Raw genomic sequence first — 72,089 nt, 5'->3', positions numbered from 1 at the left:
CCGAACCTGTTGCCGTCCGCCAGGCATGCCTTTTCCGTCAGCCATGGCAGACGGCAAAGTTCCTGATTCCTGTAGTGTACGGGTTCGAGAACTATGTAGACATGACCGAGACACCTCTCCGGTCAATAACCAATAGCGGAATCTGGATGCCCATATTGGCTCCTACATATTCTACGAAGATCATTATCGGTCGAATCGTTATGACAACATATGTAATTCCCTTTGTCCATCGGTATGTTACTTTCCCGAGATTTGATCGTCGGTATCTCTATACCTAGTTCAATCTTGTTACCGGCAAGTCTCTTTACTCGTTCCGTAATACATCACCTCGTGACTAACTCCTTAGTCGTTTGCTTGCAAGCTTATGATGTGTATTACCGAGAGGGCCCAGAGATACCTCTCCTATACTCGGAGTGACAAATCCTAATCTCGATCTATGCCAACTCAACAAACACCTTCGAAGATACCTGTAGAGCATATTTATAATCACCCAGTTACGTTGTGACATTTGATAGCACACAAGGCATTCCTCCGGTATCCGAGAGTTGTGTAATCTCATAGTCGAAGGAATATGTATTTGACATGAAGAAAGCAATAGCAATAAAACTGAACGATCATTATGCTAAGCTAATGGATGGTTCTTGTCCATCACATCATTCTCATAATGATGTGATCCCGTTATCAAATGACAAATCATGTCCATGGTTAGGAAACCTTAACCATCTTTGATCAACGAGCTAGTCTAGTAGAGGCTCACTAGGGACACGGTGTTTGTTTATGTATTCACACATGTATTAAGGTTTCCAATCAATACAATTCTAGCATGAATAACAAACCTTTATCATGAATATAAAATAACAACTTTATTATTGCCTCTAGGGCATATTTCCTTCACATTGGAGCATGATCAAGCATGGACAAGATGGCGCACGCAAGGGGAGCAAGAACAGAGTTTCTGGTGGAGTTCTCAGCACTTTGGATCCACCATGATGATGTACATCAACATGGACAAAATATACAAGATGACCTTTCATAAATTTCATCCATAGCTTAATATAGGTGCCGCGCCACCTTATTTTTGGGCCAGTCCCATGTAATTTAGAAATACTACTTATAGGCTATTTTTTAGAGTCCTATTATAGGGAAAATGACCCAGGGGGTGTTTTAGTCCCACCTTGCCAGGGGGGGGGGACGAAATCCCCTCTCTCCCCCCTACAAATATAGCCCTTAAGGCTGTTGGAGAACTTAGTATTTCAAAAAAATCCCTACGATCATGCAAGATCTATCTAGGAGAAGCATAGCAACGAGCGGGGAGAGTGTGTCCACGTACCCTCGTAGACCGAAAGCGTAAGCGTTTAGTAACGTGGTTGATGTAGTCGAACGTCTTCGCGATCCAACCGATCCTAGTACCGAACGCACGGCACCTCCGCGATCTGCACACATTCAGCTCGGTGACTTCCCTCGAACTCTTGATCCAGTTGAGGCCGAGGGAGAGTTCCGTCAGCATGACGGTGTGGTGACGGTGATGATGAAGTTACCGGCGCAGGGCTTCGCCTAAGCACTACGATATGACCGAGGTGTAAAACTGTGGAGGGGGGCACCGCACATGGCTAAGAGAGTGTCTGTTGTGCCTTTGGGGTGCCCCCTGCCCCCGTATATAAAGAAGGGGAGGAGGAGGCCGGCCAACAAGGGGTGCGCCAGGGAGAGGGGATTCCTACTAGGGCTCCAGTCCTAGTAGGATTTGGCCCCACCCTTTTTCCTTCTACCGGAGGGGGAAAAGGGGAAGGAGAGGGAGTAGGAGAAGGAAAGGGGGTGGCGCCCCTTCCCAAGTCCAATTCGGCCTCCTCCCTTGTGGGAGGTGCACCAGCCCCTTGTGTGCTGGTTAGCCTCCCTCCTATGGCCCATAAGGCCCATATCTTTCCCCGGGGGGTTCTGGTAACCTCCCAGTACTCCGAAAAAATGCCCGAATCACTCTGGACCATTCTGATGTCCGAATGCAACCTTCCAATATATGAATCTTTACCTCTCGACCATTTAGAGACTCCTCGTCATGTCCTTGATCTCATCCGGGACTCCGAACAAACTTCGGTACATCAAATCACATAACTCATAATACAAATCGTCATCGAACGTTAAGCATGCGGACCCTACGGGTTCGAGAACTATGTAGACATGACCGAGACACATCTCCAGTTAATAACCAATAGCGGAACCTGGATGCTCATATTGGCTCCTACATATTCTACGAAGATCTTATCGATCAAACCGCATAACAACATATGTTGTTCCCTTTGTCGTCGGTATGTTACTTGCCCGAGATTCGGTCGTCGGTATCATCATACCTAGTTCAATCTCATTACCGGCAAGTCTCTTTACTTGTTCTATAATGCATCATCCCGTAACTAACTCATTAGTCACATTGCTTGCAAGGCTTATAGTGATGATCATTACCGAGAGGGCCCAGAGATACCTCTCCAATACACGAAGTGACAAATTCTAATCTTGATCTATGCCAACTCAACAAACACCATCGGAGACACCTGTAGAGCATCTTTATAATCACCCAGTTACGTTGTGACGTTTGATAGCACACAAGGTGTTCCTCCGGTATTCGGGAGTTGCATAATCTCATAGTCAGAGGAACATGTATAAGTCATGATGAAAGCATTAGCAATAAAACTAAACGATCATTTGTGCTAAGCTAACGGATGAGTCTTGTCCATCACATCATTCTCTAATGATGTGATCCCGTTCATCAAATGACAACACATGTCTATGGTCAGGAAACATAACCATCTTTGATTAACGAGCTAGTCAAGTAGAGGCATACTAGGGACACTCTGTTTTGTCTATGTATTCACACATGTACTAAGTTTCCGGTTAATACAATTCTAGCATGAATAATAAACATTTATCATGATATAAGGAAATATAAATAACAACTTTATTATTGCCTCTAGGGCATATTTCCTTCAGTCTCCCACTTGCACTAGAGTCAATAATCTAGTTCACATCGCCATGTGATTTAACACCAATAGTTCACATCAGCATGTGATTAGTTCACATCGCCATGTGATTAATACCCAAAGGGTTTTACTAGAGTCAATAATCTAGTTCACATCGCTATGTGATTAACACCCAAAGAGTACTAAGGTGTGATCATGTTTTGCTTGTGAGAGAAGCTTAGTCAATGGGTCTGTCACATTCAGAGCCGTATGTATTTTGCAAATTTTCCATGTCTACAATGCTCTGCATGGAGCTACTCTAGCTAATTTCTCCCACTTTTACTATGTATCCAGATTGAGACTCAGAGTCATCTGGATCGATGTAAAAGCTTGCATCGGTGTAACTCTTTATGACGAACTCTTTATCACCTCCATAACCAAGAAATATCTCCTTAGTCTTCTAAGGACAATTTTGACCGCTGTCAAGTGATCCACTCCTGGATCAATATCGTACCCCCTTGCCAAACTCATGGCAAGGTACACAATAGGTTTTGGTACACAGCATAGCATACTTTATAGAACCTATGGCTGAGGCATAGGGAATGACTTTCATTCTCTTTCTATTTTTCTGTCGTGGTTGTGTTTTGAGTCTTACTCAACTTTACACCTTGCAATACAGGCAGGAACTCCTTCTTTGACTGTTCCATTTTGAACTACTTCAAAATCTTGTCAAGGTATGTACTTATTGAAAAATCTTATCAAGCATCTTGATCTATCTCTATAGATCTTGATGCCCAATATGTAAGCAGCTTCACCGAGGTATTTCTTTGAAAAAATCCTTTCAAACACTCCTTTATGGTGCCCAAAATTCTACATCATTTCCGATCAACAATATGTCATTCACATATACTTATTAGAAAGGCTGTAGTGCTCCCACTCACTTTTTTGTAAATACAGGATTCACCGCAATTCGGTATAAAACTATATGCTTTGATCAACTTATCAAAGCGTATATTCCAACTCCGAGATGCTTGCACCAGTCCATAGATGGATCGCTGGAGCTTGCACATTTTGTTAGCACCTTTAGGATTGACAAAACCTTCTGGTTGTATCATATGCAACTCTTCTTTAATAAATCTATTAAGGAATGCAGTTTTGACATCCATTTGTCAGATTTCATAAAATGTGGCAACTCTTAACATGATTCAGACAGACTTTAAGCATCGATACGAGTGAGAAAATCTCATCATAGTCAACACCTTGAACTTGTCAAAAACCCTTTTCAACAAGTCGAGCTTTACAAATAGTAACACTACTATCAGCGTCCATCTTCCTCTTGAAGATCCATTTATTCTCAATGGCTTGCCGATCATCGGGCAAGTCCACAAAAGTCCACACTTTGTTCTCATACATGGATTCTATCTCAGATTTCATGGCCTCAAACCATCGGTCGAAATCTGGGCTCATCATCGCTTCCTCATAGTTCGTAGGTTCATCATGGTCTAGTAACATGACTTCTAGAACAGGATTACCATACCATTCTGGTGCGGATCGTACTCTGGTTGGCCTACGAGGTTTGGTAGTAACTTGATCTGAAGTTTCATGATCATCATCATTAACTTCCTCACTAATTGGTGTAGGCATCACTTGAACTGATTTCTGTGCTGAACCATTTTCCAATTCGAGAGAAGGTGCAACTACCTCATCAAGTTCTACTTTCCTCCCACTCACTTCTTTCGAGAGAAACTCCTTCTCTAGAAAGGATCCATTCTTAGCAACGAATATCTTGCCTTCGGATCTGTGATAGAAGGTGTACCCAACATTTCCTTTTTGGGTATCCTATGAAGACGCACTTCTTCGATTTGGGTTCGAGCTTATCAGGTTGAAACTTTTTCACATAAGCATCGCAGCGCCAAAACTTTAAGAAACGACAACTTGGGTTTCTTGCCAAACCACGGTTCATACGGTGTCGTCTCAACGGATTTAGATGGTGCCCTATTTAACATGAATGCAACTGTCTCTAATGCATAACCCCAAAACGATAGTGGTAAATCGGTAAGAGACATCATAGATTGCAGTATATCCAATAAAGTACGGTTATGACGTTCGAACACACCATTATGCTGTGGTGTTCCAGGTGGCATGAGTTTGTGAAACTATTCCACATTGTTTTAATTGAAGGCCAAAATCGTAACTTAAATATTTGCCTCTACGATCAGATCATAGAAACTTTATTTTCTTGTTACAATGGTTCTCTACTTCACTCTGAAAATCTTTGAACTTTTCAAGTGTTTCATACTTGTGTCTCATCAAGTAGATATACCCATATCTGCTCAAATCATCTGTGAAGGTCAGAAAACAATGATACCCGCCGTGAGCCTCAACACTCATTGGACCGCATACATCGGTATGTATTATTTCCAATAAGTCAGTGGCTCGCTCCATTGTTCCGGAGAACGGAGTCTTAGTCATCTTGCCCATGAGGCATGGTTCGCAAGCATCAAGTGATTCATAATCAAGTGATTCCAAAAGCCCATCGGCATGGAGTTTCTTCATGCGCTATACACCAATATGACCTAAACAGCAGTGCCACAAATATGTTGCGCTATCATTATCAACTTTGCATCTTTTGGCATCAATAGGATGAATGTGTGTATCACTACGATCGAGATTCAATAAACCATTCGCCTTGGGTGTATGACCACAGAAGGTTTTATTCATGTAAATAGAATAACAATTATTCTTTGACTTAAATGAATAACCATATTGCAATAAACGTGATCCAATCATATTATGATCAATGCAAACACCAAATAACATTTATTTTAGGTTCAACACTAATCCCGAAGGTAAAGGGAGTGTGCGATGGTGATCTTATCAACCTTGGAATCACTTCCAACTCACATCATCACCTTGCCCTCAACTAGTCTTTGTTCATTTTGTAACTCCTGTTTCAAGTTACTAATCATAGCAACTGAACCAGTATCAAATACCTAGGGGGCTACTATGAACACTAGTAAAATACACATCAATAACATGTATATCATATATACTTTTGTTCACTTTGCCATCCTTCTTATCCGCCAAGTATTTGGGTCAGTTCCACTTCCAGTGACCATTTCCTTCGCAGTAGAAGCACTCAGTTTCAGGCTTGGGTCTAGCTTTTGGGCTTCTTCATGGGAGTGGCAACTTGCTTGCCGTTCTTCTTGAAGTTCCCTTCCTTTGTCTTTTACTTGAAACTAGTGGTCTTGTCAACCATCAACATTTGATGCTTTTCTTGATTTCTACCTTCATCGATTTCAGCATCACGAAGCGCTCGGGGAATCGTTTTCGTCATCCCTTGCATATTATAGTTCATCACGAAGTTCCAGTAACTTGGTGATAGTGACTAGAGAACTCTGTCAATCACTATCTTATATTGAAGGTTAACTCCCACTTGATTCAAGCGATAGTAGTACTCAGACATTCTGAGCACATGCTCACTGGTTGAGCTATTCTCCTCCATCTTGTAGGCAAAAATACTTGTCAGAGGTCTCATACCTCTCGACTCGGGCATGAGTCTAAAATACCAATTTCAATTCTTGGAACATCTCATATGCTCCATGGCCTTTCAAAACATTTTTGAAGTCCCAGTTCTAAGTTGTAAAGCGTGGTGCACTAAACTATCTAGTAGTCATCATACCAAGCTTGTCAAACGTTCATAACGTCTGCATTTGCTCCTGCAATAGTTCTGTCACCTAGCGGTGCATCAAGGACATAATTCTTCTGTGCAGCAATGAGGATAATCCTCAGATCACGGACCTAGTCCGCATCATTGCTACTATCAACTTTCAACTTAGTTTTCTCTAGGAACATATCATAAATAAAACGGGGAAGCTATATGCGAGCAATTGATCTACAACATAGATATGCAAATACTATCAGGACTAAGTTCATGATAAATTTAAGTTCAGTTAATCATATTACTTAAGAACACCCACTTAGATAGACATCTCTCTAGTCATCTAAATGATCATGTGATCCATATCAACTAAACCATGTCCGATCATCACGTGAGATGGAGTAGCTTTCAATGGTGAACATCACTATGTTGATCATATCTACTATATGATTCACGTTCGACCTTTCGGTCTCAGTGTTCCGAGGCCATATCTGCATATGCTAGGCTCGTCAAGTTTAACCTGAGTATTCTGCATGTGCAAAACTGGCTTGCACCCGTTGTATGTGAACGTAGAGCTTATCACACCCGATCATCACGTGGTGTCTCAGCACGAAGAACTGTCGCAACGGCGCATACTCAAGAGGAACACTTATACCTTGAAATTTTAGTAAGGGATCATATCATAATGCTACCGTCCTACTAAGCAAATAAGATGCATAAAAGATAAACATCACAAGCAATCAAAATATGTGACATGATATGGCCATCATCATCTTGTGCCTTTGATCTCCATCTCCAAAGTACCGTCATGATCTCCATCGTCACCGGCATGACACCATGATCTCCATCATCTTGATCTTTATCAACGTGTCGTCACATGGTCGTCTCGCCAACTACTGCTTTTGCAACTATTGCTATCGCATAGCAATAAAGTAAAGCAATTATATGGCGCTTGCATCTTATGCAATAAAGAGACAACCATAAGGCTCCAGCCAGTTGCCAATAACTTTAACAAGGCATGATCATCTCATACAACAATTTATATCTCATCACGTCTTGACCATATCACATCACAATATGCGGTCATGTAATATCGGTCTGGGCCGCTTCATCCAACAATACTGCTGAATCAAAGTATGGCATGCTGGTAAGCATTATGACTACTATCGCCCACAACTCTTTGTGTTCTACTCGTGCATATAACATCTACGCATAGACCTGGCTCTGATACCACTGTTGGGGAACGTAGTATTTTAAAAAAATTCCTACGATCACGCAAGATCTATCTAGGAGAAGCATAGCAACGAGCGGGGAGAGTGTGTCCACGTACCCTCATAGACCGAAAGCGGAAGCGTTTAGTAACGCGGTTGATGTAGTCGAACGTCTTCGCGATCCAACCAATCCTAGTACCGAACGCACGGCACCTTCGCGATCTGCACACGTTCAGCTCGGTGACATCCCTCGAACTCTTGATCCAGCTGAGGCCGAGGGAGAGTTCCGTCAGCATGACGGCGTGGTGACGGTGATGATGAAGTTACCGGTGCAGGGCTTCGCCTAAGCACTACGACGATATGACCGAGGTGTAAAACTGTGGTGGGGGGCACCGCACACGGCTAAGAGATTGTCTGTTGTGCCTTTGGGGTGCCCCCCTGCCCCCGTATATAAAGGAGGGGAGGAAGAGGCCGGCCAACAAGGGGTGCGCCAGGGAGAGGGGATTCCTACTAGGACTCCAGTCCTAGCAGGATTCGGCCCCACCCTTTTTTCCTTCTACCGGAGGGGGAAAAGGGGAAGGAGAGGGAGTAGGAGAAGGAAAGGGGGTGGCGCCCCCTTCCCAAGTCCAATTCGGCTTCCTCCCTTGTGGGGGGTGCACCAGCCCCTTGTGGGCTGGTTAGCCTCCCTCCTATGGCCCATAAGGCCCATATCTTTCCCCGGGGGGTTCCGGTAACCTCCCGGTACTCCGAAAAAATGCCCGAATCACTCGGAACCATTCCGATGTCCGAATGCAACCTTCCAATATATGAATCTCTATCGACCATTTCGTTACTCCTCATCATGTCCGTGATCTCATCCGGGACTCCGAACAAACTTTGGTACATCAAATCACATAACTCATAATACAAATCGTCATCGAATGTTAAGCGTGCGGACCCTACGGGTTCGAGAACTATGTAGACATGACCGAGACACATCTCCGGTCAATAACCAATAGCGGAACCTGGATGCTCATATTGGCTCCTACATATTCTACGAAGATCTTTATCGGTCATACCGCAAAACAACATACGTTGTTCCCTTTGTCATCGGTATGTTACTTGCCCGAGATTCGATCGTAGGTATCATCATACTGAAGGAAATATGCCCTAGAGGCAATAATAAAGTTGTTATTTATATTTCCTTATATCATGATAAATGTTTATTATTCATGAAAGAATTGTATTAACCGGAAACTTAGTACATGTGTGAATAGATAGACAAACAGAGAGTCACTAGTATGCCTCTACTTGACTAGCTCGTTGAATCAAAGATGGATAAGTTTCCTAGCCATAGACATGAGTTGTCATTTGATTAACGGGATCACATCATTAGAGAATGATGTGATTGACTTGACCCATTCCGTTAGCTTAGCACTTGATCGTTTAGTTTGTTGCTATTGCTTTCTTCATGACTTATACATTTTCCTATGACTATGAGATTATGCAACTCCCGAATACCGGAGGAACACTTAGTGTGCTATCAAACATCACAACGTAACTAGGTGATTATAAAGATGCTCTACAGGTGTCTCCGATGGTGTTTGTTGAGTTGGCATAGATCGAGATTAGGATTTGTCACTCCGAGTATCGGAGAGGTATCTTTGGGCCCTCTCGGTAATGCACATGACTATAAGCCTTGCAAGCAATGTGACTAATGAGTTAGTTGCGGGATGATGCATTACGGAACGAGTAAAGTGTTGGGGAACGTAGTAATTTCAAAAAAAATCCTACGCACACGCAAGATCATGGTGATGCATAGCAACGAGAGGGGAGAGTGTTGTCCATGTACCCTCGTAGACCGAAAGCGGAAGCGTTATGATAACGCGGTTGATGTAGTCGTACGTCTTCACGATCAACTGATCCTAGTACGTATGGCACCTCCGCGATCTGCACACGTTCAGCTCGGCGACGTCCCACGAACTCACAATCCAGCAGAGTGTCGAGGGAGAGCTTCGTCAGCACGACGGCGTGATGACGGTGATGATGAAGCTACCGGCGCAGGGCTTCGCCTAAGCACTACGACGATATGACCGAGGTGGATTATGGTGGAGGGGGGCACCGCACACGGCTAAGAGATTAATGATCAACTTGTGTGTCTATGGGGTGCCCCCTCCCCCGTATATAAAGGAGTGGAGGGGGGAGAGGGCCGGCCTCCTAGGCGCGCCCCAAGGGGAGTCCTACTCCCACCGGGAGTAGGATTCCCCCCCTTTCATAGTTGGATTAGGAGAGGAAGGAAGGAGGAAGGAAAGGGGGGGCGGCCCCCACCCAATTCGGTGGGCTTGGGGGGGTGCACCCCCTCCTTTGCTCCCTTCTCCTCTCTCCCACTATGGCCCAATAAGGCCCATATACCTCCCAGGGGGTTCCGGTAACCTCCCGGTGCTACGGTATATGCCCGAACTCACCCGGAACCATTCCGACGTCCAAATATAGTCGTTGAATATATCGATCTTTATGTCTCAACCATTTCGAGACTCCCTGTCATGTCGGTGATCATATCCGGGACTCCGAACTATCTTCGGTACATCAAAACACATAAACTCATAATACCGATTGTCGCCGAACGTTAAGCGTGCGGACCCTACGGGTTTGAGAACTATGTAGACATGACTGAGACAAGTCTCCAGTCAATAACCAATAGCGGAACCTGGATGCTCATATTGGTTCCCACATATTCTACGAAGATCTTCGGTCAAACCGCATAACAACATACGTTGTTCCCTTTGTCATCGGTATGTTACTTGCCCGAGATTCGATCGTCGGTATCTCAATACCTAGTTCAATCTCGTTACCGGCAAGTCTCTTTACTCGTTACGTAATGCATCATCCCGCAACTAACTCATTAGTTACATTGCTTGCAAGGCTTATAGTGATGTGCATTACCGAGAGGGCCTAGAGATACCTCTCCGACAATCGGAGTGACAAATCCTAATCTTGATCTATGCCAACTAAACAAGTACCATCGGATACACCTGTAGAGCACCTTTATAATCACCCAGTTACATTGTGACGTTTGGTAGCACACAAAGTGTTCTTCCGGTATTCGGGAGTTGCATAATCTCATAGTCATAGGAACATGTATAAGTCATGAAGAAAGCAATAGCAATAAAACTGTAACGATCATAATGCTAAGCTAACGAATGGGTCAAGTCAATCACATCATTCTCTAATGATGTGATCCCGTTAATCAAATGACAACTCATGTCTATGGCTAGGAAACTTAACCATCTTTGATTCAACGAGCTAGTCAAGTAGAGGCATACTAGTGACACTCTGTTTGTCTATGTATTCACACATGTACTAAGTTTCCGGTTAATACAATTCTAGCATGAATAATAAACATTTATCATGATATAAGGAAATATAAATAACATCTTTATTATTGCCTCTAGGGCATATTTCCTTCAGTCTCCCACTTGCACTAGAGTCAATAATCTAGCTCACATCGTCATGTGATTTCACACCAATAGTTCACATCTTTATGTGATTAGTTCACATCTCCATGTGACTAATACCCAAAGGGTTTACTAGAGTCAATAATCTAGTTCACATCGCTATGTGATTAACAGCCAAAGAGTGATCATGTTTTGCTTGTGAGAGAAGTTTATTCAATGGGTCTGCCACATTCAGAGCCGTATGTATTTTGCAAATTTTCTATGTCTACAATGCTCTGCACGGAGCTACTCTAGCTAATCGCTCCGACTTTCAATATGTATCTAGATCGAGACTTAGAGTCATCCAGATCGGTGTCAAAGCTTGCATCGACGTAACTCTTTACGATGAACTCTTTTTCACCTCCATAATCAAGAAACATTTCCTTATTCCACTAAGGATAATTTTGACCGCTGTTTAGTGATCCACTCCTGGATCACTATTGTACCCTTTTGCCAAACTCATGGTGAGGTACACAATAGGTCTGGTACACAGCATAGCATACTTTATAGAACCTATGACTGAGGCATAGGGAATGACTTTTCATTCTCTTTCTATTTTCTGCCGTGGTCGGGTTTTGAGTCTTTACCCAACTTCACACCTTGCAACACAGGCAAGAACTCCTTCTTTGACTGTTCCATTTTGAACTAGTCAAGGTATGTACTCATTGAAAAAAATTATCAAGCGTCTTGATCTATCTCTATAGATCTTGATGCTCAATATGTAAGCAGCTTCACCGAGGTCTTTCTTTGAAAAACTCCTTTCAAACACCCCTTTTATGCTTTCCAGAAAATTCTACATCATTTCCGATCAACAATATGTCATTCACATATACTTATCAGAAAGGTTGTAGTGCTCCCACTCACTTTCTTGTAAATACAGGCTTCATCGCAAGTCTGTATAAAACTATATTCTTTGATCAACTCATCGAAGCATATATTCCAACTCTGAGATGCTTTGCACTAGTCCATGGATGGATCGCTGGAGCTTGCACATTTTGTTAGCACCTTTAGGATCAACAAAACCTTCTGGTTGCATCACATACAACTCTTCTTTAAGAAATCCATTAAGGAATGTAGTTTTGACATCCATTTGCCAGATTTCATAAAATGTGGCAATTTGCTAACATGATTCAGACAGACTTAAGCATCGCTACGAGTGAGAAAATCTCATCGTAGTCAACACCTTGAACTTTGTCAAAAACCTTTTTCGACAAGTCTAGCTTTGTAGATAGTAACACTACTATCAGCGTCCGTCTTCCTCTTGAAGATCCATTTATTTTCTATGGCTTGCCGATCATCGGGCAAGTCAACCAAAGTCCATACTTTGTTATCATACATGGATCCCATCTCAGATTTCATGGCCTCAAGCCATTTCGCGGAATCTGGGCTCATCATCGCTTCCTCATAGTTCATAGGTTCATCATGGTCTAGTAACATGACTTCCTGTACAGGATTACCGTACTACTCTCGTGCGGATCGTGCTCTGGTTGACCTACGAAGTTCTGTAGTAACTTGATCCGAAGTTTCATGATCATCGTCATTAACTTCCTCACTAATTGGTGTAGGAATCACTGGAACTGATTTCTGTGATGACCTACTTTCCAATTCGGGAGAAGGTACAATTACCTCATCAAGTTCTACTTTCCTCCTACTCACTTCTTTTGAAAGAAACTCCTTCTCCAGAAAGGATCCACTCTTAGCAACAAAGATCTTGCCTTCAGATCTGTGATAGAAGGTGTACCCAACAGTCTCTTTTGGGTATCCTATGAAGACACATTTCTCCGATTTGGGTTCGATCTTATCAGGTTGAAGCTTTTTCACATAAGCATCGCAGCGCCAAAACTTTAAGAAACGACAACTTGGGTTTCTTGCCAAACCACAGTTCATACGGTGTTGTCTCAACGGATTTAGATGGTGCCCTATTTAACGTGAATGCAGCTGTCTCTAATGCATAACCCCAAAACGATAGTGGTAAATCGGTAAGAGACATCATAGATTGCACTATATCCAATAAAGTACGGTTATGACGTTCGGACACACCATTATGCTGTGGTGTTCCAGGTGGCATGAGTTTGTGAAACTATTCCACATTGTTTTAATTGAAGGCCAAACTCGTAACTTAAATATTTGCCTCTACGATCAGATCATAGAAACTTATTTTCTTGTTACAATGGTTCTCTACTTCACTCTGAAAATCTTTGAACTTTTCAAGTGTTTCATACTTGTGTCTCATCAAGTAGATATACACATATCTGCTCAAATCATCTGTGAAGGTCAGAAAACAATGATACCCGCCGTGAGCCTCAACACTCATTGGACCGCATACATCGGTATGTATTATTTCCAATAAGTCAGTGGCTCGCTCCATTGTTTCGGAGAACGAAGTCTTAGTCATCTTGCCCATGAGGCATGGTTCGCAAGCATCAAATGATTCATAATTGCTACCTCTTGAGCACTGCGTTGGTTTTCCCTTGAAGAGGAAAGGGGGATGCAGTAAAGTAGCGTAAGTATTTCCCTCAGTTTTTTAGAACCAAGGTATCAATCCAGTAGGAGACCACGCTCAAGTCCCTTGCACCTACACAAACAAATAAGAACCTCGCAACCAACGTGATAAAGGGGTTGTCAATCCCTTCACGGTCACTTACGAGAGTGAGATCTGATAGATATGATAAGATAATTTTTTTGGTATTTTTATGATAAAGAGAAATAAAGATGCAAAGGGGTTGTCAATCCCTTCACGGTCTTCAGTTTGAGGGACTATTCGTGGGCGATACGAGGGATCATTCATCTACGGTTCGAGGTACTCCAACTACAATCTACACCGACACATTCTTCTTCCACTGCAACTCGGTGAGGGTAATGGTCGTGATCCCAACCCGTTATGCATCTTCATATTGATCTTGGGTGATCGTAGGCGCGATTTTTTTTGTTTTCTACTACATTTCCCAACAACCAGAACCCAAGCACCATGTAGAATACTAACAACATTGGGAAGGTAATGTTCTTAACTGTTGTGGCCAAGTCTTGATACAAACGATGATGGGGAGCTTGCATTCATGGAAAGATTGGTACTTGGGCATTTGTCGAAGAGACTGAGGCAGTTCGAGCAAGTCATAACAGAGCAAGGGGAACGAAAGAGCTATAATTAGTGAAAGCAACCAGACATTTGTGCAGAGATTATCTCATGAACAAAGTTATCCCATCAATTCAAGACAAATGGCCTGACAATGACGAGGGAGCAACAATCTACATCCAATGGGATAATGCAAAACCACATGTCCTTCCTAATGACACAACTTTTCTAGAAGATGTGAAAGAAACTAATCTCGACATTCGATTGTTATAGCAACCGCCAAACAACCCCGAGTTTAATGTTATAGACCTTTGATTCCACAACTCTCTCCAGTCACTAATCGACTGCAGATCACCTACAAATATCTAGGAATTGGTACAAGGTGTGGAAGAGGAGTTTGAGAACTATGAGGCCCACGAGATGTTAGCTTTGTCACATTGCAATCAGTTATGGTTTATGAAAGACAGAGGAGAAAAAATACAGGATGCCACATTTGCACAAGGATCATCATTGGAATGGTGGAAGGGAAATAATCAGTGTATCTTGCACGACCGAGCTAATTGCCTAGACCAAGGCCATTGTAGAAGAAGGGCAATAGAGTGGATAAAGGATTGGAAAGGAAAGGAAAAGGAATATTGGATTATGAATTGTGTAATCCCTGCATATGTCTTGTGTCAAAAGGGAACAAAGAGGACCTTATGTCACGTCCTTGTGTATGCTTTGTCTAATCCTTGTATATCAACTCCTTGTTGGAATTTATTTGAATTAATTATAATTATTTTGGGTTATTTGAATTAATTGGATTTATTTGAATTAAATATGAATTTGTGCTAACTTGCTGAATTATTCAGTCAAATAATCCTGGAATATTCAATTCATTTTCAGTTTTGATAGTATTGCATGCTTAAAAGTAAGAATTTGTCAAATCTATCAAAATTCTTATGATATGATGTTGAGGCAAATTCAGGTCTTGAAACAAGCTAAACCTACCGAAGTTCACTAGATTCAGTCAAACCTACCAAACTTGCCAAAGTTCCTAAAACAAGCTAAACCTGCCAAAGTTTACTAGATTTAGTCAAATTTCCTTACAAAGATAAGAATATGTTTCCCTTTTTCTTATGATGATATGACGATGAGGCAAATCACTGGCAAACAACTGCTAAGAATGTGGTAATGGATTGCATTGCCGAATTCTCTGCATTCCAGAACTGTTGGGTACACAATGTACTCCATGGTTCAGTAACCTGGTTAACTGAACTGAACTGAAACTAAATCTGGACTAGAGTAAATAATCAGGTTAACTGAAGCAAGGAAGTGTTAATTGAAGCAAGGAAGTGTTAACTGAAGCATGTCATGTAGTTAATTGGAGAAAGGGACAACTACATATTAATAGCGAAGAAACCTGCTTATTTTGAGAAAATCAATAAAGGGGGTTGCTCTTCTGATGAAAATCAGCAAAGGAATGATTGGCTAAGGAACATATACCACTAGGTTAACACTTCCTTGCTTTAGTTAATCTGTAAAGGAAGTAATCTGGATCCGAGGACCATTGAAAATGACAAACTATTTTACTCCGCCTAAGAATACTGTTTACTCTGCCTAAGAATAACTCCAAACATTTCACAATAGACCTTTTGTCAAAGGAACATTTACATGCATCCACACATTTTAGGATAAAGATCAACAACATCTACACCATTCCATCCTAGACCAACCTAGAGCCTACAACTGAAATCTACACTGACGCTACACACAAGCAAATTAGATTTCATATTCAGTCCCTCTCTGTATTCGTCAAATGCAGACATCTCCTTCCTCCAAATTCAGATTTCATACTCAGTGCCTCTTTATCTTTATCTAATCCAGATGCAAATTCTCGCCGGATGAAAAGCCATCACAAGATTCATAACCAAGATGCAACTATACCTATTTATTCAGTGCGAACAGGGCCGCCGATGCCGACGATGAAGGCGTGGTCGACGAAGGGAGTCGAGTGTCGGCGCACGCTTGGAGAAGACCAATTTTTGTCAATACCATTTTCTTGGTGTGGACTGTGGTGTCGACCTGATGGCGTAGGAGCTCGACAAATGTGGCTACCGACTACGGTGGGCGGAAGATGATGTGAGAGGGGTGGGGCGAGGCTACGGTGGAAAGAGAGGAGGTTGACGATGGCTGACAGGGGAGGAGGTGGTCAACGATGGGCAGGCAGAACGAGGCGGGGACAAAAATCCAACCGTGAGAGGGGTGGAACGAAGCTTGTTGTTTCCTTCGCTTTGTAATCTCTTGTAAATATTCTCTACCTTCTATAAAGCTAAGGTACGCCATTGGCGTACTATCGAAAAAAAGATGGTCGGCGGGGGAATGGGGCAGCGACGTGGGGAAGCAAGGCAGCGGTGGTGTGGGGCGGCGGAAGGGGGCGATGGGGGGTGGGTGGGGTGAGGAAGGCGACGTGGGGCATGGGACGGAGGAGGGAGCAAGGCGGCCGTCGTCGGCGTTGGGCGCCGCCATTTGGGAAGAACAAAGCGAGGAAGGATAGGGCGGCGAGGAAGGGGTGTGGATTCTGCCGGGAGAGAGGTAGGGACTAATTTGCGAAAAAATCGCTGACGGAGGGAGTATTAAATTTTTTTGTGGGTGGACGGAGCATTATAAGTTGCAAGTAGAGTTATAGATTGAGGCCGACCAAGGGACGGCCGCGAGGCGAGGCGGCGACGAGAGAGGCGGGCTTCGCTCACCAGTCCGAGCCGCTGGCCATGGATCCCATCATGAAGCTCCTCGAGGACGACGAAGAGGTGCCTGGCCCAACACCGAACTCCTCCCACCTTCCTGCCATTTCTATCCAGCTATTTGCGGAAAGGAAGGGCTCAATGGCGGTTTCTTGTTGTTGGGGTTGCGCAGGATGAGAGCATGCACTCGGGCGCTGACGTCGAGGCCTTCACGGCGGCGCTGAACCGCGAGGTGGAGGGCAGCGCCAGCAGCAGCAGCAGTGCCGCCTCTGCCTTCTCCTTCCAGCCGCTGGATCACGCCGCTGGTAAGCCCGATTTCCTGTTCTAGAATCGAATTTGGGCCCGCCCCGATTTCCCAAGAACCTGGTATCAGAATACGCAGTTCTTGCATTACAATTTTGATGAATAATGGAATCTATAAACATAATGCGGAATGCAGCTCCTAAGTTGGTATTGCCGGTTTGCAGTTTTAGGTTTAGAAGTACCCCAACACGTGGCTTACGGACAAATGAACCAGTCATCAATGGACCGACTCTCCTCTATGAGGGAATGTTTGGAATCAATAGAAGATGAATTTTGTTGAGCTGAGACTCTTTTTATGGAGGAACCGGCAGGAGCGCTGCCTTATTTTTAGGAACCGGCATTGAGCTGAGACTAGGGTTTGTACTTAAAGCTTATCTATGCCATCGAGGAAACAAAACTTACGAAGTAAAATTTTGAATTACTGGAGATATGGGCGGTCTGTTATGAGGTCTCCTTGACTGCATGCATATACTAATTAAGAGCTGTTATTCAATTTGACAACTTACCTTGTTACTCCCCCCCTTCACAAATATAAGAGGTTTTAGATATTTTAATATGGACTACATAGGGACTGAAATGAGTGAACAAACACACTAACATGGTTCTACATACATCCGATTCACAAAAAAGCCACAGCATATTAGATTTGTGAACGTAGGGAGTATTATAGAGAAATGGTTATGTACTAATGTTAGTGCATGAATATACTCTAGCATATTGCAAGTCAATTAACTACTATGTTGTCCAATTAGAATGGTGTTCTCCTAAGTTGGTCTGGATTGAGAGAAATGTATTCAGTGAGCATTAGGATACCAATGTACCATTCGATGTTCCTCGATAATTATTCAAATACAGTAGGGGCTGCTTTGATTCATAGGATTTTTACAGGATTTTCATAGGATTAGAATTTTTTCCTATATGTGTTGTTTGATTTGTAGAATGCAATCCTTAGGAATCATTCCTATGTATTTTTCCCCAGTCTATTGAGTAGGGAGTTTTGCATGAAGTCTGAGCTCTTGGAGAAGTCCCTATGCTTCCATCAAACACACACTCGTGCCAATTCCTTTGTTTTGCAAGTCCATAGGATTCAAATGGGCAGGGCGTAATGATCGTCCATTTTTCGTATCCTATGAATCAAAGGAGCACTAGATAGGGATATGTTGGCCAATAATGTTTACTGAGCTGCATGTGTTTCTTGAACGGACATGAGTTGCAACTTAATTCAGGAATTGCGACGTGGTGATAGTTTTAATAGTATTTTGTGTCGTCCTTTCGCTGTAATAGAATTTAAACAAGTGTACAACATCTAGGGCCTCCACAATGCGTTACTTCAGCATTATTTGGATCAACATTCACAATGCCAAATCAACATTGTTAGATTCATTATGAAATGTATTTTCATAGTATATATATTGGGTATTGTAGATGTTGATATTTTTTAATATAAATTTGGTCAAACTTTGTAAAGTTTGACTTGACACAAATCTAATACGCGGAGTAAAAAGGACCGGAGGGAGTATTGTAGATGCCTGCCCATGCACTGGTCTTTTACTAGCAGTGAGGTTTTCAAACAAATATTTTTTGAAGTTTAAAATCAGTTAGGAGTTACTGAGTTAATAACAATGCATGGTGGTATTTTTCTTGGAGTATTTATTTTCCAGTTTGCTACGAAGAACTTGAACAAGAGTCAGCATCAACAGTGGTGCTCTAGAAGCACTTTCATTTTAATTTACTGAATTGGTGTCAATAACTTTTTAGCTGTATTTACAGTTTTACTCTGTCATTGTATTTGAATTGGAGTGAAGAAGCTTACTAATTTGACGCAAAATTGCAGGTACATTACCTCAGAAAAGCAACCCAGTAGTAAACAACAGTCATGGACAGTGGCAAGGTTCAGTAAAGAATGACAGTGGAAACCAGGAGAGCCAACAGCAGGAAAAAAAACATTTATATTGCAAAAAAGAGCAGTCATCCGGACCTGAAGCAGTTCCCATAGGTGCTGATAACAAACAACTTCACTCTAATACTCAAATTGAATGTTTCCAGCTAAAGGTTAAGCGAGAGCCAGGAAACAATGCTCAACAAAGCACTGTTGGTCAGCAGCAGCCTATGAAACAAATAAAGAGTCAACAACCACCAGGCACAAACCAAACCAATAGTAGTCCAGCTATGGTGGGAAAACCTCCTGTTGTTACATTTCATATGCTAATCCCGATTTTGAGACGCTACCTTGACAAAGACAGGGATATACAAGTTCAGTCGATTTTTGCAAAGTTACGGGTTGGTATTTGTTACTCAGTCATGTTGAATTAGATAAACAGCTGGTTCAAGAATTATTGTCATTGCATAACAGATTACCTAATTATTTTTATTACTTTATTGAAGTTTAATTTTTTTCCGATAGAAAAATGAGGTCAGCAAGGAACATTTTTTAAAGGTTATTAGGACTATTGTTGGTGATAAGTTGCTCAAGCAAGCTGCTTCACAATATCAAATGCAGGTAACAAAGCTTTTCCATTTTATTGTGGTCCATTTGAAACATAACCTGATTCCACTTCATTTTGCTTAAGTTAGGTCAATCTATATATCTTTAAGCAGTCCCTATATTGTTATTCTTACTCTTATAAACATATTCTTTTTCCTTTGATAGTTATTTTCGTCTTGTTTGGCTGCAGGCTGCTCAGGCACAACGGAATCCCCCGGCAAACCCAAGCAGTTATTCTATGTCAAGTCAAGTCCCAGGTCAGCAAAATGAGAGCCCAAGACCGCCTCAATTCTCATCAGGCCAAATGCAGAGTAACATGGGTTATGCAGCTTCAGAAGGCAACTTACAAATGCCTAATGAAACTGGTAACATGTCAGATAGGAAAGGGTTGCAGATGCTACAAAGCCGTCCACCTAATATCCACTCAATCCCACTGCAAGCAACCCAGGATCATGTGCAGCGTCCGCAGACATTTTTGCCAGCCTTAGGGGCAAATAATATTCATTCTTGTCAATTTCCACAGTCAGTTGGAGGTCCAATTGCACCACTTAGACCGCAGATGACAGATTCCAGTCAAAGAGGACAATCAGTCCAGGGAGGTGTTGCCAGTGTTCTTGGCAGTGTGGCCACACGGCCAGCATTGCAAAATAATCAACCTTCACAGCAACAACCAAACAAGGAGCAGAAAACTAATTCTTTCACTCCAACAGTACATATGAACAAAGAAACTGCTAACCAACCCTCTGAATCAGCACAGAGCTCTTTTGCCGCCTTGAATGCGAAACAAGTCAACCCAGGCCTTCTATCTTCAAAGGTTGGTGGTGTTTTGGAAAATCAATCATGTACGTTGGCCATTCATAAATCTTTGACAACAACAAGCTCAAGTCAACCTCATCCATCTTATGGAACTCCAGCAGAACTTAACATGCAGGTATGCACCAGTATATTGTTCTTCGGATGTATGTTTTTTGTGTACTTGTTGCACTTTAATGTTACAGTGCCAATCATTTTATCTATTGCATCGAGTTGGGGTATACACCAAGTTATATGAGCCTATATAAGTTATACAACAGGTTCATTCAACTCATACCCATTTTTCCTATGTTGACCTACTTTGAGCCTTTGTGAAGAATTTTGCAACTTGAGGCTCCAATGGGACATATTGAAGATTGATCCTTGCCTGCTGGCAGTGGGAACTTGGGAATGATGCCTCGACACCAATATGCTGGTTATTCATGCTTGAGTGGGTTGTTTGCAATCTGTGTATAGCAATAATGCTATCACATAGAATAGATGTGTGTGCATCACATGAAACATCAAAATCAGCCAACAACGAACGAAGCTAGAAAAGCTTTTGATAGAGGCAAAGGTGTCCCGTCTTTCGATGAGATGATGGATATCGCTTTGGTGGAAGTCGACTTTGACGATCCGACTACGAACGTGTAAGGACGTCGCGCCTTAGCAATCGCTAAACCAACTCCGAGAGTTTATTGACCACACCGGAGCACGATCAACCTGACCACGAGGGTCTATTTCCTGCGAGCAAATGAAGAACAAGCAAGAAACTGAGATTGCAATCTAGATATTGCGAATATAAGATGAAAGCTTTATTGATCAAGGTGGGGTTCTGTGACGCCTTTGTCTGGTCGTTGAACACAAACGAAGTACGCGAAGTTGCAGCTATGGCGAACTTTAATCTAAACAAAACCCAAAGTCTAAACGACGCCCTAAGGGCTGTATATATGGAGGAAGGGGGGGGGGATTTCGTGGCCCTTGGGGAAGGGGTCCGAAACCAACCCTATCTCTTGTTTCCCCACACATACGGACTCTAAAAACAGCCTATATTCAAGTATTTAGAAATTACATGGGCCTGGCCCAATAATAAGGTGACGTAGCACCTAGAGTAGCCTCTGGACGAAAGTTATGAAGTAGCATCTTGTATATTTCGTCCGAGGCTTCATGCACGCATTATGGTGGCTTCAACGTCCTGAAATCATCACTTGTAACTCCGTTCTTGTTCCCCTTGCGCATGCCATCATCTCCATGCTTGTTCTTGCTCCAATGTTCATCCTTCTTCAAGCTAGGCCCTTCATTTGTAAGCAAAACAAATGTATCCAATTTAGGCAGCATCATATTCTCATGAACATTAGAATCATTACCAAGAAACGAAAGTATCTGGTAATTTAATTGGCGTGCGCGAGCTCTAGTAATTGGTCCAGTATGTATAGCAGCAGGGGCTGTGGGTGTAACAATGGTATTGATGTCCTCATCATCCTCCCCTTCTTTAAATGAAGTCGCCCTCGACGGAAGCTCATCTTCCTCACCCAAATAAGGCTTTAAATCTGCAATGTTAAAAGTGGGACTAACCCCAAAATCTGCAGGCAGCTCAAGTTTATATGCATTATCGTTTATTTTCTCTAACACCTTAAAAGGACCATCGGCACGTGGCATTAACTTTGATTTGCGCAAATCAGGAAATCTATCCTTACGCAAATGTAACCAAACAAGATCTCCAGGTGCAAACACAACATGTTTTCTACCCTTATCTCCAACAAGTTTATATTTAGCATTCATACGCTCAATGTTTTCCTTAGTTAACTCATGCATTTTTAAAAACAATTCAGCACGTTGTTTAGCATCAAAATTAACCTTCTCCGAAGATGGAAGAGGCAACAAATCAATAGGTGCACGAGGTAGGAAATCATACACAATTTCAAAAGGGCACATCTTAGTAGTAGAATGCAATGAACGATTAGAAGCAAATTCAATATGAGGCAAGCATTCTTCCCACATTTTCTTATTATTCTTCAAAACAGCCCTAAGCATAGTAGACAATGTTCAATTGACTATTTCAGTTTGTCCATCAGTTTGGGGGTGACAAGTAGTACTGAAAAGCAGTTTAGTCACCAACTTAGCCCATAAACATCTCCAAAAGTGGCTAAGAAATTTAGTATCACGATCTGAAACAATAGTATTTGGTACACCATGCAAGCGAATAATTTCACGAAAGAGCAAATCAGCAACATTAACAGCATCATCGCTTTTATGACATGGTATAAAGTGTGCCATTTTCGAGAATCTATCCACGACAACAAATATGCTATCCCTCCCCTTCTTTGTTCGAGGTAAACCTAAAACAAAGTCCATAGATATATCCTCCCAAGGAACACTAGGTACAGGCAAAGGCATATATAAACCATGAGGATTGAGTCGTGACTTAGCTTTTTGACATGTAGTGCAGCGAGCAACAAAGCGCTCAACATCCTCTGTCTTTTTCACGCCAAAGTGTCCCATTAATCCTCTTCCATGCGCCTCCTGCAACAACAAAAGACGAATGGAGCTAGCGGGAATGCATAGCTTGTTAGCACGGAACACAAATCCATCATTAACGATGAACTTGTTCCATGTTCGTCCTTCTTTACAATTCTGCAATACATCTTTAAAATCAGCATCATGCACATATTGATCTTTGATGGTCTCCAAACCAAATATTTTGAAGTCAAGTTGCGAAAGCATAGTATAGCGACGAGACAATGCATCAGCAATAACATTTTCTTTACCCTTCTTGTGTTTAATGACATAAGGGAAAGTCTCAATGAATTCAACCCATTTAGCATGTCTACGATCCAGTTTAGCTTGACTTTTAATATGTTTCAAAGATTCGTGATCAGATGTATAACAAATTTTTTGGGCCATAAATAATGTTGCCATGTTTCTAAAGTCCGAACAAGAGCATATAATTCTTTATCATAAGTAGAATAATTCAGACTAAGCCCATTCAATTTTTCAGAAAAGTATGCAACAGGTTTGCCATCTTGTAATAACACACCTCCTAATCCAATTCCACTAGCATCGCATTCAAGTTCAAAAGTTTTATTAAAATCGGAAAGATGGAGTAAAGGAGCATGTGTCAACTTATCTTTCAATACCGTGAAGGCTTATTCCTGTGCGGTACCCCAAACAAAAGGCACATCCTTCTTTGTAAGCTCACTGAGAGGTGCAGCAATGGTGCTGAAATCTCTCACAAAACGCCTATAGAATCCTGCGAGGCCTAGAAAACTCCTCACTTGTGTGACCGTTTTGGGCTGCGGCCAACTCTCAATAGCTTCAATCTTGGCTTTATCAACTTCAATTCCCTGTGGAGTAACAACATAGCCAAGAAAAGACACTCGGTCGGTGCAAAAGGTGCACTTTCCAAGGTTACCAAACAAACGTGCATCACGTAGAGCAATAAAAACAGCACGTAAATGTTCCAAATGTTCCTTCAAAGATTTGCTATAAATCAATATGTCATCAAAGTAAACTACCACAAATCGTCCAATGAAAGCACGTAAAACTTCGTTCATTAATCTCATGAAAGTACTAGGCGCATTGGTTAACCCAAAAGGCATGACTAACCACTCATATAATCCAAACTTAGTTTTAAATGTTGTTTTCCATTCATCTCCCAATTTCATACGAATTTGATGGTATCCACTACGCAAATCAACTTTGGAGAATATTGTAGAGCCACTCAATTCATCAAGCATATCATCTAGCCTAGGAATAGGATGACGATAACGAATAGTAATATTATTAATGCCTCTACAATCTACGCACATACGCGAAGTACCATCCTTTTTCGGCACTAAAATGATAGGAACAGCACAAGGACTAAGGGATTCACGTATATAATCTTTGTCGAGCAGCTCCTGTACTTGACGCATAATCTCCTTCGTCTCCTCTGGATTGATACGGTATGGTGCACGGTTGGGTAATGATGCACCGGGTATTAAGTTAATCTGATGCTCAATCCCTCGAATGGGAGGTAATCCCGGTGGCATGTCTTGTGGAAAGACGTCAGCGAACTCCTGCAAAATGTTAGTGACAGCAGGAGGCAAAGAGGAAGGCACGTCCTCAAATGAAAATAATGTCTCTTTGCATACAAAAGCATAGCAAACAGATTTGCTAAAATCTAGCTCATCAATATCAGATTTGGTGGTAAATAAACATGCACTTTTCAATTTAATTTCAGAAGCAACACTAGATGGTTTATTATTAGGTTTCATTTGTTGCTCAAATTCTTTGGCCACAATCTGATTTTCACTCTTATTCTTCTCCTGTTTTGCTTTATTAGCTCTATTAATATCATCTTTCAAAATGGAATCAGGAGTCATAGGAAGCAAAGTAATATTTTTATCCTTATGAACAAGAGTATACTGATTCTTTCTACCATGGTGTACAGAATTTTTATCAAATTGCCATGGTCGACCAAGTAATAAGGAACATGCTTGCATAGGTACCACATCACAATCAATATAATCAGCATATGTAGAGATACTAAAATGCACACGAACAGTACGTGTTACCTTAACCTTGCCGCTGTTGTTGAACCATTGGATGTAGTAAGGATGTGAATGTGGTCTTGTGGTGAGAGATAGCTTCTCCACCATCTCCATGCTAGCCAAGTTGTTGCAGCTCCCTTCATCTATGATGACGCCAACAGAACGTTCCTTCACAACTCCCTTTGTATGGAATAAATTATGCCTCTGATTTTGTTCAGCTTGTGTGACCTGCACACTCAAAACACGTTGAGCAACTAAACATTCATACCTGTCAGCGTCTTCAGGAGCCATGTATTGCGTCTCATGATCAGAATCATCTCCACCGTATTCTTCACGTGTGATAAGAGCCAAAGTCTTCTCATCATAGTCACTAGCGGACTCATACCCACCATCCTCAGTAGCAATCATCACACACTGAGATTTGCATTCTCGCGCATCATGTTCTCTTCCCTTACAGCGACGACAAATAATATCACTTGTGTGCCCTGTTGATGCCATGGACGAAGAAGAGCTCTGTGCAGGACCGGCAGGTGTGCTCTTGGCAGATAGTGGTGGTTGTGCCTGCTTTCTTGTATCACGGCTGGAGGTGGCACCTAATGGAGGTGCTGGTGCAGTGGAAGTAGAGGATGCACGCGGTGTCCATGATGAAGGTCGACCTGCAGAAAAATTAGTTCGTGCCAATGCTTGTCGATCCTGCACTTCACGTTCAGCTTTACAAGCAAGATGGAATAAACGAGTGATATTAGTATACTCATACTCTAGAATGGTCTGAATTTCTCTATTTAATCCACCCATAAGCATAGCTTCGTTCTCTTCAACAATACCACATCTAATCATGCCAGTTTGTAATTCCTGATAATATTTCTTCTACAGAATTTTTCCCTTGTCGTAAACGCTGCAATTTTTGAAGCAATTCATGTTGATAATATGGTGGAACCCAACGAGTACGCATAGCAGTTTTTAAAGCAGCCCAAGTAGCCGGAATAGGATATAATCTACAATGTTCAGACCACCATACATATGCAAAACTAGTGAAAGCACAAACAGCAGCAGCAACCCGTCTCTCCTCGGGATATTGTAAACATGTAAAACGTTGTTCAGTTTCTAACTCCCAAGTAAGATATATATCAGGAACATATCTACCCTCAAATGGTGGAATATTCAATTTCAGTTTAGGAATATGGTCATTATCTCGTACCTGAGGTGGTGGTGCTGGCCTACCGTTGCGAATATATACCTGAGGTCGACCTGCTGGTGGTGGTGCTGGTGGCTGCATGTAGTTCTGATTTTGATCAACCTCATCCTCATAATCGCCCACATAATCGTCATCCTCCTCAGCCGCCGCAGCAGCAGGAGCCAAAGAAGCATCAACAGTAGGTGCAGTGGCACCCGAATTTTGACCAGTCTCAATTGGAACGCGCTGTGCTCGTACCACTTGATTTGGAAGGCGGCGTTGGAGATGTTGTTGTTGTTGTTGTTGTAAAGGTGCGACAGGTGCAGCCGGTGGTGGTTGGGGAAGACGCTTGAGCAATTCATTAAACTTGTTATCCACCTTTGTCTCGAACGACTTCTCCACGGCATCTATCTTCTCCATAGCCTCTTCAAATCTGTTTAGCACATCTCCCACCTGGCCACTCATCATTTGCTGAAATTTATCATGCAACTCCTTGTTCGTCATGTTCTCCCAATCAGTCTCATCGGCTTGTGATCCTGCCATGGTTAGCAGCAATAGAAACACACAAGAATATGATCCTACAGACTACTAGGAAGTGGTGGTGATGGTGGTGTGTCACAAATCCTTCAAGCGAATCTCAAATTCTTACCAGTTCTTACCCAGCAGCAGGCGGCGATCGGCAACCGTTGTAGTCAAAACTCTCAAAGCTTGGATAGAGCGATTACCAGGGAGAGTCAAACGCACGACGTAGATGTATGTAGAGCTGGGAAGGCTTATAATATGGTAGCAAAAAGGGTCAGCAATAATCAATTCAGAGATGCAAAGTTGAATAAACGCTCAACGACGGTACTGTGCTGGTCCTAGGCTAGACCGTGCTAGAGACGCGAGCCTAGAACACTTAACAAAATCACGGCGCTGCACGTAAACAAGGGAGGAGCACGCTCTGATTTTTTTTTCTCTTTTTTCACTTTTTTTTTGCACTTTTTTCCTTCTATTTTGCTCCGCAACAATTTTTTTTCGAAAAAGTCTACAAATGGCCTAAAAACTGCCTAGCCAGAATTTTCCAGACTTAGTTTTTTTTTTGAAACTGGAACTATTTTTCTACTGCGGGTAACACGGAAGTTTGGGAGTCCTTCTCTGTCATGACTCGGAGTATGGCGTGATCTGGAAATCCAAAACAGAGTAACAAAATACTGGACTCGGATTAGGACTGGTGGCGGAGATAAATCTGGTGGCACTCGAACTGGTGGCGGAGATGAATCTGGTGGAACTCGGACTGGTGGCGGATATATGTTGCAGGTGGACTCGGATTGGCGTGATGGCGGCGGATATGTGGTGGCGTAGATGGACTCGGATTGGCGGTGAATATGTGGTGGTGGTATATGGCAGCGGCGATGAAGTTGGTGCGGTGGTGGTATATGGTAGCAGCGATGATGATGATGCGGTGGTGATATATGGCAGCGGCGACGTGACAACCTGTGAACAGAACTCGAAACTCTAAAGGACTAGACGCTAAGACCAGCAACTTGACACGACGATGCAACCGCAAAGTCAACAAAGCAAATACAGAAAAGATTATGCAAAGGCTCAGATTGGTTCGGATAGGATGAACTAACCCTAATTTTTTTTTGGCTTTTTCGTGGACTATAGGTATGACGAACAGACTCGATCTAAACTACGAAAAACTGTAAAATCTCACCGAGCAACCTAGAAATCTGATACCACTTGATAGAGGCAAAGGTGTCCCGTCTTTCGATGAGATGATGGATATCGCTTTGGTGGAAGTCGACTTTGACGATCCGACTACGAACGTGCAAGGACGTCGCGCCTTAGCAATCGCTAAACCAACTCCGAGAGGTTATTGACCACACCGGAGCACGATCAACCTGACCACGAGGGTCTATTTCCTGCGAGCAAACGAAGAACAAGCAAGAAATTGAGATTGCAATCTAGATATTGCGAATATAAGATGAAAGCTTTATTGATCAAGGTGGGGTTCTGTGACGCCTTTGTCTGGTCGTTGAACACAAACGAAGTACGCGAAGTTGCAGCTATGGCGAACTTTAATCTAAACAAAACCCAAAGTCTAAACGACGCCCTAAGGGCTGTATATATGAAGGAAAAGGGGGGAGGGGATTTCGTGGCCCTTGGGGAAGGGGTCCGAAACCAACCCTATCTCTTGTTTCCCCACACATACGGACTCTAAAAACAGCCTATACTCAAGTATTTCGAAATTACACGGGCCTGGCCCAATAATAAGGTGACGCAACACCTAGAGTAGCCTCTGGACGAAAGTTATGAAGTAGCATCTTGTATATTTCGTCCGAGGCTTCATGCACGCATTATGGTGGCTTCAACGTCCTGAAATCATCACTTATAACTCCGTTCTTGTTCCCCTTGCGCATGCCATTATCTCCATGCTTGTTCTTGCTCCAATGTTCATCCTTCTTCAAGCTAGGCCCTTCATTTGTAAGCAAAACAAATGTATCCAATTTAGGCAGCATCATATTCTCATGAACATTAGAATCATTACCAAGAAACGAAAGTACCTGGTAATTTAATTGGCGTGCGCGAGCTCTAGTAATTGGTCCAGTATGTATAGCAGCAGGGGCTGTGGGTGTAACAATGGTATTGATGTCCTCATCAACTTTCGAAGCGAAGGGAGCCGGACCCCATACATCGAAATGGACTAAAGCAAAAGGATGCTGAGACACTGACTCACTAGTAGGATAAGGTAACTGAATTTGTTTGCCAGGTCTACAACCCTTACACTCTAAAGAGACATCTTCTGAGATAGACCCCAGAAGACCTCGTCGAACTAAGGACGACAAACGAGAACCACAAAGATGACTAAGTCGATGATGCCACTGCTGGAAGGAGCCGGCAGCTGAAGCGACAGAAGCGGAGGGACTGACAATAGTGGTGGCAGCGGAAGGAACATGAAGCCAGTCTAACTCCCAAAGACCCTGAGAGTCACGGCCGCGAGGGCCAGCCCCAACCAAAGTGTGCGTGCGACGATCCTGAACAGAACAAGAGTCAACGTCAAGGATGACGTGACAGCCAAAATCAGTAAGTTGACCAGCAGAAAACAGATTCATGGCAAGTCGAGGAAAACATCAGGAACATAATGAGTGGTTAGATTGCCTCAACTAGCAACAGAAAGGGGAGTACCATCAGCAGTGAGTACATGAACAGGAAAATCAAGAGATCTAAGAGAGGACAAATTGGAAGAATGAGAAGACATATGAAAAGAAGCTCCGGAGTCCAGAACCCACGGGGATGTACTCGACTGTGTAGAGGGTGGTCGCTCAGTGCGGGAAGCACCGCACCAATCACAGAGCCTGCAGTACCTGGCGAAGAAGAACCTGAAGTGGCAAGCAGACGCTTAAGTCTCAGAATATCCTGCCCAGTCAACACGGTGGCGTAGAAGTCCCTGAAGATGATATCCGCACCTTATGCATGTGCTGCTTCTTAAGGAAGCACCGAGACTCGAGATGACCATCCTGGTTGCAGTAGCCGCAATGAGGACAAGAGCGGCCCTGACCGCTAGTAGGAGTGGGCAAGAGCGGCAGAGCATTGGAGCGGGAAGGAGTCGGTGCAGCAAGCGGCATAGCAGGAGCTCGAGCAGCGCGCACAGAGGGAACCTCAAGTAAACTAGCACCACGTAAGCGAGTCTCGGCACGAATCTCAGAGAGTGCCTCCATGAGGGAAATACTGCCATGAGCAAACAACTAAGCACGTCGGGGCTCAAACTCCTTACGGAGTTGAGACAAGAACTCAGTAGGCACAGCCTGGAAACACTGGCAAGTACAACAGCCAGCAGTGCGGAGAGAATCAAGCTGACACTAGATAGCAGAACTGTGCCTAGAAATCATCTAAAGTGGAGTCACCCTGCTGAAAAGCATGCTCCTGGCGGACCACAGACAGGTATAAAGGCATCACCAGAGGGCTGATAGCGCTGACGAAGACGGGTCCTCATCTCAAATACGGTCGGGAGGCCCAGGAACTCAGAGACAAACCGAGGCAGAACACTAGCAGTGAAAACAGCTGCGGCACGAGCATCATCATCAAGCCACTGAGTGTAAGCAGACAAAGCCTCATGATAAGCGTGAAGAGCATCCTCATAAGTCAAAACCTGCTCATCATAAGCACGAACGGCTACCTCATCGGCAAGCTTAGCTTCATCCTTCGCCCCTGACTAGCATCTGCATCAAGAACTGGTGGTGTCGGCGGAGTAGGAGCCACAAGAGGAACCGGATGGGCGGACAGGGGACCTTGCTGGAAAGAACGCCTGAGAGACGAATGCCACGCATATGAATGCGCATGAAGCCAACGAACTCGATGTAGTTGGTACCATCAAAGGTCATCGGATAACGAGGAACCGCAACATAGACCGACGATGTAGACATCATACCTTTTTTTTTCTTTTCTTTTTCTCTCTTTTTACCCAAGGGGAGCCTCGGTGCTGCGGTGAAGTTGTTGCGTTGTGACCATGAGGTCACAGGTTCGAGTCCTGGAAACAGCCTCTTGCAGAAATGTAGGGAAAGGCTGCGTACTATAGTCCCAAAGTGGTCGGACCCTTCTCCGAACCCCGCGCAAGCGGGAGCTACATGCATCAGGCTGCCTTTTTTTTAACCATGAGCTGGATCAGACAGACCCAAAACAGAAGCAGCAGCGCAGAGCAGGTGAAGCGCTCGATCCTGATCGAATCAGGCAGCGATGGAGAGGTCCGTCGGGCGTCCAGGGAGCAGTGGCGGTCGGTGAGAATCATCACGGGAGGCAGGCGTGCGTTGGCCGGCTTGTCATGAACGGACGCAGGAGGCCACAAAGGGGCGGGTGGCTTCGTCCAGGCGGCTGGCGCGGGCCATTGTTGTTGTGGGCGGGTTTGGTCAGGCAGCAGATGGAGGCTCGATCTGGAGGTGAACTGGGCTGGAAGTACGAGATCGGAGGCAGGACGGCTCCAGCAGCAACGCGGACACCCAATCTGGACGGGAGGTTGCCGAATCGAGCCGGAGCAGGATCCAAGGGCCGACGGCAGGAGATCAAAGGCAGGGTGGCTCGATGGTGGGTCTACTTCCGGAAGTGGAGAGCAGAAGTTGGCGGCCGAGTTGATCCGCACGAGGGCTGTGTTGACCAGGGCAGCTGCAACCCGTAGATCGATGGGATCCAGCGGAAATAGAGATCGAGGGAAATCAGCAATTGACTGAGAGGATGATGGCAGCGCGAGAGATTGTATCGAGAGCACGACTTGCGCATGCGAAAAAATACCCTAAGGCTCTAATACCATGTTAGCAATATGCAACTTGTATTTCCTGAGGGTTAATGTATATATAGGACACATTTTTCCTACTACCGGGTGTAGTTACTCCCATTTTTGTTCCGTACGTTCTAGGTAGTACCTATCATATCGGAGAGTATATACGCGTAGTATGTAGTATATAAGAATGTTTAGGTAGTGTATATATACTACTTTTCTGATAGTATGTATCATATAATGTGCATACTCCATTTCACGTACAAATGTGCACGTATTTCACAAATAAAATAAAACTATGGGCTCACTTGCAAATTTTTCATAAAACTCACTTTGGAGTATCTTAGATATAGTATATGAACATACTAAAAATAATAAAGTAGAGTATATACTGCCACATGGTAGTATATGAGAAATGGGTGTAAGTACACCCGGTAGTAGGATGCATTTTCCCTATATATATATATATATAGGACAAATGTTTCCTACAAGCAGTGATAGTTACCACCACTTGCATTTTGTATGTTGTATGTAGTATCTGTCAAAATCGAGAGTATGTACGTGTAGTATGTAGTATATAACAATGATTAGGTAGTATATATACTAACTTTTAGTTAGTATGTACCATGTTTTGAGTATGCTCTTTTTTACGTATAAATATGTACGTATTTCACAAATATAACAAAAACTATGGGCTCATATGCAATTTTTTCATGTAACTTGTTTTGAAATATCTTAGATATAGTATATGAACATATTTAAAATAATAAAATAGTATATATAGTACCACATGGTAGTATATGAGACATGTGGGGTAACTACCACCGATGGATTTTCCCTATATATATATATATATAGGTGGTAAAATATGCAGGAAAACACCTCATACAGGTGGTAAATATACATGGTAGAATATAACTCTTAACAGTCTACATGCAGACACCACTTGGGTATTCTGTTCCTGATGGCATGGTATACCGTCTTCGTCGCGCTCTATGTGGCAAGCTTCTCGTGCTTGGTTTGAGTGCCTCTCCTAAGTGGTCACTGTTGCTGTTTTTTTGGTAGAGTGATCATGATCCCATGTTCTTGGCCCACCTTCTGTCACGCGGTCAAACACTTCTATGTGTAGACAACATAATCATCACTAGAGATGATTCTGAGTACATTTTCTTTGTGAAGGCTCGTCTTAGTGAGCAGTTTCTTATGTCTGATCTTGGTCATCTTTGCTACTTACTTGGGATTGAGATTTCTTTTACCTGAGATGGGTTCTTTATATCGCAAGAGAAGTACATTCAGGATCTTCCTGCTCGTGCTGCTCTTACCGATGAGCATACTGTTGAGACTCTGATCAAGCTCACTGTCCACCTCCGAGCTTCTGATGGTGAGGTCAGCCTTTGTCTGATCCAACGCGCTATCGTCATCTTGTTGGGCTTGTCTATCTAGCTATCACTGATATCTCTTATATCCTGCGTCGGTTCGTCTCTGCTCCCACCTCCGTTCACTACAGTCATCCACTTTAAGTTCTAGATATCTTCATGGGACCATTTCTCGCTGTACTTCCGCGCTCAAGTTCGTTACAGCTTCATGCCTGTTCAGATGCTACTTCGGCTAGTGATCCTGTGGATCACCAGTCGCTTTGTGCTTACTATGTTCTTCTTGGTTCTCTCATTGCCTAGAAGACAAAGAAACCAACTGCAGTTTCCCGTTCGTGTGCAGAGGTTGAGTTGCGAGCTATGGCCCTTTTGACATCAGAGGTGACTTGGCTACGATGGTTGCTTGTGGATTTTTGTGTTTCTGTCACTACACCAACTCCTTTTATGTCCGATAGTACAGGTGCTATTAGTATCGTGTGACCGTATGAAGCATGAGCTCACCAAGCACATTGGTGTTGATGCTTCTTTCATGTGGTTATGTGTGGAGGATCAGGTGATTGCTCTACAGTATATGTGCCTTCCGATCTACAGCTAACAGTTTTTTCTTTTAAGGTCAAGATTAGAACACAGCATCGTTTTTAGCTCTCCAAACTCATGTATGTGCATATATATATATATATATATATATATATATATATATATATATATATATATATATACACACACTGGCCTATGGCCTCATGGGAATACCAAGTTGCATATTCCTAACAAATAACACCCTGATCCCCGTTATATACGGGGTTTTCTGCATATTTTAGCACGCCTATATGTGCATATATGTACTGGCCTATGGCCTCATGGGAATACCAAGTTGCATATTCCTAACAGATAACACCCTGTGAGATCCGGTTGCAGAAGTGTAATTTTCCTTTATTTGCGTGCACACAAAATGAACACATTGCTGTCTGTTTTCTGTTTATTTCTTAGCAATTTGACTAATTCGTGCACTCTACTCAACGGTATGATTATTGCTGCTTGATTAGATTCAACCTAGTACTCAAGCACCTCCTTCTGGAGCAGCTTCCAAAACACCTCAAAAGAAGCCATCTGCTGGGCAGAAGAAACCTTTGGACGTAATTGGCTCATCCCCTCCACCATCTGGGTAATTGTTTTTTCAATGCCCATTATTACTCAATTTGATTGTACTTGCTCTTGGTTCCTGAGGCCTTTTTATATTGTGCCAGCAAAAAGCAGAAGGGATCTGGAGGCTTCCATGATCAAAGCATTGACCAGTTGAATGATGTTACTGCAGTTAGTGGTGTTAATCTGAGGGTATACATACTAAGATTCTTTAATGTGCTTTTGTTCTTTTGTGTTGCTTTGTGCATACCTTCCAGCACCCATTATCAAATGGATTTTAATGCTGTAACTGTTACTTTTGCCAGGAAGAGGAGGAGCAACTTTTCTCTGCTCCTAAGGAAGAGAGTCGAGTTTCAGAAGCTGCTCGTAAAGTTGTACAACTGGAAGAAGAAAGGCTCATTCTACAGAAGGGGCCTCTGACAAAGAAATTAGCAGAGATCAGTTAATACTTTTATCATTCAAGTGTTGTTAAATTGATAGAGGAACTCCGTGTTCTATTCTCTAATGTTATTGTTTTCGCAGTGAGAAAATATAATCTGAAGAGCATAGGATGTGACGTAGAGCGTTGTCTATCGATGGTGAGAGATTATATAGCAAGGCCCTTCCCAGATTTTGCTTATGCCTAATCTAACTTAAGCTTTCTCCAGTGCGTTGAGGAGCGGTTACGAGGATTCATAAGCAATACAATAAGGCTTTCAAAACAGGTTCAATTTGCTGGTCTGTGGTCTCATTGACATTTCATACGTAAAATGTAATCTGTGTATTTATTTTTTTATTTTTGAAGAGGGTTGATGTTGAAAAATCAAGACATCATTATTATCCTTTATCTTCGGATGTTCGGAGTCATATACTGAGGGTGAACCGGGAAGCTAGAGAACAGTGGGACAGGAAGCTGGCGGCAGATGCCAACAGAATCAGGAAACAGAGTGATGTTAGTTCTGCAAGATGTTTCTGCTTGCATTTAATTTTATATTTACATATACATTCATAGAAGTATGCTTTTGTATGAAGGATTTTTTATGAAGTGGATTTTAGTTTTTTATGCATGGAATTTATTTAAGATCTTTAACAATTGTCTTACATGCTTATTAACACATTAATTGGCAATATCATGTATGTTATATCTTGTTTATAGCACATACTTTAGATGTTGGTGGTAATGTTGAATGTTTGAGAAGCTCGATAGAAAATCAAATTTGGAACTAATATGGACTATCTGAAAGAAGGCATGTGTTAGGTTTGAGAGTGCATGTGTGACTGGTTCACCAATTCAATCTCAGTTATTACTAGTTTTTTATTAGATAGGAACATCAGTGAATTAGATGTCAGATCTATCCAATGTTTGTTGCATCAGTTAACGTGGGGCATCTGTAGCAGTTATACAGAAATATGGCAGTACAATTTGTGTGTGCACTGCAAACTTTCAGTTTAATTAGTCAATAAGTCGTTACATGGAAAGAATCAGGCATCCATTGTATAATTCTGATAGTTTTGTAGGGGACTGTTACGGTGTTGTTTGACCGAATTTGTAACTGCAGGGAGATGACAATTCAGTTGTTTCTTCAGAAAAGGACAAGGCTGAGAGCCGTGGAACATCAAAGCATGCTAAGGTTAGTTCTTCCACTTTCAGGTCTCGTATGATTATTCTGTACATAGATATTACGTACTTGAGATGTGTATGATCTTATATGCATTTTAGACTTACAAGGAGGAAGATGATAAAATGAGAACAACAGCTGCAAATGCTGCTGTGCGAGTTGCAGCAGGGGGAGATGACATGCTTTCAAAGTGGCAATTGCTAGCTGAAAAAAATAAACTGAGAGGTGAAGGAGGCGATGGTTCTTCTGACTCACTGCCAGGTATTATGTCGCCTCACAAGCTTTCACCAAAAGCAGGAAAGGGCTCAAGAGAACAGCAGGAAATTGAAAAGCGAGGCTATTTTTCAATGCTTGGTCCTGGTAAGCTTGTGATCCTTTGGCTGTTTATTAGCCGTAGGAGTTTGTCATTTAGCTTAGTCAGGAAGTCCTTTTTCTTCTTTGAGAAAACGCGAAAGCTTTGTATCTCGATGTATTGAAAGATAGAAATATTTGCTAATTTGGTGTTTGCTAGCGAGTCAGTTCTAATTGAGAAGTCTTGCTAGTGGTATTACTAGTCCCGAGTCCTATCAGGTACCTAACTGTTATCAGGTATACTAGATTAGTAAGGATCTATTGGTTAAATTAGGAATTGTCTATCTTATCTATTAGAGTTGTGATCTTATAGGATTAGGTTAGTTGATTTGTCTATAAAAGAGGGATGTCATTCTTTTCCAAATGGAAGCAGTCGATCAATAAACCTTATCCGCACTTTCTCTATTCTCTGGTATGCTCCTGCCTTTCCTGATTGTCTCCTGCACAATCTCCTTCTCCTTCGTTCTGTATACCTACCCCCTACCCTGTCCTGACCCTATATCTCCTATTAACCTCTATTGCCAGCAGCCCCACCCACTTTTTTTGTCTCCCCCAATGAAACGTCTCTACCTTACCAGGACGTGCCATGGCTTCTGATGGCACGAACAATATGACCATGGCACAGCTCGGGGAGCAGATGTAGACTCTGACCATTCACATAAATGTGGTTACTGACCAACTGGACGGTCTAGTCAAAATTCACATAAATGTGGTTACTGACCAACTGGACGGTCTAGTCAAACAGGTCACTGTCATCAGTGGTTATTTCCCATGATAGTGCCACGGTTATGAGGGTGCCTATAATGTGGATAGGTTGTTGCGAACAATTCTTTTTTCTTCAACGCACCCTGGAGGAAGAGAAGGTTTGGCTGGCATCATACCACATTATTTTTCTCGAACACTCGCGAAACATGCATCATTTCATATCAGAAGAAATGCCAATGTAAGATCAGAACCAGCCAACAGACCAAGCAAAGACAAACAAGAGAAGACACTAAATAAATAAGAGAAGAGGAAAGAACTACATAGGAGCAACACCCCAACCAAACCCACCGGTTCACCCACCATTTCCCGTCCGTTGCGCCTAGAATTTAGTCCGGCCCTAAAGACCAGCACTAGTCTTTCTTGCGCACTTTGTCCTCACTCGTGAGCATTCGGTATGAAACTTCCCGGTCGGTTACCCATCCTCAAATTTCTCGAAGCCAAGCATGCTTAACTTTGAGATTCCTTTTGGATGGGCTCTTGAAAAATAAGGTGCACCTTATTGATATGAGTAGTCTATGATTCCTATTAAGCTGGGATATCACATACACCCCCCTCAAAGGAACCGATGTCCTCGTCGGCCCAGCAGGACTTGGGTTTAAGCTTTCCCCAGCCCCTTTTCATCAATGGACTCCTGACGTCTACGAAGGAGTGTGGTTCGTTCGACAAATTCCTACCTCTATATCTATCTCTGAGGTGTTTGGGTTTTGCAAAACTCCATAGACATGCAGGATATATTCGGCGAAAGTCAGTAAGAAGTAGAGTGAATTCTGAAACTCCAGCATTTAGGCCCGGACGAGGCTGTTGCTCTACGCGCGGCTGTTCCTGCTCGAGCTGCTCATGCTCGGGCGGCTGTTCGTTAAGGTCAAAGTCATTTCTATTCATGAATGAGACCAGGACCCCTGCCTTGGAGGTTTCCTCCTCCGAACGCGCCTAAAGGATGATTGTTTATGGTATATTACCGTAATTGGAGAATTTGACCTGGTGCTGACTTGCTGCTGTTCTGAGAAGGGGACCTTGCAAAGCTTGACAAGTTTTTTTTTATATTTATCGATCCAATCTGTAGGAATCAACAACACAAAAACTTCCTGAGAAATTACCCAGCAAGAAAACGTATGCGCGTGGGCGCAGACCCGTTCCCTTTTGGCACGTCTGTGCGCGCCAGTGCCAACATCCACATGTGCCCCATATCCGCATCACTAACCTGCACACGCCCATTTAACCGTGAGGGTCGGCTCTGATACCAATTGTAATGCCCTGGCCAAACCCATCGGTTCACCCACCAGTTCTTGGCTGTTGCGTCTGGGATCTAGACTGACCCCACAAATCAACAATAGTCTTTCCTGCGCACTTTGTCCTCACTCGTGCGACCTGGGATCAACTTCCCAGTCGGTCACCCATCCTCAAATTACTCCAAGCCAAGCACGCTTAACTTTGAGGTTCCTTTCGGATGGCCTCCAGAAAAGAAGGTGCGCCTTATTGATATGAGTAGTTTGTTATTCCTATTAAGCCGGGATGTCACACCAGGAAGGCTGAAAACCTAAGCTACAAATAAACAACACGATTTGGCCAACACCGTGTGAGTTGCACTCATAGCATTGTCCGGTGATCATCGCCATCTTCAAGAGGTTGAAAGTCGCCCGCGCATTGTCGTTCCAAGCGAAGCACTTGGTGAGCAGCCGCGTCAACGGCTTAGCGATGATGCCGTAGTGCGGCACAAATTTCCTGTAGTAGCTGGTGAGGCTGAGGAACCTGTGTAGTCTAATGGAGATCTTGGGCACCTACCAAGCCTTCATCACGCTCGTCTTGCTCGTGTCAGTCGCCACGTCGTCCTTGGAAATGACATGGCAAAAAGTTGATGACGCCTCAGGAGCTCGAGAACTATGCGTAAGGTGCTTCTCGTGATCTTGGATGTTAGCACTATAAACAAGAATATCATCGAGGAAGATGATGACAAACTTACAGACGTAAGTAGCGCAGATTGTGTTCATGAGGCATTGAGAAGTGGTCGGCGCATTGGTGAGGCCATATGGCATCACTTAGAAAGTGGAAATGGCCATTGTGTGTCTTGAATACTGTCTTCTCTTCATCCTATGGTCTTACGCTATGGTAGTCGACGAGCAAATCAAGCTTGGAGAAGAATGCGGCGCCGACTAGCTCGTCAAGAAGCTTATCGACGATTGGCAGAGGGAATTTGTTCTTGATGTGATTGTGTTAGGGCGATGGTAGTCGACGCAAAAACGCTCCCATCCTTCTTTACCAGGAGCACGGGCGCGGTGAACAGGCTCATGTTGTGCACAATGAAGCCAGCCACAAGCATATGACACACCTGCCGTTCGATTTCATTTTTTTGTACATGTGAGTATCAATACAACCAGGTGTTCATTGGAGGTTATATTGAGCTTCATGGAGAGCTCGGTGCGCTTCATTTGCTTGCTCCACGCGGCGTTCTTCTTCTTGCCAGACAACATCTTGTTCATCAAGTTGTCGACGTCGGTCTTATTGTACTTGAGGTCGTTCGCCATCTTGATGAATTTGGCGCTCGAAGGCAATCTTGCTCTTCACGATGACGTCGTTCATGCTCGAGGATGCGGTCTCGCAATCCATTGCCTCGGATAGGTATTGACGCTTGAGGTTCTTGGCGGTCGTCTCTGAAGATGAGGACAGTGTCGTAGTGTACTTGCATCGGATGGAAGCTTCGAAGAATGGCTACTTGAGCGTCTTCTCCTTTATGAAGTCGAAGATGATGAAGACTTGCAGATGGCTATCATTGTTCGAAGTTCATCCATTTGCGTAGCCATCTTGGCGTTGAGATAGTCCCTATTCCAAGCTTTGGATTGTCGGATGTTGGCGAGGTTCTCGATGCACGCATTCTAGGCGTCATTTGCATCATTCATAACGCGTTGAAATCCAAAGTGGTGTAGCTTAGTGACGTAGTCGTTCGTGTCCTCTTGGTCATCAAAGACCGGAGATGAAGTACCTTGCCTATCCATCACAAGACTTGAGCAAGTGTAAGTGGGAAATGAGAAGACAATACCAAAGTTACCTCTTCCCAAAGTTGAGAATGTATCTCATATTGCTCAATGTGGAATGTGAAGATAGTGAAATTGGTACCGTATCTTGTTACTCATACCCAATAAAGCTTAGGGCGTGTTCGGATCTCCTCCAGCTTCACAAAACTTCTCAAATCCAGCTTCTTTTTGTGGCTTCTAGCTTCACCTGGCGATCAAGAAACCGTTCTGCTTGAATCGACAGCTTCTCGTAGCGCTGGAGCCCAGCTGGGAGGGTTGTGGCCCATTTGGCACCGACTGGGCCGGCTAGAGGCAGCTAATTCAGGCCCAGTGCATCGATTCATGTGGGAAGAGGTGTACCGATTCGCTGGAGATCGCTAGATTCTTTTCTTTGAGCGAGGGGGCAGCGAACCGTTTTCTTTGGCGGTGGCAACACCTTGTAAATTGAGCAAACTTCCGATTCTCCAATCCGTGGAGCTGGGCCGACGTTGCTTCGCGTTTTTGCACTGCATCGGTTGTAGCTTCCTGAAGCTAGCTTCTCGGAGATATTTCGTTCGGCTCAGATCTGCTCCAGGAATTTATGGAGCGTGGAGTGGGAGGAGCTCCGAACACGCCCTTAGTGGCTTGGTGAGGATAAGTGGCACAAAATCATGCAGTAGTTAGCAAGATATTGAAAATGTTGAAAATGATTCACAAATTTCAAATGTGATGCAAATAGATCAATAGTAGGTGTTGAACACAGAACACACACATGGATAGATAGATGGGATTTGTGCAACAAAGGAATGAGCAAAAATGATTTTCCATGACCAAGCTCGTGTTGCACAAATGCAAGAGAGGCGCTAGCTCGATTGCTCTAATGGGCTAGATACGCACTTGTGCATGAACATATAGGAGCAAACTTGTCGTCTTTCTATCCCAAATATGCCATTGTAAGTATGTATGATACCAAGATAATAACACAAGGTGATGTATGTGAGATGCTCAAAGCTCTTGCTTATAAGCTCTCCGTGTCTTTCTCTTTTGCTTAGAAGCTTGTTCTTTTTATAAGCTTCCTTTACCACTATGCTTGATGCTCGAGCCAATATGCAAGGCAAGTATGTATGATATGCACGGGAGTAACTTATGACACACAAGAAGATACCAAGATATGGAAGATGGCGTATCACTATAGTGCACAAGTAATGTGGCCTGACAATACTCAAATCCCTAGTCTTAGTGGGTATGGTATGCAAAAGGCTCGGGGCTATCGATGCAATGGCAAGGGAAGATAAGTGCTGACGGAATGGATACCTTCGTCAACACAGTACCTTCGTCGTGGTCGGAGAGGTAACCGGCCTTGCTTCCGGTTGTTGTGTCAAAGGGTGTAGTCGTCATTGTTGTTGAAGAATTCGTTCGCGGTGAAGAATGGCGGTGATGTTGATGACGTAGCCGTCCCTACGTAGCCGAAACACCTTAGGAAACGAAAACTGCAAGCTCAAAGAATCACAAACAAAATGGAAATGAAATTGCGGAAGATTTGGTGGATTTTTTGTTGAAGGGATGGATGCCCGGTGGTGGACCGGATGTCTGGTGGGACCGGATGTCCGTTAGAGTGGATCAAGAGGACACTCAAGAACACAAAGGGGTAATCACTCAATCAAGATCCAATTACACATCCACTATAAGGCAAACACACAAGAGATCCACAAAGGTACATGAAAAACAAAGGGAAAAGAGTAGCAATGGTAATTTCATTCCAAATCCAAGAGATGAGGTCTTGATGGGGGTAATCTTCTCCAATCCACAAGAGGATGGGAGGTCTTGGAAATCATTTGGGATTCTTCTCCAAAGAAGGCCTTGATCTCCAATGGGGAGGGGGTAAATGAGCAAAGCTCTCTCAATTTAGTCTAATATGCTTTGCTAACCCTAACTAGGAGGTAGGATATGAATATATATATATATATATAGTGCTAGGCGAGATAGGGTAGTTGGGAGAGAGAGATACAAGGCCACTCGGCTGGTTTTGCATGTAGGCAGCTACCTGATGTCTGGTTACTCGAGGTAGCACCGGATGTCCAGTCAGGCTGGCCTAGCTTCCGTTGCTCCTTCACCGGATTTCCGGTATGCACCGGATGTCCGGTCGTTGGAGCACGTCCTGACTTTGGATGCTCCTCGCCGACTCTCTTCGTGTGGTACGGATGTCTGGTGGATGCACGAGATGTCCGGTCACTGTAGTTTCTCAGCAGCTCCACTTGGTACTTCTTCCGCTCTGATTCCGTGCTAGCTTGGCCTTCGCTCCGAGCTTCTTCATGATTGTTTCCTTGGTACCCGAGTAGGCATAGGACTTCCGTTTAGGTAGTAGCCATGTCTCACATGTAGGAAATGGTAGTTCAAGGAGTGACTTAACCTTATCTTCAATGGCACGTGCACGGGCTCTTGTCATCGGTCCACTTGGTGCGTGTTGGTGTAGAATCCATGGGGATGACCATTGGGTGCTCTGCACCAGTTAGACTTCGAAGGTGCAATGGTGACACACAATATCATGCAATAGTGAATCAAGATGTTGAAAATGTTGAGGAAGATCCAAAATGCGAATATGATACAAGTAGATCAAAGAGGAGAGATAGAGCAAGGTCTTGTGCAAACAAGGAATGAGCATACAAGTTTTGCCTAGCAACGACTAAGCTCGTGTTGCACAACACTTGGAGAGACGCTAGTTTGATTGCTCTCGTGGGCTAGATTCGCACTTGTGCACCAAACTACAAGCTAGTAGCACATCAAATCCATGGACCAAAACCAACAAAATCTCACAAGAACCAATAAATTGCAAGAAATTGAAGAGGCTATTTTTGTGGGGATTTTCAAATTCGGCAAGAACAAAACAAAATTAGGCTAGAAAGGTGAGTGGGAGAGGCTCCAAATTGTCCAACCCAAGCTCATGATACCAAATGATGTAGGACCAAGTCCCAATTTGTGCCCATTCTTCACAATTTGGAGGAGAGCAAGAGGAAGAACTCAAATAACCCACGAAACACAAGAGGAAATCACTATATGAACTAGATTCACATCACACATGTGCTATCCAAGCATCCAAGCAAAGAGACACTACTAGATTCATAATCAACAAAAAGAACAAGTAGCTAGGTAAAGTTCTTCCCAAATCTCTAAGGAGAAGTGAGGTCTTGAGAGATAGATCTTCCCCAATCCTATGGATTTGGAGGTCTTGGTAATCCCTTGAGATTCTTCTCCTAATGGAGGCCTTGATCTCCAAAGAGAAGGGGTAGATGAGCAAAGCTCTCAAGTAGTTCTAATATGCTTTGCTAACCCTAGAAAGTGAGAGGGGGCTGGTTTATATAGTCTAGGGACGAACTAGAGTAGGTGGGAGGGAGGGATACATGGCTTTTGGCCAAACTGCACGCAGGCCGGACGTCCAGGCTCAGGCCGGACTGTCCGGGTTGTTAGCCGGACATCCGACGGCTGCAGCCGGCGCGGTTTCGGCCGGCATGTTCTTCAGGCGTGTCACGTCCTCTAGAGGTCGCTCTAGGGGTCGGAAGTCTGGGCTCCAGGCCGAACTGTCCGGGCCAAGGCCGGATGAAAAATCAGTGCCCGTCAAGATGGACGTGTGGTTTGGTGACTGGACCATCCGGTGTAACGTCGGACGTCCAGGTTGGTGGTTGGACTCTGGCTACTGTAGCTTCGACTGCCTTCTTCCTTGTCTTCTTGCTTCTCCTTCGCTAGGACTTGGCCTTCTTCCCTCACTTCTCCATGGTCGATTCTTGGTACCTGGGTATGTGTAGGGTCCCCGTTTGAGGTAGTAGCCATGTCTCATATGAATGCATATGAAGTTCAAGAGGAGCGAATTCACCTTGGTTTCAATGGCGCGTGTGCGTCTGGGGGGTGTCCATGGGGGTGCTCCGCACCAACCTCGCACTACTGGACTGTCGGCTTGAGGAAGACAATGGCATCGTCCACATAGAAAGGCACAGGGGGGTGGGACCAAATCCCATGATCAGTAGCCATAGCAATCAACTTATTAAGGACCTCCATGGCCATGACAGACATGGCCCTGCCGCAGCATGTGGTGATGAGAAATGGGTTCGCCCGGCATGGGTAACTTCCAACTTTCAACTCTAGGAACACCACTGGTTGATTCGCAGCATGAATTGATTTAGTCATCATTTGAACCAACATGAAGTTATCCTGGATTGATCCCCATTTGATAGAAGCACATTCATTGGTCGACACGATGGAAGGCAAAACCAGGGCGATGCAGAGGGACAACTCCTAAGCAACTAACTTCGAGATGCTGTGGACTATACTTATTGGCCAGAATTCCTTGCTCCATGGCATGTTGGGCCTAGGCAGCAGGTTCGTTTGCCATGGAACGAGTGGAGGGGAGTGGAAGGATCGGGTAGCTGGGGCCCAAACTGCAAGAGACTACTGTAGACCTACTACTGGCTGGAACGTGATAGAGGCTGACATGGCTGTATTGCAAGGAGTGCCTGCATCTTGTTTTCGCCTCTCCAATGTGCAGCAACCACCTGGGAGAGCTCATTACTCTAAGCATGACGTGGACAGTTACCAGAAAAAAAATTCTTGGCGCTTTGTCGTGCAGGGAAGCTCACATTGTTGCAACAAGCACAGCTGTTCATGGCAGGATTGGTAGATCACATCGATGTTGAAGTGCGGTATCCGCAGGACCTGCATTTGGCCATGAGTATGGCGCGGGCATACGAGGAGGCACCTAATACCACGAGCTGCCACCAAAGCACAAACCAATGATGAGCTGCAATGCAAGGACCAGGACCATAAACCAAAGGATGTATGAGTAGTAGTACTAATTGTGAAGGGTATGGTTTTGTTGAGGAATCGTACTATTAGGTCAGTTGGGATGTGGGTTTAGACTGCTACAACCTACGTTTGAGTATATATTCAACTCATTGGTTGTCTGTTTCTTGTACATAAAAACGATGCCTATTTTATACTAGCTGTTCTCATTAGAAAATTCATTCTTGTTAAATTAGGAAGAGTTTTATCTGTTAAGAGTGTCTTCTGGGATTGATTAGTTGATCATTTGCGGTGAGTTTCTCTGGAAAAGAAATAGAAGAGCAATGCCAATCTCTTTCAAAGGGGAGCAACAAATCAGTCTTTTTTAGATCAAGCAACAGATCAGTTAATTATCCTCAAAAATGGATATAGGAATAAATCAGCCTCTGGGAGTTGAATAAAGGAAATAAATATTCCAGGCGTAACTGAGAGTATCTGCCATGCCTACACTTGTTTAACCCTGAGTATGTTGTGTTTTTTCATTAGGTGGCGTTAGAAGGTCAGCACACATGAAAGTGGCGCGTAGCATCACGGTGAAGGATGTGGTTGCGGCACTTGAGAGAGAGCATCAGATGTCAAAATCGTCTTTGCTATTCCGATTACACGGGCGACAGTCGACAGAACCAGCTTCGAAATAGTAGTTGCCCAAATTGCAGTGTTCAGTTTTGTTATTGTTGCATGTTCATGTGTTCTCTTAGCCAACTGGGGATGCATCTTCTCTGGGAGTAGAATGGCTGATATGGGAGTTCCATTTGTCAAGCAATAATCAATTTTGCAGGCAATTTAGAAACAATAGCTCACCAACAATTTTTTCACAGGATCAGTATGCAGGCGTGCTTGCGCTTATTTCTTCAGGTCTGTATAATCTTGTCATACTCTTCAGTGTGTGGTAACTTCGGATCCACCATGCTTGCTGGTGGTATAGAAAGTGTTTTGTTGGTGGAAACTCAATTTGGCTGCCGAGCTTATCTACACCTGGAATCTGAACCGACCAGATCCATTGAGATTTGCGTCATGTACTGTATTCCATCAGGAACGACTAGGTGTGGGTTACCCCTTGGCTGGGAGACCCAGTGGACACTTTCTTGGGCATGGTGTCGCCACATGTCCCACGTTGGGCGCTTTCTTCACCTGGAAGGTTTTTTTCCCATGGTTTTTTGGGTTTTATGTTTTTTTAATATTGTCCTGTTTCTTTGTTTTTTCGCGGGGCTGTTTCTTTGGTTTTTGGTCTGGAGCATGAAGCACGGCCTGAAAAACGGTAGTGCTTCCACGTGACGCGCATGTGTGCTTCTGCGTGAATCGGTGCTTCCACATGCCGCGTGAATCAATGCTTCCACGTAAGTGCATTAGTGATTCCGTGAAAGCAAATTAGTGCTCCACCCGCGCGGGGAGTAGATTGTGAAGCACTGTTTAGTATGTATTGGGAGCATAGTTTAGTTCACAAGCACAAGTACTACTAGCTAGAAGCACAAATTTGCTTGCAAAAACAGTTTGTCGAAACCTATTAACATCGGATTTACTCTCTTTGTCCCATAATATAAAATCATATTACATCCAACAAATATATTGAATGTAATAAGATCTTATATTATGGGACGGAGGGAGTAGTTCCATAGATCTCAATGTGTTTCCGCAAAAAAAAAATCTCAATGTGAGGAACACAACAATTTGTAATTTTGACCTCCAATTTAAGAGATTTTTGCCTGAAAAAAATGAATATATGAAAAAAAGCACAAACCACCCATGTGGGGAGAAATCCAACCATGTGACAAGTGTCGTATAGGTAGTGAGTCATTTGTCACCACTAAAGGATGTGGGGGTTTTGCAATGCAAAGGGTACTCCTTAATTGTGATTTTGTATTTCATCCGCATATTTCTCCTTGTTTTTTCATACTTTGGTGCCAAAAATGAATCTATGAAAAAAGCACAAACTCACCCATGTGGGGAGAAATCTCACAATGTGACAAGTGTCGTATATGTAGTGTGGCGTTGGTCATCCACTAAAGCATGTGGGGGTGGCCTTGGCAAAGAATACCCCTTAATTGTGATTTTGATTTCATCTTGCATATTTCCCTGTTTTTCTGTAATCTGGTGGTCCACAGGACCACAACTAGCCCACCCACATAAATTGTGATTCCCAACGATCGATGATTGGTCCAATATTCAGATGACGTTTTGTTTTGGTCGATCACGTTCTTGTGACACTCCACAAGGCGATACAAGATTTGGAGCTCAATGTCGCGTCGAGATGCACCAGATTCAGTCTGTCGATGCGTCAGAACAAGAAGGTAGGTGAGGGAAATATTCAGTCTGGTGCATCACACACAATAACAGTGCACTCACACCCACCAGCGAAGCTACGCGTTAGTCTGTGGGTCAGTTGACCCCACAGCTTTTTAAATAATAAGCCTAAAAACACTATTCAGTTACTGTCCATGCTGAAGAAAAAAATCCAAAAAATACCATTGACCCACGGATACCTGCTCACACCACACACATCTCCATCAATGGCTATTTAACGGTGCACTCACAACACACACATCTCCGTCCATGGCTATTTAACAGTGCACTCCTGCTGCCGTGTCACTGAATGCTGGTGGTGAGCTCATCTTGTGCTAACTGTGTCACTGGAAGCCGGTGGTGAGCTCGTCTTGGGCCAGTTCTTGCTTACTTTTTTTTTTTGAAACAGAGGCAAAAGATTTGCCTCATCTATTAAATAAGGAGAGAATAGAGTTTGAAGTTTTACATAACCCCCTACATACAAGCGGCATGAAAATTACTCGCACAAAATTACAGTCCCAAGTTTCTTTGCGCCGGCAGAAACCCATAACTTTGCTTCTTCAAGAATGGATCTAAGAAGAACAGGTGGTGGAGCAAATTTTTGACGAAACACTCTAGCATTCCACTCGTTCCAAACGGTCAACGAGATGAGCATGATGAGGGAGGTCATGGCATGCCAGTTTGGTTGTCGGTTATCGGTTCGTTTGCCCCACCACTCGTTGACGGATTCATCAAGATGCCACCCAGAGGTGTTGATGTGAGCTAGCCCAAGCTTCTCGATGATAGATCTCCATAGCCTAAGCGTGTATCGACACTTGAAGAAGAGGTGAGGCCCCGTTTCTTGTTCTCTCTTGCATAGTTGGCAAAGGCCACAGTTAGCCCAACCGCGCCTCTCCAACCGATCTGCGGTCCAGATACGGTCTTGTAGAGCTAACCAAGCGAAGAATTTAACCTTCGGGGGGGGGGGGGGGGGGAGCCTTCCAAACCATGCAGTCCATGGGCGACAGAGTCAAACCAAGGAACTGAGCCTTATACGCGGTGGCTGCCGAGTAGATCCCATCATTCGCGTGCTTCCAGATGATATCATCTTCGGCTTGCCCATCAAGGTGAAATCATGAACAAGCATCCAAAGAGTGAAGAATTCACGAATGTGACCAACGGTGACAACGGTGCTGGGATTGATTTTGAGAATCCAAGCATTTCCTTTAAGAGCCTCCCGCACCTTCCAATTTTTTCTCCTTGAGGCCTCGAAGATTAACGGTGCAATATCCTTGGGCTTCCGCCCAAGCAGCCAAGGAGAGTCCCAGAACGGCGTCTTAGCGCCATCACCAACGGTGATAGTTGTAGAGGCGTAGAAAAATTCCAGGTCTTCATCAGTGCAAGGGTTACCAAAACCCACCCAAAGCTTGTGGGGCGCCTTCCATTCGTACCACAGCCACCGAAGTCGTAAGGCACGCGCAAACTTGTCGGTGTTGAGTACCCCAAGACCCCCATACTCCATGGGTCTGCAAACCATTTTCCAATTCACTTTGCATTTGGCTCCCGTTGTCTTGTCCGCGCCGAACCATAGGAACACCCTCTCCAATTTATTGAGGCTGTTAAGCGTGCTTGGCGGCACGATGAGAGGCGTGATTGAGTAGATTGCTTGGGAGGAGATGACCGACTTGACAAGTGCCGTGCGACCGATAGTAGTGATGTTTTGGCCGTCCCACGTGACCAACTTGCCAGCCGCCTTGTCCTCAAGGTATTGGAAGTCCACCTTCCTAAGTTGCCACACGGAGAGTGGCAGACCTAGATACTTCACCGGGAAAGTAGCACGAGATGCCGGCATGCTCTGAAGAACGTGCCCAAGATTAAGATGATTGCATCGAATTGGCACGACGGAGCTTTTCTGAAAGTTGGTGTTAAGGCCAGTCACGTCCCCAAAACCTCTCAAGATGGACGCAAGGTTGTTGATATCTGTTTTGATAGGAGCACAAAAAACAGCAGCATCATCCGCATATAGGGAGGTTCTCACCATGGGGCCTCGCCCACGAATCTTGTGAAGAAGGCCTTTTCGGGTTGCCAAATCCAGAATCTTATGGAGCGGATCAATCGCGATGACAAAAAGGAATGGGGAAATGGGGTCGCCCTATCGGAAACCACTACCGTGAATAATGGGGCGGCCGGGGATCCCATTCATGAGAATGCGAGACGAAGACGAGGAAAGCAGTGCGGCAATCCAAGCCCGGAACTTGTCCGGGAATCCCATACGCTGGAGGAGATCCAAGATGTTGTGACGCCCCCGATTCAATCGTACACTAATCATGCACGCAAATTGTAACGCCCACGATGCGGCTATATCTCCCACGTGTCGAGGCACGACTTAGAGGCATAACCACATTGTGGTTTTGTCGCAAGAAGGGTCATCTTCACACAATCCCATGTAATGAACAAGAATGGGATAAAGAGTTGGCTTACAATCGCCACTTCACACAATACATAAATATAATCATACATCATCCAAAATACACACATAGACCGACTACGGTCAAGATCCAAATGAAAATAAGATAACCCCAAATGCTAGATCCCCGATCGTCCCAACTGGGCTCCACTACTGATCATCAGGAAAAGACACATAGTAACGACCACGTTCCTCATCGAAGTCCCACTTGAGGTCGATCCCATCATCTGCACTGGCATCGTCGGCACCTGCAACTGTTTTGGTAGAATCCGTGAGTCACGAGGACTCAGCAATCTCACACCCGCGAGATCAAGACTATTTAAGCTTATCGGAAAGGATGGTAAAATGAGGTGGAGCTGCAGCAGGCACTAAGCATATATGGTGGCTAACAAACGCAAATGAGAGCGAGAAGAGAAGCAACGGAACGGTCGTCGTCTAGTAATGACCAAAAAGTGATCCTGAACTCCTACTTACGTCATACATAACTCAAACCGTGTTCACTTCCCGGACTCCGCCGAGAAGAGACCATCACGGCTACACACACAGTTGATGTATTTTAACTGGGTCAAGTGACAAGTTCTCTACAACCGGATATTAACAAATTCCCATCTGCCTCATAACCGCGGGCACGGCTTTCGAAAGATATTACCCTGCAGGGGTGTCCCAACTTAGCCCATCATAAGCTCTCACGGTCAATGAAGGATAAACCTTCTCCCGGAAAGACCCGATCAGTCTCGGAATCCCGGTTTACAAGACATTTCAACAATGGTAAAACAAGACCAGCAAAGCCACCCGAATGTGCCGACAAATTCCGATAGGAGCTGCACATATCTCGTTCTTAGGGCACACCGGATGAGCAGTCCGTACAACTAAAACCAAACCTCAAGTTTCCCCAAGGTGGCGCTGCAAAGGGCTCTAGTTTGGACCAGCACTCAGAGGAACACTGGCCCGGGGGTTTAAAATAAAGATAACCCTCGGGCTCTAGAAAACCCGGGGGAAAAAGGCTTAGGTGGCAAATGGTAAAACCAAGGTTGGGCCTTGCCGGAGGAGTTTTATTCAAGGCGAACTGTCAAGGGGGTCCCATAAATCACCCAACCGCGTAAGGAACGCAAACTCAAGGAACATAATACCGGTATGACGGAAACTAGGGCGGCAAGAGTGGAACAAAACACCAGGCATAAGGCCGAGCCTTCCACCCTTACCAAATATATAGATGCATTAATTAAATAAGAGATATTGTGATATCCCAACATATCCATGTTCCAACATGGAACCAACTTCAACTTCACCTGCAACTAACAACGCTATAAGAAGGGCTGAGCAAAAGCAGTAACTTAGCCAAACAACGGTTTGCTAGGAAAGGATGGTTAGAGGCTGACATGGCAATATGGGAGGCATGATATAGCAAGTGGTAGGTAGCGCAGCATGGTAATAGAACGAACAACTAGCAAAGCAAAGATAGAAGTGATTTCGAGGGGTGGTCATCTTGCCTGCAAGGTTCTCAGAGTTGTCGAAAGCTTGATCCTCATAAGCGTACTCAACAGGTTCCTTGTTCACGAACTCGTCTCCCGGCTCTACCCAAGACAAGAACACAAGCAACGGAACCACAATCAATCACGGGAAATGCACAAGCAACATGATGCAAAACATGAATGATATGCAAGATATGGTATGCGATGCATTTGCGTGCTCCGGAAGAAAAATGATGAACAAGGCAGTAACTTGGCAAACCAAGCATGCCACTGGAAAGATGAGATGATTTCGGTCGAAATCGATATAAAGATCACCGGAAACGGATGCACGGTTTGCAAATGGCAAGCAAAACAAGAATGACACGAATCTGCGATTAACAGCATGATAGCACTTAAAATGCAACAAGTAACACTGCTACAGCACCCCAACATAGCAACAAAGCATATGACAGTAATCTATAGGAGATGCTTGACAAAAGATGAACACTGAGCTACGGCTAGATCACAACATAACAGGCTCAAACAAGCATGGCAAAAATGCAAAAGATAACAGGTTCACAGACTTAGTGAAATTACTGGACATGGCAGAAAACAGCATCAGGTAGCAATGTTCAGAGCACGAAATCAACATGCTACAGGAACTTAACATGGAAAAACAAGGCATATCAGTATTCTACTAAATGCATATGACAAAAGTCCCTTACTGACCATAAGCCAAAAAGGACCAGAAGATATGATGGCAACCATGTAAACATAGCAAGTTTCGTTAACAGGTTTCAGACTTAGCAGAAAACAGAGCATGGCAGAAACTATAATATGAAGGCATGTTTGTGAGCTTGATGCACTCAGGGCAAGGCAATGCATGACAAAACAAGCATACCTACAGCAAGATGGCATGTTTATAAAGCTATCAATGGCAAGAGCAAGTACATAGCATGGATGAAACAACTACAATAAGCTTGGCAAAATTGAATACACGTAAACAATCTGCCAGAAATATTTTATAGCAAAAGTAGAGCAAGATTGAGTCATGCTATGGCACTCCATAATTTCAAACAAGGACAGGAATGGATCAATTACAACAATATCTACAAGTCATCCTTACTGAACATCTCCAAAATATGCATGGATCTCTCTGTAGCATCAAGTTTACATGGCAAAAAAATAACAGCAGACAAGGACTTGGAGGAATTACTAAGTCCCTGAAATCAGAAACATTACGGAGCCTAGTTTGCATGCTTGTGCTAGTCACCACATAGATCACAAAAATACATGGTATACACCACTGGAAATATGGCATGGCATACAACAAAACACATGTAGAGCTCATGCCCATAATATGCACATATTAAATGATACAAAAATAACAAATCTCCAAGTTCTGCTAAGAACCAGCAGATAACAGCAACTAGCACTCTTACACCAGAGATTTGGGCATCAAGATGGCCTCTAATGAACATGGTTCAATTGAACAAAATGTAGAGCATCACGATACGAACATTTTGATATATTACACGCGCGAAACGGAGCTATATGCAGAGAGTTATGATGCTATGAACAAGGGCACATGCTGTGAAAATAAAATGACTTAGAATATTTCGGGGTCTCGGGAAAGTCAACCTTAGGCTTCGTCCAGATCGGATCGAGATCGAGGCAGCTCGCCGGCGCTGGGGTCGCTGCTGGCCGGAGCGGAGGAGGGAGATGGAGGAGAGGGCGGCGCGGGTCGCCGAAGCTCGGGGGCGGGGCGGCTCGCCGGAGCACGGGGGCGGCGAGGCGCGGCAGCACGCCGACGGGCTCGGGCGGCGGCTGGCGACGACGGCGGCGTAGGGCGGCGCGGCGGCGGCGGAGGGCGGCGTCGGCGTCGGGCGGTCGCGGGAGGAGGCAGGCGGCGGCGAAGCGCGGGCACAGCGGCGAACGGGCTCGGGGGGGCTCCCCATGGGCCTGCGGGCCGGCGGCGCGGGGCGGCGGACGCGCCACGTGGCGGCGCCTGGGTGGCTGGAGGCTTCGTCCGGCGGGGTACGGACGTGTTCGGCGGCGCCGGAGGGCGAGGTTAGGGTTTGGACTGCAAACGTAAATCGGGAGAGGCGCAAACATATAGCTAGAGGGAGCTAGGAGAGTCCAAATGAGGTGCGGTTCTCGCCCACACGATCGTGATCGAACGACCTAGAGCATGGAAGAGAGTTTGGTGGGTTTTGGGCTGGTTTTGAGGGGGGTTTTTGCTGCACACACAAATGGACTTTGCGGAGACCCGGTTAACCGTTGGAGTACCAAACGACCTCCAAATGGAACGAAACTTGACCGGTGGTCTCCCGGTAGTATACCAAGGCCACTTGACAAGCCTCGGTCCATTTCGAGAAAGTTTGACACCCGCTCACGAAAGAAAACAAGAGGGGTGCGCCGGAGGAGATGGGAGCGCCGGATTGCAAAACGGACAACGGGAAAAATGCTCGGATGCATGAGACGAACACGTATGCAAATGCAATGCACATGATGACATGATATGAAATGCATGACATGAACAAAATGCAAAATGAAAGACAAAACCCGAACACGGAGGGAATATCATAGCACATAGCCGAAAGTGGCAAGAGTTGGAGTTACAATTATGGAAAGTTACGTGCGGGGTGTTACACAAATGTGTACGATCAAGATCAGGGACTCACGGGAAGATATCACAACACAACTCTACAACATAAATAAGTCATACAAGCATCATAATACAAGCCAGGGGCCTCGAGGGCTCGAATACAAGTGCTCGATCATAGACGATTCAGTGGAAGAAACAATATCTGAGTACAGACATAAGTTAAACAAGTTTGCCTTAAGAAGGCTAGCACAAACTGGGATACAGATCGAAAGAGGCGCAGGCCTCCTACCTGGGATCCTCCTAACTACTCCTGGTCGTCGTCAGCGGGCTGCACGTAGTAGTAGGCACCTCCGGTGTAGTAGGAGTCGTCGTCGACGGTGGCGTCTGGCTCCTGGGCTCCGGCATCTGGTTGCGACAACTAGATAGAAGGGAAAGGGGGAAAAGAGGGAGAAAAGCAACCGTGAGTACTCAAAGTACTCGCAAGCAAGGAGCTACACTACATATGCATGGGTATAAGTGTAAAGGGCCATATCGGTGGACTGAACTGCAGAATGCCAGAATAAGGGGGGGATGGCTAATCCTGTCGAAGACTACGCTTCTGGCCACCTCCATCTTGCAGCATGTAGAAGAGAGTAGATGGTAAGTTCACCAAGTAGCATCGCATAACATAATCCTACCCGGCGATCCCCTCCTCGTCGCCCTGTTAGAGAGCAATCACCGGGTTATATCTGGCACTTGGAAGGGTGTGTTTTATTAAGTATCCGGTTCTAGTTGTCATAAGGTCAAGGTACAACTCCCGGTCGTCCTTTTACCGAGGGATGCGGCTATTCGAATAGATAAACTTCCCTGCAGGGGTGCACCACATAACCCAACACGCTCAATCCCCTTTGGCCGGACACACTTTCCTGGGTCATGCCCGGCCTCGGAAGATCAACACGTCGCAGCCCTACCTAGGCACAACAGAGAGGTCAACACGCCGGTCTAAATCCTATGGCCCAGGGGTCTGGGCCCATCGTCCATTGCACACCTGCACGTTGCGTACGCGACCGGAAGCAGAACTAGCCCCCTTAATACAAGAGCAGGCTTACGTTCCAATCCGGCGCGCGCCGCTCAGTCGCTGACGTCACGAAGGCTTCGGCTGATACCACGACGTCGAGTGCCCATAACTTTCCAACGTAGTTGGTTAGTGCATATAGACCAAATGGCTAGACTCATATCAAATACCAAGAACTCGTTAAGCGTGTTATTTTTAAGTATCCGCGGACGCCGACCAGGGCCAGGCCCACCTCTCTCCTAGGCGGTCTCAACCTGCCCTATCGCTCCGCCACATAGTAACAGTCGGGGGCCGTCAAAAACCCAGGCCCACCTCTGCCAGGATGGAGCCACCTGTCCTTTCAGCCCCCTCATCAGAATCACTTGCGGGTACTCAACGAGCTGACCCGACTTTAGTCACCACATGTGTCATGTATATAAAGTATATAGTATATACCCGTGATCACCTCCCTAGTGATCACGGCCAGATAGTATAGCATGACAGACGGACAAGAATGTAGGGCCACTGATGGAATACTAGCATCCTATACTAAGCATTTAGGATTGCAGGTAAGGGTAACAACTGTAGCAACAATGACAGGCTATGCAGCAGAATAGGATTAACCGAAAGCAGTAACATGCTACACTACTCTAATGCAAGCAGTAGAGAGAAGGAATAGGCGATATCTGGTGATCAAGGGGGGGGCTTGCCTGGTTGCTCTGGCAAGGAGGGGTCGTCAACACCGTAGTCGTACTCAATGGCATCAGCGCCGGTCTCGGGGTCTACTGGAGAAGAAGAGGGGGGAAGAAACAGTAAATACGGAGCAAACAAAGCATCACAAAACATAACGAGGCAATACGCGGTGCTAGGTATGCCCTAATGCGGTACTAGGTGATGCCGGCGAAGGGGGGAAACATCCGGGAAAGTATCCCCGAAGTTTCGCGTTTTCGGACAGATGAACTGAAGGGAAAAGTTGCGTGTTTGCTATGCTAGGTATGTGTGGCGAATGAACGGGCTGCGTATCCGGATTCATCTCGTCGTTCTGAGCAACTTTCATGGATAAAGTTTTTCCATCCGAGCTACGGTTTATTTTATATTATTTTCCAAAGTTTTAATAATATTCTGGAATTATTATTTATTCGAAATTAAATAGCTAAATGCTAGGTGCACCCAGCTCTGCGTACACAGAAGTGTACCAGAGGTTGACAGGTGGGCCAGGGGGTCCCAGTTGACCAGTCAACGTTTGACTGGTCAACAGGGGGTGGGGCCCCCCTGTCATTGACTGTTACACCAACTAACTAATTAATTTAGTCTAACTAGGTTATTAGGCTAATAGATTTTAATTAGTTTAATTAAACCTAACTAATTAATTTAATTAATTAATTCATATTTTTATTTATTTATTTTTAATTCCTTTTTATCCTTTTTTACGTTCTGGGGTGGGGTCCGTTTGGCAGTGGCCCAGAGGCCTAACGGGTGCGGGCGACGGTTTCAGGGCGGAGCCAAGCGCGAGCGCTAGGCGCCCGATTAGGGGAACCTGGGCGCTAGCTCGACGAGCCCATTGGCGCGGCCGCCGGTGCCCACGACGCCGGCCAGGGGAGGCGGCGGAGGCCTGCGGGCGGCGAGGTGAGGCCGCAGCGGCATGTAGAGCAGAGGCGGGGCGCGGCGCTGTGCATGGCGAGGTGGTGGCCAGAGGCGTGCAGCGAGGGAAACGGCGCGGTGGCGCGGTCGGCGAGCGGAGGCACGCGGGCCTAGGCGAGCGCGCGCGGAGGGGCCAACAACGGTAATCCGGCGAGCGGAGCCGTGGGGTGCGGGGTGGTCCACGTGCGCGAATAGGCAGGTTGCGCGGCGAGCACGGCCGCGAGCGGCAGCACAGCAAGACGGGGCGAGGTGCGGGCGGTGCGAGCTGATGAGCGCGCGAGGGTAGGGTGAGCACGGGCCAGAGGCGCGGACGCGCGTGCGCGGGCGAGAGCGATAGGAGGCGAGGCCACAACGGGGCGCGGATGACGCGGTCGACGGGAGAGCGGGGACTGGGAGAGAGGGGAGGGCGTGGCCCTCACCGCGCGGACATAGGGACTATGGCAGCGGATGTCGAGGAGGAGGACGGGGACGCGCGACGAGGTGGCGGTGACGACGGGCGACGACGGAGTCGTGGCGGCGCGGGGCTTCGGCGATGTGGTCCTCCAGGCGGCGTCAGGGGCGATGGGCGACGGCGTCAAGTCGCGGGGGACGGGCGTGCGGGAGGAGGGGATCGAACAAGAGCGCCCTCCTCCGTGCGTCGGCGTGTGTGTGGGTGTGTGTGTGCGTCGTGGGTGGTGGCGTAGGGAGGGAACGGGGGAGAGTGGGGGATCGTGTGGGAGAGAGTGGGTGAGGCCTAGGGTTTGCGGGAGTGGGGGAAGGATAAGGGAGTGGGGGACGAGGCCGGTTGGGCCGGCAAGGCGGCCCGGTGGGCCGAAATCCAGTGGGGGGGTTCTCCTCCCCCCCTTGTATTTTGTTTTGTTTTCTGTTTTATTGTTCTTTTACGGTTTTTATTTTATTTCCCAACTTATTTTTGTTTGTAAAACATATAATTAACACCCAATTTTGCATTACCAAATACACCTCTGCCACAATAACTTTGGCACCTAATTAAGATAGTTTCATAATTTTTTATTATTTTAAAAGTATTTAAATAACAGTTTTGCTATTGTTTTATTCCTTTTAGAGTATTTAAACATTTTATAAAAGTGTGGTTTCTCCTCCATAATTACCTATGCATTATTTGGCTCTCTCCGAACATTTTAGTTTTAATATTTGAAAACTTTTATTCTTTGCTTGATTTTTAATTTGAATTTTGAACCAGTTTTTGAACTAACGAGAGATTAGCAACAGTAACGGAGGTGACGTGGCATCATTAGCAGAGTTTCATTGTAGCTTAATTATCCAGGCGTCACAGATGTATTCCCACTTAACAGAGTCAAAGGCCTTTCTTATGTCCAGCTTGAAGAGCAGAGCAGGGGTCTTGCACTTGTGTAACCGCCTAGCAAAATTCCGAACGCACATGAAGTTATCATGGATACTACGCCTCTTGATGAAGGCACTATGTGCGTTGGAGACAAGGTCATCCATGAGAGGAGCAAGCCGAAGCGACAAGACCTTGGTAATAATTTTGGCTAGGGCAGGAATGAGACTGATAGGTCTATAATCAGAGATGCCTTCCACACCCTCCTTTTTGGGCAATAGAACACTACAGAAACAAGACACATCCGTGACATTTTGGGCCGAACAATTTTTTTTTCTGTCATACATATGACACTTCTATGACGATAATTGTGACAAAACCCGGTATCATCATAGATGTGGTGGGCTCCTACTTCTATGACAAAAAATCATGACAGAAAATGGGCTTTTCGTCCTGGGCGTGCCGGAGACGCAACTGCATGACATTCTTTGGGCCGTCCATGACGGAAAAAACCGTGGTAGAAGCGAGGGCGAGGAAAATTTCGGGGAGTTCCCGGTTACGGTGGGAGGTCGGGGGCCGAGCGATGCGCGTTTCTCTCGTACACGTACGCGCGTGTGTGCGAGGCATTGGCTCTAACTAAACCCGAGCGAGGCGTTGGGCTCTAACTGAACCCGAGCGATTGCACTGCAGGCTACGCGTTACTGAACCCGAGCGATCGATCGATGGATGTTAACTGAACCCGATTGAGCGATTCCTTCGCTACTTCTGCGAACTGAAGCCGATCGGTGCCGCCTCTGGGATGAACAGTGAGCGTTGCGGGGGGGGGGGGGGGGGGGGTTGGATGAACAGTGAGCGGTGGCGTTGCCTCTGGATGAACAGGACCCCGTGGTGTGGTGGAGGGCTGGATGAACAGTAGACGGTGGAGGGGTGCCCGTGGAGGGGTGGTTGAACAGGACCCCGTGGTGTGGAGGGCTGGATGAACAGTAGACGGTGGAGGGGTGCCCGTGGAGGGGTGGTTGAACAGGACCCCGTGGTGTGGAGGGCTGGATGAACAGTAGACGGTGGAGGGGTGGTTGAACAGTAGCCGGTGGAGTAGCGCGCGGTGGAGGCTGGATGAACAGGAGCCCGTGGAGGCTGGAGGAGGTCGACGGTAGCCCGTGGAGGCTAGAGGAGGTCGACGGTGGAGATGAACAGTATCCCGTGGAGTCCTGTTTTGCAGTACGCCACACCCCTCCCGATGAACAGGATCCCCGTTTCGACCGTAGGAGGTCCGTTTCATTCGTTTTGCAGTACGCCACACCCCTCCCGATCAACAGGACCCCTGTTTTGACCGTAGGAGGTCCGTTTCCTCTATTTTGCGGTACGCCACACCCCTCCCGATCAACAGGACCCCCGTTTCGACCGTAGGAGGTCCGTTTCCTCCCTTCCGCGGTACGCCAGGCCTCGTTTCCATCGCCTGTTCCGTCCAAGCCCTCCCGATGAACACGACCACACATTCTGTTCCGACCCAGCCGGTTGGCTCCCACGCGTTCCGTTGCCTCCCGATGAACATAACGCATTCCGTTGCCTCCCCATGAACACGACGCATTCCGTTGCCTCCCCATGAACACGATGACGACGCTGTTTCTCCGTTCCGACCCAGCCATGTACATGAGCCCTGGCCATACGTATGCGCGAGTAGGCGTTCGAGACCCCGCCCGTATGTACACATACGTGGCCGTATTTTCTTTCTTGCACCCTGGCCGCTGTACAGACGTGTACATGCTATGTGCGCGCCTCTACTACGACACGTGCGCGCCTCTACATCCACCAGTATATATGTACGTACACGTTTGCGACCAGAATGACAACGCTACGTATGCTTCGACCAGGTGGGTCCCGACTGTCAGGCACTTCCTTGCGTGCGAAGATATTGCTGGTGGGTCCCAGCAGTCAGGGGAGGCGAATCGTTTTGTTTTTTTGCCCGAACGCACTTCCTTGCGTGCGAAGGTGTAGCTGGTGGGTCCCAGCAGTCAGGGGGGAAACATTTTTTCGCGAAATACGGTGGCCCGTCCGGTGGGTCCCCGCTGTCAGGTGGAGGAATAATTATTTTGCACGTAATAAGGAGGCACTTCCTTGTTGCGGCCGTGGACCCAGCTGTCAGCCTCTCCACGTACAGTCCACGTCCAATGGAAGCCGTTCCTTGACCACGTTGACCACGCCGCGCCGAGAGCACCAGGGCGGTGGACGACGGCGAGGCCTAGGAAGGGGACGACGCAGAGCCGGGGAAGACGTGGCAGTGGATGCCCGCGCGTAGAGGAGTACGAGGGTTCACTGGTTCGCTGCGGTGTGAGGCTGCCGTCGCCGCAGAATAACAGGGGGTGTGGGAGAGTAGAGGGATGGCCTGGCCAGCGGTGGGAGTAGTAGGGGGCGGTGAGGCCTCCGCCGCATCGCAGCCGGCCACGGGAGGCAGGAGCACGAGGCACGACCGGCGCTGGTTTGGGTGGCTGGAGCAAGAAGACCAGAGGTTGAAGAAGCACTACGGCCGTTGGATGGACATCGTACGATCACTGGAGCTAGAATCGTGCATATTGACTAAGTTGACAAACCCCTCCGTCCCCGTCAACTTAGTAGGCCCACAAGTCAGCCTGCCACTATACTGGGTCCTAGCTAACAGGGGGAGTATTCATTTTTTTGTGCGTAATAAGGAGGCACTTCCTTGTGTGCGAAGATATAGCTGGTGGGTCCGAGCTGTCAGCGGCGGTAACGTTTTTTTGCGAAATACAGAGGCCCTTTCGGTGGGTCCCTGATGTCAGGTGGAGGAATCATTATTTTGCGCGTAATAAGGAGGCATTTCCTTGCGTGCGGCCGTGGACCCAGCTGTCGGCCTCTCCACGTACAGTCCACTTCAGATGCATGTCGGTCGTTGACCACGTTGACCAGGCCGCGCCGAGAGCACCAGGGCGGTGGACGACGGCGAGGCCTAGGAAGGGAACGACACGGAGGCAGGGAAGACTCGGCAGTTGTTTCCCACGCGGAGGGGAGTACGACTGTACGAGGGTTTACTGGTTCGTCTGCCGTCGCTAGAGAATAAAAGCAAGTGTGTGTGAGTAGAGGGATGGCTAGGCCAGCGATGGGAGTACGGTGGGGCGGTGAGGCCTACGCGGCAGCAGAGCCGGCCGCGGGGAGGAGGGAGCAGGCAGTCCCCCTGGCGCTTGTTTGAGCGGCTGGAGCAGGAAGAGCAGAGATTGAAGAAGCACGACGGCCGTTGGATGGCCATCCAACAGTCACTGCTTGTGCGTCAACCTTCTTTTTAGGAAAGCCTCAAATATGTGGAAAACAGCATACAACCCATCTACCATTATTTCTAATAATTTACAGCCCATTTGCTAATTATTAAGGTTTTTTTGGAGCCCATATTCTTTTTGTTAGCATTACAGCCCATATTGTGGCCACGGTTAAAAAATTATATGAAATTTTGCATATTTCGATGCGGTCCGAACTGTTTTTAATCCCAAAATTTCGACTCACATTCAAACTGATTTAAAAAATAAATGTATATCAATATAAAATCCAAAAAATTTTCCACGCATAAAATTTAATGTAATTTAAAATCTCGAAATGAAAAAAAGATATTTGAAACTAATTGCCGGTTTGATGTGTTTTAAAAATGTACAACCCATTTCTCATTACTGATGGGCTATTTTCTCGGCCAGCCGAATGAAAGCTCTCCTCGTCTTGAAAGATTTGTATCCCAACAGGCCTGACAAAGCGACTTACTTGGCAAATCACAAAAAAACTGGGCTGTGGCCATGGACCCAGCTGTCAGCCTCTCCACGTAGAGTACTCTTCCGATGGAAGTCGTTCCTTGACCACGTTGACCACGCCGCGCGGAGAGCACCACGGCGGTGGACGACGGCGAGGCCTAGGAAGGGGACGACGCGGAGCCGGGGAAGACGCGACAGTGGAAGCCTGCGCGGAGAGGAGTACGTGGGTTCACTGGTTCGGCTGCGGTGTGAGGCTGCCGTCGCCGCAGGGCCTGGCCAGCGGTGGGAATAGTAGGGGCGGTGAGGCCTCCGCGGCAGCACAGCCGGCCACGGGAGGCAGGAGCATGCGGCACGACCGGCGCTGCTTTGGGCGGCTGGAGCAAGAAGACCAGAGGTTGAAGAAGCACTACGTCCGTTGGATGGACATCGTACGGTCACTGGAGCTAGAATCATTCATATTGACTAAGTTGACAAAGCCCTCCGTCCCCGTCAACTTAGTAGGCCCACAAGTCAGCCTCCCACCATGGTGGGTCCCAGCTAGCAGGGGGAGTATTCATTTTTCTGTGCGTAATAAGGAGGCACTTCCGGTGAGTCCGAGCTGACAGCGGGGGGAACGTTTTTTCGCGAAATACAGTGGTCCGTCCGGTGGGTCCCAGCAGTCAGGGGCAAACTTTTTTTCGCGAAATACGGTGGCTCGTCCGGTGGGTCCCAGTAGTCAGGGGGAAACATTTTTTCCGCGAAATACTGGTGGCCCGTCCGGTGGGTCCCTGCTGTCAGGTGGAGGAATAATTATTTTGCGCGTAATAAGGAGGCACTTCCTTGCGGCTGCCGTGGACCTAGCTGTCAGCCTCTCCACGTACAGTACTCTTCCGACGGAAGTCGGTCGTTGACCACATTGACCATGCTGCGCCGAGAGCACCACGGCGGTGGACGACGGCGAGGCCTAGGAAGGGGACGACGCGGAGCCGGGGAAGACGCGGCAGTGGATGCCCACGCGGAGAGGAGTACGAGGGTTCACTAGTTCGGCTGCGGTGTGAGGCTGCCGTCGCCGCAGAATAACAGGGGGAGTGGGTGAGTGGAGGGATGGCCTGGTCAGCGGTGGGAGTAGTATGGGGACGGTGAGGCCTCTGCGGCAGCACAACCGGCCACGGGAGGCAGGAGCATGCGGCACGACCGGCGCTTCTTTGGGCGGCTGGGGCAAGAAGACCAGAGGTTGAAGAAGCACTACGACCGTTGGATGGACATCGTTGACCATGCCGCGCCGAGAGCACCAGGGCGGTGGACGACGGCGAGGCCTACGAAGGGAACGACACGGAGCCGGGGAAGACACGACAGTGGCTGCCCACGCGGTGGAGAGTACGAGGGTTGACTGGTTCGGCTGCCGTCGCCGGAAAATAACAGGAGGTGTGAGTGAGTAGAGGGATAGACAGGCGAGTGATGCGAGTATGATGGGGCCGTGAGGCCTGCCCGGCAGCACTGCCGGCCACAGGAGGCGGGAGCAGGCGGTTCCGACGGCGCTGGTTTGGGCGGCTGGGGCAGGAAGATCAGAGACTGAAGAAGCACGATTGCCGTTAGATTGACATCTAACGGTCTGATGCTGGTAGAGTCGATTGTTGACTAAGTTTCTTTTTTGAAACCCTATGTACGCATGCACTTAGTAGGCCCACAAGTCAGCCTCCAAATCTATTTCAGACAACATAAAGCCTATTTGCTATTTTTTATAATTTGCAGCCCATTTGCTAATTCTTAAGTAATTTATTACAGCCCATTTTCTGCCCAGGACCACAGTCAAAAAGTTCAACCTTATTTTGCATATTTCGGTGGAGTCCGAACTGTTGTAATCCCGAAATGATAAACATTTTTAAGAACTTATTTATTTGCCAAAAAAATCGTTTTGTTTTTGTAAGAAAATAAGACGTGGGACAATTGAGTTGGTTTAAGGGAAAACCAGTGGTAAAAAAATCAGCGTTGGGTGGGAAAAAACAACAAAAATAAGGATGTAAATATGAAAAGGGAATTTTATGTGTTTTCAATATAATGATACATGTATATGAACTAGTAAAACTATAGGTAGAGATTAGAAAACGGATGTAGGACATGCGTTTCAAGAGGAAAATAGAACTGGGCTGTGTGTTTGGTTCAGTAAAAAAACTGCCTGCGGATGTTGTAAGACAAAATATAACTAACGCTGGCGGGCCAGAGGCCAGTAGATACCTGCTGGATCTTTGTGCCCCGTTGTCGTCATGGGCTGGGCTTGTTAAAAATAAAACCAACCCTGGGCAGTCTACAACCCAGTTGAAACTTGCTCGACCTGAAAAAACAATATACGTGCTCAATAAACGAGAGAATTCTGCAAGTACAGACTGATAACTGGGATGCAGCACGGATATTGTTTTTTTATCGTGATAATAAGTGCATGCACTTGTTTCGAAAAAAATGGAGAACTGGGAATTCGAACGGCGGGTGCTTATGCTACCCATCAAATAAAAATCAGGTGCCTGAAAATTCGTTTCGAAACAAATGATTCAACTTTATATCCACGTCGACCCTCGGCATGATGGTTGGAAGCAAATGCAAGTTCATACCAAAAGATCGTTAACAACAATACCAACTTGCGGACGACAAGGTAGTACAACTACCAATACCAAACTAACTTATAATCTTTTTACTCCTGGCCCTAGTGTTCGTCTGGTAGAAAATCTTGCAGAGGACCAGCTCCCGCTCCTTCTCTTGCTCCAGGTCCCCGAGGTGGTACTGGTGCATCACCCAGTTGGTCCTCTGCTGGTCGAAGTTCTTGTTGGTGTGCAGCACCAGAACCTTTTTTGCTGCCCGTCTTGCCGACTGTTGACCATCACCGGCAAGGTATTGCCGGTCTTGTGCCACATCGCGTGCATGCCGCACTCCGACTGTATCTTGCGACGAGTCCACGTGCCCCTTTTGAACGGCCTGGAATTGCGCTGGAAGAAATGCTTCCTTAGGCCACTCAGTGTGATACCTGCAGTATTGTGGAATACAGGTTTTAGTGTACCTAGTTGGCATTTTCATAACATCTTTGGCATGTTGCAGTCACTTGTTTCACTTTTTATTAACTGTCAAATTGTAATTGCTTCACCAGGTCTGTGTCTAAAAAGAAAAATAGAGCTATAAACAAAGGAATATGTTTGTGCAAGTAGACGGCCGATCGGTGTCTTACCTGGAAGTTTCTCAGGTTGGGTGTAGCATATGCCGTGCTCGCTGTCGATGGTTGGTATGACCAAATCGATGAGAGACTGAAATCTCGCGCTGTCAGCACTCACTTTGGCCTCAAGGTGCTCGATCAGCTCCTGATCCGTGGGATCGAACTTGACGCCAGCCGGCAGCACCGGCCAATCCTTCTTCGACTTGCATCGGTAATTCCAGTTATATGGTACTCAATGTATGATCAATCGACTGTTTTAAGTGAATGATGAAAGATTTCGACAGATAAGTGGTACTCCAAATCTGAAGTCCAGAATACCCGAACACGCCGCCGGGATTCTTGTGTCACCTCACGCGCAGCGTGTTGTCACGTCAATTCTATGTGTGGACATGATGAATAATTTGACCGACGTATACTAATACTGCTACTGTACTACTTACTAGTCGTATTTAGTGTCACAATTTATACATAGGTTTAACTAACAAGTACGCACTTGAAGCCTAACTGATATATATATATATATATATATATATATATATATATATATATATATATATATATATATATATGGCTTCTGCACAACATCTCCATCATCATTATCAGTACATCCTACGCAGGTGAGTTAGGATGCACTTGATCCCAGGAAGGTATCTATCCTTCAAACCAGAGGAGTGCTTCAAACTAACAACAGTATATAATATCCAACAAAAGATGGTCGTGCTACAGTAGCCGAATACATTGCTCAGTCTAGATATCAGCACGAATCAAGTTGTGCATATTTGCTGTTGGCATGAACCACATCGCCGCATGTCGGGTTTGCAAAAGCCATCCATCGCATGGAAGCTTGATGCCTTTCACACACTGAAGATTATCTGGCAACAAGCTGTGTCGACGAATCTCTGGATATGGTGATTCATGAAACCCATGGTATGATGTGTAAACACAGCCCCCCCTCGCGAATGGAAGTTGCATAGCACAGTAATCATCGCCGGTGATATGATCGATGATTGGTTGGATGATCGGATAATTGAGCTCGAGGAACAAGGAGTGGTTGCCGAGGCTGTAAACCTGCCTCCAGTTGAATACGCCTGGCCCAACGGAGCTGGGATCTTTCTCGAACACGAAGCAGCCATAGCCATCAATGTCACGAACGCCCCACGCATTGTACTGCATGTGGTTTGATGTAATGGTTTGGTCAATTTGGTACGTGCGAATGAGCATCAAATGACCGCCGTCAGCTGAACGAGCGATAAACCACCACCCATCAGCTGGTATGATTCCAGGTCCTGGAATCATGAAGGCCAGCGCATTTGCGTCTGCTGCAACAATTCAAATTGGAGACCAAAAGGACAAAAATAAACAATCATGTTTAGAGTATGTGTGGAATTAAGATTATTATAACAGTGACACATATCATAGACAGAGAATTGCAATGCCGTGGTCATAATCATACCCCAAGTTAAAAAAAATAAGCCAATGGCTTTCATATTCTAGCAATATGTCATGGTTCAAACATCATGTAACAATGAGAGGAAAACAACTATGACAGCGCCTACTCATATTCTACCATAGCACTTACTACTACTGTTATCATATCAACTCTAAGCAATAACATGCGTTGTTATAAAAATCTTGTAAACGAGAGTAACATATAGCAATCATGATGTTATGCTCATAATATGTATTCTAACAATCATTAGATGCCAATTGTTCTCATATCAACTCTAACAATAACATGTGTGGTCATAAAAATCTAGGAAATGAGAGGAACATATAGCAATGATGTGGTTATAGACATGCTATGCATTCTAAATTTGTAACAAATGAACAGGCAGTCGTATTCATAAGGTAAAGATGAGATGAGATAGAACAATTACACGATGATAGATTCCACCAGTATAGGCAGCCAATCTGTGCGTCGACCGCGTAAATGATGCCATCGTGCACTATAGCATCAGACAGAAATGTTGCCTCAACAGGATTGATGATGAGCCATAACCATGTATGGCGACTGGATTCCAGATAGACTAATCCCATGTTGAACAAGGCAATGAGCTTGTAATCCATGTAGTCTTCTGATGGTGTGGGCACTTCGCAGATTACAACTTTCTGCAAACAGAGGTCGAGCCAAAAGCTTGACGCGTCTCATGCGTAGTAGGCAGGAGTGTCCGGCGGGCCGCGAGGCTCGATGGCGGCGGTATCCAATGATGGAAGGGTGATCTCTCGTTGGGTGTAGATATCCACGAGACGCCACGGACTACCGGTGTGGTGGATGAGGACGATCCAGTTGGCCTTCATGCCCGCCCAGTAGTGGCCGCGCATGAAGGACAGGTGGACGGGTAGTGGTAGCATGTCGAGGGGAACCACGGCAACCTCCGTAGGATCGTCAAGTCGGTGTCTGGGCCACCTGCGAGGATCGGGCATCAGCAAGCAGGGTGTCTTGAAAAGAGCCGGCCAGTTGCAAACGAGTAGACGGTACAAAGACACCGAGCATGCAGCCAGACGGACGGTGCTGAGTAGGTCCATACGACTACAGATCTGCTCCAAGAGAACATCAGGGAGGGAATTCCAATCGCGGCTCTGCGTGTCAGTCGGTTCTGCCATTGGGGTTTTCGGTGCCTGCGAGCCAGGGGGAAGTGGATTCGGGCGGGCGAGCGAAGAAGCTTCTCCTCGTGTGGCCGAGCAGTGAGCGGGGGGATATGGTATGCGCGATCTACCAAGGAAGATGGCGCGGGCGGGCGAGCAGTGAGCGGGGGTAAATGGTGTGCGGCTGACGATGGGGAAGAGAGGAGGAAGAAGAAGAGAGGAGGAAGAAGAAGAGAGGAGGAAGAAGAGTGGAAGACGGGGAAGAAAGTGCATTCAATCTCAATTCTACTAGTACTACTACCAGGATATACCGTCCTTTGGAGTGTAAATAGTTACACCGATGACTTGTGGGTCTACCACAACAGGGCCCATATGTCAGTTAATGGAGGACAGAGGTGCGTAGGCGTATTTGCGGAAGCGTGCTCTACTGGCAAACATGATGGCAGTACTGGGTAAGGCTGATTTAGTAACACCAACACGCTGGTTCAGCTTATTAATTACATGTCCCATCTGCTGCAGCGTGTATTGTCACTTCACTGCGAAGACTAGTTGAATAGTTCTCTCTGACTGAGATGGGGAATAATGGATCGCGAGGACTTCCTTTCTACAGTATCCCTATGCCTCTACGCTCACTTCACTCATTTTGCTCCGTACCTAGTCACTTGTTGAAATCTGTAGAAAGACAAATACTCCGTATTTGGGAACAGAGGGAGGCTTTTACTCCGTACTATTTGGGAACAGAGGGAGTATCACCATATGGAGGGAACAGAGGAAGCTTGAAATATGAACATGTCAATGGGAGGGAGTAAGCCCCATGCATGCATGCATGCAACATGCAACACTCACACGTACACATGGACGCACGCAACACTCACGCACCCATGCGGCACACAGCACACGACGCAACTCACACGCTCACGCTCAAGTGCTCAACCTACTCCCTACGTCCGTGAAAGACTGTACATTTAGAGATTTACACATTGACCAGGGCATAATTAACGCCCAAAAGTAGCAGACTTATGTGTGCATGCGACCATTGAGATAAGAAGATTAAATGAAGGCCGTTGCATGCTGTAATTAAGGATAGACATGTAGCCTATACCTACAGCACAAGTTGGTGCATTAGTCAATCAATATCGATTTAGATTAAAGGCTAAATGCATTGGAAGTGTATATGTACATCATGTACTACACTCTTTGTTTTATAGCTGATGTACACTCTTTGTTGGAAGACCGAGGGAGGACACGTGCATGCACTCACATACACAGCCAGGGTGGTTCGCGCGCAAGGGTTGGACTCGTCTCGCGCCTGCGTAAAGTTTTGTTTAACTGATTTCTTTGCTCTGCCAACTGACAGGTGGGACCCAGAAACCAGGTGACAATTTAAGCAGTCAACAAAGTGCCACGTCGACTATCTGGCAGGTCAGTAGGGTGCAATACGGTGCTCTACGATGAGCTAGTGATCGTATAATCGCCGCAAAACTATATGTAGTGACCGTAAAGAGCGTATTGTTACATACGTTGACCGCCAGTGTATTTTTCTCGTTTCAAAATTAAGCCATATTAATCGGAAATGACGCAGTATGGACTACTACTACTAGTACTAGTACTGCTTTGATGTGTCCCGTCAACTCGCCGAATGAGGAGAAGCTTGCTTACTACGCCTCTCCCTCGCCCACGCGCGCGGTGGTTCGCAGGAAGAGGAGAGGGTTTTGACTACAACGCCCTCTCCCTCTCCCTCGCCTTCGCCCTCGCCCTCGCGGTGGACGTGCAGCAGTTCAATCGATGTCAGATTGCCAGAAGCATATTGTACTGTAGTATCATCATTGTTGGACCTTCCGAAGAGGAGAAGAGCCAAGTGCAAGGTTCACACGAGTACGAACTGTTGAACCTCCCGAAGAGGCAAAGAGCCAAGCGCAAGGTTTTATAGGAGTTGTTGTCCTAGTAGGAGTGTACTACAACTATAGCGAACGATGCTACTGTATGATGCCGCCACGTCATGTATATCCAAAGCTGTGCCACCTTTTTTTCTCAAAGAGCGTGTTGGAGCCCGTGCAACAACCACACAAGTTGCACGTACACATAACACATTTACTAGTAACAAATTCTAAAGGACAAATGCCAGTATGCCACACAAGTTCATCTCCAATTCAGGTGATAAATTTGTGCACGACTAGTCTACATATATTCACAGCGCTACCGTTCACAATTACCGTACTCCACTTACACGTTATAGATGGGCTACATGTCCTCCTCCAGGTTCCAGTCCCAGGTGTTCTTCATGGATGGCACGATCCATAGCGGTGGGCAACGGGAATCATTGTCGCAGCTTTCTAGTCCGGTTCCACACGATGGAGACTCATCCAAGCTGAAGCGGCATAAATCAGGGATAGCGTGTCCCAGCATGACTTTCATCCGGCGGTGCGCACTGAAGACACAACCATGCTTCATGAACGGCAGGCCTTCCGTGTCGTGCATGGAAGGTGGCATCCGCTTCACAATGGGGTAGCTGTCCCCGATGAAAAGCGAGTACTCTCCAAGAGTGTTCCTCGGCACCCACGTAGCATCACGGGGGTCGAACTCGGCGCCGTTCATCTGGTACACGCGGCATCCCAGATCTGGACACATGGTGACGTACATAGTCAAGGTCCATGCATAATAATGTTGTGCTCAAATATGGCGGTCAGTAATACTATGCAGCAAATAGTACTACTCCGGTATAGAGGAAGTAAAATAACCGGCTTATTATATATAGCCACTCTTGTCTACATGGATGAGATAGTAAGACATGGAAAAACAAAAATGGTGGCGGCTAGTGGGTTCAAGTCTTCAAGGGCCTAGCTAGCTATACGCGTCCTCCAAGGTAAAAAGTACCCCTACTAGTACTACAAAGTATACTACTAGTACAACAATGAAAGAGAAGGCGAGAGGGTTAAAAAATGGAATACCTGGGTAGATGGTGACGGTCCGATCGTGGTAGATTGTGTGACCATGTTGCACATCAGTGGTACCATGGGTAACGACTGCTAAGATAGTTGATCCCAATATGCCAAAGTCAGCTACAAGGTTCCAGGTTAGACCGAATCGCAGATGCAAATGCACATCCAGGATCGGCGATCTTATTTTGATCGGGGAATGACTGGTCCCTGCAAAATAATGGAGTATCGTTAGGGATGCAAATGATGGTTTGTGCATTCCGTTTGTAATCTCCCGTACCGTAGGATGGCAACCAGATGAAACAAGTCCCCTGGATTGTCACCGCGAAGATGCGGCCTAGATGGCGCACGGCGTCTTCGAACGTGTAGGGGTACAAATCTGCCGCCGCCAACATGTGCCAGCCTCTGCCGTTACTGCCTCTTGCATTGATGGCAATCCTTATGTCGAACACCGCGATGAGATAGTAATCGTCGTAGCTGCGTCGCTTTGTCGGCGGGTCCGCAATTGCTATCTTCTTCAATCTCATGTAGGCATCATCATACGTATTCAAGCCCAGCCAGTCCGGAAGGCCGATCCCAATGGTGGAGAAGGGGTCTACCGGAACGGCCGCACTGCTGTGGATGTTGTGCAAAATGATGGTGGTATCCGGCCGGAGGTATGCAAGCCAATCTTCGTTGGCACCGACCCAGACCTATATATAAGACGGTGGGCAGCTGAGAAATTACGGGATGGAAATGGAATAACTAAGTACTACATGATCAAACTCCATTACTGACCTGCTCATCGGACAAAATCCGACTACCTCTCAACGTCGGCAAGTCTAGCGGAGTCAACGTGCAACCATGGCCATGGAGCGGTGGACTGTTCGAAGGATTATCCCATAGAAGAACCTTCTCCTCGAGGACGCATGGAAGACCAACAAGCATGGCCTTTTCCCAAGCCTGTTTAAGCAGCGTCTTGAAAAAGTTGGTGCAGGAAGCACCGAGTCTTGCGGCGGTGAGGACGTCGGAGCGGCGTGCGATTTCTCCCAGAGGATCGTCGTCCAAGGTTTCCCAGCCCCGACGAGGAGGAGAACCGCCTGGCGAATCCATGGGTGCAGCAACGAACTGCCTTCTCTTCGGGGGGAGGGGAACTCGCGAGGAGGAGATAAGAGCGTAGTAACCGTAGGGCCTCGTCCCTTCCAACTGTAGATCGTTCCTCAGCGAAGGGGTGAGGCTATTATTTACTACTAGTACGTTATGGGATTGCATTATACTGTAAATAATAGCACTAGTAAGAAATTTTTGGCACTAGGTAGTAGTTTTTGGCGTGGATTAAGAAATTTTGGGTATGTTTTTGCCATTTTTTGTACACGCCAACTAGTGTCAAAAAACGTCTTACATTATGTGACGGAGGAGTACGTACTCGTACTGTAGCAGTACTAGTACTACTTTTCTCAACTAGTAGTGCGATGTACTGTACTTCTAGTCTAGTCTAGTATAGTGCACCAGTTTTGAACTCTTGAATCTCAGGGCCAAGGAGCTACAGTTGGAAGTGGAGGGTACTACTGTTCTCTAGAACCATCGCTGTACTATCAATACAGGGGAAGTACACGTGCGTAGTGGCCTAGTGGGTACTCTCGGTGCTCTATTCAGCCGCTCCTCTCACGTAGCTGGCCTACTCAGCCGCTCCTCTCACGCACAAACTAGCAGCCTGTTTATCAGCGATGGTTACTGCGGGGGCAGAACATTTGAGTTATTTGATACAACGAGACTAGGCTTTTCGCTTCCATTTGTGGAGGTGTAATGGATCTCGTCGAACTTTGTTAGTAGTTCCTTCTTTATGAATGAGATGAAGCAAAGCTTTTGCCTCCGTTTCAAAAAAAACACGTCAAGAGGAATTTATTTTATAGTAGAGCCGATAATGGAGTGAAGTCCATGTGTGCAATGCCACAAGCTATAGAGTAGTAGTAGAGCACTTTACGTACAGAGCCATATTGCACAGTTCCCAATGCCCCGCCAGGCTTTTCTGGCTCCTCGGGCTTAATTGGGAGGCGCTAGTTTAAATATGCTACTAGCTGGAAGCTGCAAGCGAGGTGCGGCTAGGGCGAGCACACGAGCCACGGGATGCTGGGAAGGAAAACCCGTTCACGTGGCTAGGCTGTCCTGTGCACCCAGATTGTGGGGCCGCACGTCCGTTTGACTTCAAAACTCAAACTACCCATGTAAAATATT

General features: G+C 45.8%; 1 protein-coding gene across 2 annotated transcripts; it reads left to right on the top strand.

The window, feature by feature from the left end:
• Window positions 1-16,999: 16,999 nt before the first annotated feature.
• LOC109750599 (transcription initiation factor TFIID subunit 4b) lies at window positions 17,000-45,621 on the top strand. 2 transcript variants are annotated; one of them, XM_020309558.3, is made up of 14 exons: window positions 17,000-17,152; window positions 17,259-17,391; window positions 19,224-19,669; window positions 19,794-19,889; window positions 20,065-20,805; window positions 34,043-34,161; window positions 34,244-34,331; window positions 34,445-34,580; window positions 34,662-34,717; window positions 34,787-34,843; window positions 34,924-35,070; window positions 35,678-35,749; window positions 35,839-36,097; window positions 45,489-45,621. In XM_020309558.3, the coding sequence occupies exons 1-14, from the start codon at window positions 17,114-17,116 to the stop codon at window positions 45,533-45,535; spliced, it is 2,436 nt and encodes an 811-aa protein (XP_020165147.1). In that variant the 5' UTR covers window positions 17,000-17,113; the 3' UTR covers window positions 45,536-45,621. The 2 variants fall into 2 exon arrangements, with proteins under 2 accessions (XP_020165147.1, XP_020165146.1); XM_020309557.3 differs by having other exon boundaries at window positions 17,001-17,152; window positions 45,157-45,621.
• Window positions 45,622-72,089: the final 26,468 nt, after the last annotated feature.

The sequence above is a fragment of the Aegilops tauschii genome, chromosome 4, assembly GCF_002575655.3.
Source record: "Aegilops tauschii subsp. strangulata cultivar AL8/78 chromosome 4, Aet v6.0, whole genome shotgun sequence".
Lineage (NCBI taxonomy): Eukaryota > Viridiplantae > Streptophyta > Magnoliopsida > Poales > Poaceae > Aegilops > Aegilops tauschii.
The sequence above is the reverse complement of the archived record's forward strand: the minus strand, read 5'-3'. Positions and strand labels throughout refer to the sequence as shown.

Bases quoted from the DNA above. Each gene is read 5' to 3' on its own strand.
- LOC109750599 (XM_020309557.3), top strand. From the start codon at position 17,114: ATGGATCCCATCATGAAGCTCCTCGAGGACGACGAAGAG. The intron at 19,890-20,064 runs GTAACAAAGCTT...GTTTGGCTGCAG, and splicing joins CTTCACAATATCAAATGCAG to GCTGCTCAGGCACAACGGAA. The intron at 35,750-35,838 runs GTTAGTTCTTCC...TATGCATTTTAG, and splicing joins GAACATCAAAGCATGCTAAG to ACTTACAAGGAGGAAGATGA.